Source organism: Schistocerca cancellata, unplaced genomic scaffold, assembly GCF_023864275.1.
Source record: "Schistocerca cancellata isolate TAMUIC-IGC-003103 unplaced genomic scaffold, iqSchCanc2.1 HiC_scaffold_1147, whole genome shotgun sequence".
Taxonomy (NCBI): Eukaryota; Metazoa; Arthropoda; class Insecta; order Orthoptera; family Acrididae; genus Schistocerca; species Schistocerca cancellata.
This window is the reverse complement of record NW_026047146.1, coordinates 1,932,132-2,004,220: the sequence shown is the minus strand read 5'-3', so window position 1 is coordinate 2,004,220 and position 72,089 is coordinate 1,932,132.

Here is a 72,089-nt window from a genome sequence, read left to right as displayed (position 1 = left end):
TTCTGAGTTAATTCGTCAATAAGAGGGAGCGAGAGATGCAGTAAAGAAGCAATAGTGCATCGGAAAGGAGATACTCGTACCCCAAAAGAAAATCCTGTCGTTTCCATAGAAACGTTCCTCGATTTAGAAGGAGAATTCCTATAATCCATAATATTTCATGGCGACGCATTTTCTGTGTTAATTCGTCAATGTGAGGGAGTGAGAGATGCAGTAAAGAAGGAATAGTGCATCGGAAAGGAGATACTCCTATCCCAAAAGAAAATCCTGTCGTTTCCATAGAAACGTACCTCGATTTAGTAGGAGAATTCCTTTAACCCAAAGTATTTCAAAGCGACGCAGTTTCTGTGTCAATTCGTTAATGTGAGGGAGCGAGAGATGCAGTAAAGAAGGAATAGTGCATCGGAAAGGAGATACTTGTATCCCAAAAGAAAATCCTGTCGTTTCCATAGAAACGTTCCTAGATTTAGAAGGAGAATTCCTATAACACATAGTATTTCAAAGCGACGCAATTTCTGTGTCAATTCGTCAATGTGAGAGAGCGAGAGATGCAGTAAAGAAGGAATAGTGCATCGGAAAGGAGATACTCGTATCCCAAAAGAAAATCCTGTCGTTTCCATAGAAACGTTCCTCAATTTAGAAGGAGAATTCCTATAACCTATAGTATTTCATAGCGACGCAATTTCTGTGTTAAATCGTCAATGCGAGGGAGCGAGAGATGCAGTAAAGAAGGAATAGTGCATCGAAAAGGAGATACTCGTGTCCCAAAAGGAAATCCTGTCGTTTCCATAGGAACGTTCCACGATTTAGAAGGAGAATTCCTATAAACCATAGTATTTCATAGCGACGCATTTTCTGTGTTAATTCGTCAATAAGAGGGAGCGAGAGATACAGTAAAGAAGGGATAGAGCATCGGAAAGGAGATACTCGTATTCCAAAAGGAAATCCTGTGGTTTCCATAGAAACGTTCCTCCATTTAGAAGGAGAAGTCATAGAACACATAGTATTTCACAGCGACGCAATTTCTGTGTCAATTCGTCGATGTGAGGGAGCGAGAGATGCAGTAAAGAAGGAATAGTGCATCGGATAGGAGATAATCGTATCCCAAAAGAAAATCCTGTCGTTTCCATAGAAACGTTCCTCGATTTAGAAGGAGAATTCCTATAACCCACAGTATTTCATAGCGACGCAATTTCTGTGTAAATTCGTCAATGTGAGGGAGCGAGAGATGCAGTAAAGAAGGAATAGTGCATCGGACAGGAGATACTCGTATCCCAAAAGAAAATCCTGTCGTTTCTATTGAAACGTTCCTCAATTTAGAAGGAGAATTCCTATATCCCACACCATTTCATAGCGACGCAATTTCTGAGTCAATTCGTCAATGTGAGGGAGCGAGAGATGCAGTAAAGAAGGAATAGTGCATCGGAAAGGAGATACTCGTATCCCAAAAGAAAATCCTGTCGTATCCATAGAGACGTTCCACATTTTGGAAGGAGAACTCCTATAACTCATAGTATTTCATAGCGACGCAATTTCTGTATCTATTTGTCAAAGTGAGGGAGCGAGAGATGCAGTAAAGAAGGAATAGAGCATCGGAAAGGAGATACTCGTATCCCAAAAGATAATCCTGTCGTTTCCATAGAAACGTTACTCCATTTAGAAGGAGAAGTCATAGAACCCATAGTATTTCACAGCGACGCAATTTCTGTGTCAATTCGTCGATGTGAGAGAGCGAGAGATGCAGTAAAGAAGTAATAGTGCATCGGATAGGAGATAATCGTATCCCAAAAGAAAATCCTGTCGTTTCCATAGAAACGTTCCTCGATTTAGAAGGAGAGTTCCTATAACCCATAGTATTTCATAGCGACACATTTTCTGTGTTATTTCGTCAATGCGAGGGATCGAGAGATGCAGTAAAGAAGGAATTATGCAATGGAAAGGAGATACTCGTATCCCAAAAGAAAATCCTGTCGTTCCCTTAGAAACGTTCCTCGATTATAGAAGGAGAATTCCTATAACACATAGTACTTCATAGCGACGAAATTTCTGTGTTAATTCGTCAATGTGAGGGAGCGAGAGATGCAGTAAAGAAGGAATAGTGCATCGAAAAGGAAATAATCGTATCCCAAAAGCAAATCCTGTCGTTTCCATAGAAACGTTCCTCGATTTAGAAGGAGAATTCCTATAACCCATAGTATTTCATAGCGACGCAATTTCTGAGTTAATTCGTCAATAAGAGGGAGTGAGAGATGCAGTAAAGAAGGAATAGTGCATGGGAAAGGAGATACTCGTATCCCAAAAGAAAATCCTGTCGTTTCCATAGAAACGTTCCTCGAATTACAAGAAGAATTCCAATAACCCAGAGTATTCCATAGCGACGCAATTTCTGTGTTAATTCGTCAATAAGAGGGAGCGGAGTTGCAGTAAAGAAGGAATAGTGCATCGGAAAGGAGATACTAGTATCCGAAAACATAAACCTGTCGTTTCCATAGAAACGTTCCTTGATTTAGAAGGAGAACTCCTATAACACATAGTATTTCATAGCGACGCAATTTCTGTGTTAATATGGTCAATGTGAGGTAGCGTGAGATGCAGTAACGAAGGAATAGTGCATCGGAAAGGAAATAATCGTATCCCAAAAGAAAATCCTGTCGTTTCCATAGAAACGTTCCTCGATTTAGAAGAAGAATTCCTATGACCCATAGTATTTCATAGCGACGCAATTTCTGCGTAAATTCGTCAATGTGAGGGAGCGAGAGATGCAGTAAATAAGGAATAGTGCATCGCAAAGGAGATACTCGTATTTCAAAAGAAAATTCTGTCGTTTCCATAGAAACGTTCCTCGATTTAGAAGGAGAATTCCTATAACCCATAGTATTCCATAGCGACGCAATTTCTGTGTTAATTCGTCAATAAGAGGGAGCGAGAGATGCAGTAAAGAAGGAATAGTGCATCGGAAAGGAGATACTCGTATCCCAAAAGAAAATCCTGTCGTTTCCATAGAAAAGTTCCTCGATTTAGAAGGAGAATTCCTGTAACCCATAATATTTCATGGCGACGCATTTTCTGTGTTAATTCGTCAATGGGAGAGAGCGAGAGATGCAGTAAAGAAGGAATAGTGCATCGGAAAGGAGATACTTGTATCCCAAAAGAAAATCCTGTCGTTTCCATAGAAACGTTTCTCGATTTAGTAGGAGAATTCCTATAACCCATAGTATTTCATAGCGACGCAATTTCTGTGTTAATTCGTCACTGTGAGGGAGCGAGAGATGCAGTAAAGAAGGAATAGTGCATCGAAAAGGAGATACTCGTATCTGTTGTGGCGTAGCAAGACAGCCACACCACTCGGAGGTAGCCGAAAGGCACGCTACTAATGCAGACGGGCGTGAAGTCTGCAACAGGATAACTATTGAATGGTAGAAAGAAAAGTACGTAGTTGCTTTATACTTAACTTTTATTCTCTGATGAATACAGCGTTCTTCTTGAGACATTTATACTATAACTCTCAAAGTAGGTAAGGCTAATGGCGCCTTGCTAGGTCGTAGTCATGTGCTTAGCTGAAGGCTATTCTAACTGTCTCTCGGCAAATGAGAGGAAGGCCTCGTACGTCTAGTCGCTAGCAATGTCGTCCGTACAACTGGGGCGAGTGCTGGTCCGTCTTTCTAGACCTGCCATGTCGTGGCGCTAGGTCTGCAAGTACTGATGGCGGCGACACGCGGGTCCGACATGTACTAATGGACCGCGGCCGATTTAAGCTACCACCTAGCAAGTGTGGTGTCTGGCGGTGACACCACAGTATCCCAAAACAAAATCCTGTCGTTTACATAGAAACGTTCCTCGATTTATAAGAAGAATTCCTATAACCCATAGTATTCCATAGCGACGCAATTTCTGTGTTAATTCGTCAATAAGAGGGAGTGGGAGATGCAGTAATGAAGGAATAGTGCATCGGAAAGGAGATACTCGTATCCCAAAAGAAAATCCTGTCGTTTCCATAGAAACGTTCCTCGATTTAGAAGGAGAATTCCTATAACCCATAGTATTTCATAGCGACGCAATTTCTGTGTTAATTCGTCAATGTGAGGGAGCGAGAGATGCAGTTAAGAAGGAATAGTGCATCGGAAAGGAGATATTCGTATCCCAAAAGAAAATCCTGTCGTTTCCATAGAAACGTTCCTCGATTTTGAAGGCGAATTCCTATAACCCACAGTATTTCATAGCGACGAAATTTCTGTGTTAATTCGTCAATGTGAGGGAGCGAGAGATGCAGTAAAGAAGGAATAGTTCATCGAAAAGGAGATACTCGTATCCCAAAAGAAAATCCTGTCGTTTCCATTGAAACGTTCCTCGATTTAGAAGGAGAATTCCTATAAACCATAGTACTTCATAGCGATGCATTTTATGTGTTAATTCGTCTTTAAGAAGCAGCGAGAGTTGCAGTAAAGAAGGAATAGTGCATCGGAAAGGAGATACTAGTATCCGAAAAAATAAACCTGTCGTCTCCATAGAAACGTTCCTCGATTTAGAAGGAGAACTCCTATAACACATAGTATTTCATAGCGACGCAATTTCTGTGTTAATTCGTCAATGTGAGGGAGCGAGAGATGCAGTAAACAAGGAATAGTTCATCGCAAAGGAAATACTCGTATTTCAAAAGAAAATCCTGTAGTTTCCATAGACACCTTCCTCGATTTAGAAGGAGAATTCCTATAACCCATAGTATTTCATAGCGACGCAATTTCTGAGTTAATCCGTCAATAAGAGGGAGTGAGAGATGCAGTAAAGAAGAAATAGTTCATCGGAATGGAGATACTCGTATACCTAAAGATAATCCTGTCGTTTCCATAGAAACTTTCCTCGATTTAGAAGGAGAATTCCAATAACCCATAGTATTCCATAGCGACGCAATTTCTGTGTTAATTCGTCAATAAGAGGGAGCGAGAGATGCAGTAAAGAAGGAATAGTGCATCGGAAAGGAGATACTCGTACCCCAAAAGAAAATCCTCTCGTTTCCATAGAAACGTTCCTCGATTTAGAAGGAGAATTCCTATTAACAATAGTATTCCATAGCAACGCATTTTCTGTGTTAATTTGTCAATAAGAGAGAGCGAGAGATGCAGTAAAGAAGGAATAGTGCATCGGAAAGGAGATACTCGTATCCAAAAAGAAAATCCTGTCGTTTCCTTAGAAACGTTCCTCGATTTAGAAGGAGAATTCCTATAACCCATAATATTTCATGGCGACGCATTTTCTGAGTTAATTCGTCAATAAGAGGGAGTGAGAGATGCAGTAAAGAAGAAATAGTTCATCGGAATGGAGATACTCGTATACCTAAAGAAATCCTGTCGTTTCCATAGAAACGTTCCTCGATTTAGAAGGAGAATTCCTATAACCCATAGTATTTCATAGCGACGCAATTTCTGTGTAAATTCGTCAATAAGAGGGAGTGAGAGATGCAGTAAAGAAGGAATAGTGCATCGAAAAGGAGATACTCGTATCCCAAAAGAAAATCCTGTCGTTTCCGTAGATACGTTCCTAAATTTACAGGAAGAATTCCTATAACCCATAGTATTCCATAGCGACGCAATTTCTGAGTTAATTCGTCAATAAGAGGGAGCGAGAGATGCAGTAAAGAAGCAATAGTGCATCGGAAAGGAGATACTCATACCCCAAAAGAAAATCCTGTCGTTTCCATAGAAACGTTCCTCGATTTAGAAGGAGAATTGCTATAACCCATAGTATTTCATAGCGACGCAATTTCTGTGTCAATTCGTCAATAAGAGGGAGCGAGAGATGCAGTAAAGAAGGAATAGTGCATCGGAAAAAAGATACTCGTATCCCAAAAGAAAATCCTGTCATTTCCATAGAAACGTTCCTCGATTTAGAGGGAGAATTCCTATAACCCATAGTATTCCAAAGCGACGCAATTTCTGTGTTAATTCGTCAATAAGAGGCAGCGAGAGATGCAGTAAAGAAGGAATAGTGCATCGGAAAGGAGATAACCGTATCCCAAAAGAAAATCCTGTCGTTTCCATAGAAACGTTCCTCGATTTAGTAGGAGAAATATTATAACCCATAGTATTTCATAGCGACGCAATTTCTGTGTTAATTCGTCACTGTGAGGGAGCGAGAGATGCAGTAAAGAAGGAATAGTGCACCGAAAAGGAGATACTCGTATCCCAAAAGAAAATCCTGTCGTTTCCATAGAAACGTTCCTCGATTTACAAGAAGAATTCCCATAACCCATAGCATTCCATAGCGACGCAATTTCTGTGTTAATTCGTCAATAAGAGGGAGTGAGAGATGCAGTAAGGAAGGAATAGTGCATCGGAAAGGAGATACTCGTATCCCAAAAGAAAATCCTGTCGTATCCCTAGAAACGTTCCTCGTTTTAGAAGGAGAATTCCTATAACCCATAGTATTTCATAGCGACGCAATTTCTGTGTTAATTCGTCAATGTGAGGGAGCGAGAGATGCAGTTAAGAAGGAATAGTGCATCGGAAAGGAGATATTCGTATCCCAAAAGAAAATCCTGTCGTTTCCATAGAAACGTTCCTCGATTTTGAAGGAGAATTCCTATAACCCACAGTATTTCATAGCGACGAAATTTCTGTGTTAATTCGTCAATGTGAGGGAGCGAGAGATGCAGTAAAGAAGGAATAGTTCATCGAAAAGGAGATACTCGTATCCCAAAAGAAAATCCTGTCGTTTCCATTGAAACGTTCCTCGATTTAGAAGGAGAATTCCTATAAACCATAGTACTTCATAGCGATGCATTTTATGTGTTAATTCGTCTTTAAGAAGCAGCGAGAGTTGCAGTAAAGAAGGAATAGTGCATCGGAAAGGAGATACTAGTATCCGAAAAAATAAACCTGTCGTCTCCATAGAAACGTTCCTCGATTTAGAAGGAGAACTCCTATAACACATAGTATTTCATAGCGACGCAATTTCTGTGTTAATTCGTCAATGTGAGGGAGCGAGAGATGCAGTAAACAAGGAATAGTTCATCGCAAGGGAAATACTCGTATTTCAAAAGAAAATCCTGTCGTTTCCATAGACACCTTCCTCGATTTAGAAGGAGAATTCCTATAACCCATAGTATTTCATAGCGACGCAATTTCTGAGTTAATCCGTCAATAAGAGGGAGTGAGAGATGCAGTAAAGAAGAAATAGTTCATCGGAATGGAGATACTCGTATACCTAAAGAAAATCCTGTCGTTTCCATAGAAACTTTCCTCGATTTAGAAGGAGAATTCCAATAACCCATAGTATTCCATAGCGACGCAATTTCTGTGTTAATTCGTCAATAAGAGGGAGCGAGAGATGCAGTAAAGAAGGAATAGTGCATCGGAAAGGAGATACTCGTACCCCAAAAGAAAATCCTCTCGTTTCCATAGAAACGTTCCTCGATTTAGAAGGAGAATAACTATAAACAATAGTATTCCATAGCAACGCATTTTCTGTGTTAATTTGTCAATAAGAGAGAGCGAGAGATGCAGTAAAGAAGGAATAGTGCATCGGAAAGGAGATACTCGTATCCAAAAAGAAAATCCTGTCGTTTCCTTAGAAACGTTCCTCGATTTAGAAGGAGAATTCCTATAACCCATAATATTTCATGGCGACGCATTTTCTGAGTTAATTCGTCAATAAGAGGGAGTGAGAGATGCAGTAAAGAAGAAATAGTTCATCGGAATGGAGATACTCGTATACCTAAAGAAAATCCTGTCGTTTCCATAGAAAAGTTCCTCGATTTAGAAGGAGAATTCCTGTAACCCATAATATTTCATGGCGACGCATTTTCTGTGTTAATTCGTCAATGGGAGAGAGCGAGAGATGCAGTAAAGAAGGAATAGTGCATCGGAAAGGAGATACTTGTATCCCAAAAGAAAATCCTGTCGTTTCCATAGAAACGTTTCTCGATTTAGTAGGAGAATTCCTATAACCCATAGTATTTCATAGCGACGCAATTTCTGTGTTAATTCGTCACTGTGAGGGAGCGAGAGATGCAGTAAAGAAGGAATAGTGCATCGAAAAGGAGATACTCGTATCTGTTGTGGCGTAGCAAGACAGCCACACCACTCGGAGGTAGCCGAAAGGCACGCTACTAATGCAGACGGGCGTGAAGTCTGCAACAGGATAACTATTGAATGGTAGAAAGAAAAGTACGTAGTTGCTTTATACTTAACTTTTATTCTCTGATGAATACAGCGTTCTTCTTGAGACATTTATACTATAACTCTCAAAGTAGGTAAGGCTAATGGCGCCTTGCTAGGTCGTAGTCATGTGCTTAGCTGAAGGCTATTCTAACTGTCTCTCGGCAAATGAGAGGAAGGCCTCGTACGTCTAGTCGCTAGCAATGTCGTCCGTACAACTGGGGCGAGTGCTGGTCCGTCTTTCTAGACCTGCCATGTCGTGGCGCTAGGTCTGCAAGTACTGATGGCGGCGACACGCGGGTCCGACATGTACTAATGGACCGCGGCCGATTTAAGCTACCACCTAGCAAGTGTGGTGTCTGGCGGTGACACCACAGTATCCCAAAACAAAATCCTGTCGTTTACATAGAAACGTTCCTCGATTTATAAGAAGAATTCCTATAACCCATAGTATTCCATAGCGACGCAATTTCTGTGTTAATTCGTCAATAAGAGGGAGTGGGAGATGCAGTAATGAAGGAATAGTGCATCGGAAAGGAGATACTCGTATCCCAAAAGAAAATCCTGTCGTTTCCATAGAAACGTTCCTCGATTTAGAAGGAGAATTGCTATAACCCATAGTATTTCATAGCGACGCAATTTCTGTGTTAATTCGTCAATAAGAGGGAGTGGGAGATGCAGTAATGAAGGAATAGTGCATCGGAAAGGAGATACTCGTATCCCAAAAGAAAATCCTGTCGTTTCCATAGAAACGTTCCTCGATTTAGAAGGAGAATTCCTATAACCCATAGTATTTCATAGCGACGCAATTTCTGTGTAAATTCGTCAATAAGAGGGAGTGAGAGATGCAGTAAAGAAGGAATAGTGCATCGAAAAGGAGATACTCGTATCCCAAAAGAAAATCCTGTCGTTTCCGTAGATACGTTCCTAAATTTACAGGAAGAATTCCTATAACCCATAGTATTCCATAGCGACGCAATTTCTGAGTTAATTCGTCAATAAGAGGGAGCGAGAGATGCAGTAAAGAAGCAATAGTGCATCGGAAAGGAGATACTCATACCCCAAAAGAAAATCCTGTCGTTTCCATAGAAACGTTCCTCGATTTAGAAGGAGAATTGCTATAACCCATAGTATTTCATAGCGACGCAATTTCTGTGTCAATTCGTCAATAAGAGGGAGCGAGAGATGCAGTAAAGAAGGAATAGTGCATCGGAAAAAAGATACTCGTATCCCAAAAGAAAATCCTGTCATTTCCATAGAAACGTTCCTCGATTTAGAGGGAGAATTCCTATAACCCATAGTATTCCAAAGCGACGCAATTTCTGTGTTAATTCGTCAATAAGAGGCAGCGAGAGATGCAGTAAAGAAGGAATAGTGCATCGGAAAGGAGATAACCGTATCCCAAAAGAAAATCCTGTCGTTTCCATAGAAACGTTCCTCGATTTAGTAGGAGAAATATTATAACCCATAGTATTTCATAGCGACGCAATTTCTGTGTTAATTCGTCACTGTGAGGGAGCGAGAGATGCAGTAAAGAAGGAATAGTGCACCGAAAAGGAGATACTCGTATCCCAAAAGAAAATCCTGTCGTTTCCATAGAAACGTTCCTCGATTTACAAGAAGAATTCCCATAACCCATAGCATTCCATAGCGACGCAATTTCTGTGTTAATTCGTCAATAAGAGGGAGTGAGAGATGCAGTAAGGAAGGAATAGTGCATCGGAAAGGAGATACTCGTATCCCAAAAGAAAATCCTGTCGTATCCCTAGAAACGTTCCTCGTTTTAGAAGGAGAATTCCTATAACCCATAGTATTTCATAGCGACGCAATTTCTGTGTTAATTCGTCAATGTGAGGGAGCGAGAGATGCAGTTAAGAAGGAATAGTGCATCGGAAAGGAGATATTCGTATCCCAAAAGAAAATCCTGTCGTTTCCATAGAAACGTTCCTCGATTTTGAAGGAGAATTCCTATAACCCACAGTATTTCATAGCGACGAAATTTCTGTGTTAATTCGTCAATGTGAGGGAGCGAGAGATGCAGTAAAGAAGGAATAGTTCATCGAAAAGGAGATACTCGTATCCCAAAAGAAAATCCTGTCGTTTCCATTGAAACGTTCCTCGATTTAGAAGGAGAATTCCTATAAACCATAGTACTTCATAGCGATGCATTTTATGTGTTAATTCGTCTTTAAGAAGCAGCGAGAGTTGCAGTAAAGAAGGAATAGTGCATCGGAAAGGAGATACTAGTATCCGAAAAAATAAACCTGTCGTCTCCATAGAAACGTTCCTCGATTTAGAAGGAGAACTCCTATAACACATAGTATTTCATAGCGACGCAATTTCTGAGTTAATCCGTCAATAAGAGGGAGTGAGAGATGCAGTAAAGAAGAAATAGTTCATCGGAATGGAGATACTCGTATACCTAAAGAAAATCCTGTCGTTTCCATAGAAACTTTCCTCGATTTAGAAGGAGAATTCCAATAACCCATAGTATTCCATAGCGACGCAATTTCTGTGTTAATTCGTCAATAAGAGGGAGCGAGAGATGCAGTAAAGAAGGAATAGTGCATCGGAAAGGAGATACTCGTACCCCAAAAGAAAATCCTCTCGTTTCCATAGAAACGTTCCTCGATTTAGAAGGAGAATTCCTATAAACAATAGTATTCCATAGCAACGCATTTTCTGTGTTAATTTGTCAATAAGAGAGAGCGAGAGATGCAGTAAAGAAGGAATAGTGCATCGGAAAGGAGATACTCGTATCCAAAAAGAAAATCCTGTCGTTTCCTTAGAAACGTTCCTCGATTTAGAAGGAGAATTCCTATAACCCATAATATTTCATGGCGACGCATTTTCTGAGTTAATTCGTCAATAAGAGGGAGTGAGAGATGCAGTAAAGAAGAAATAGTTCATCGGAATGGAGATACTCGTATACCTAAAGAAATCCTGTCGTTTCCATAGAAACGTTCCTCGATTTAGAAGGAGAATTCCTATAACCCATAGTATTTCATAGCGGCGCAATTTCTGTGTAAATTCGTCAATAAGAGGGAGTGAGAGATGCAGTAAAGAAGGAATAGTGCATCGAAAAGGAGATACTCGTATCCCAAAAGAAAATCCTGTCGTTTCCGTAGATACGTTCCTAAATTTACAGGAAGAATTCCTATAACCCATAGTATTCCATAGCGACGCAATTTCTGAGTTAATTCGTCAATAAGAGGGAGCGAGAGATGCAGTAAAGAAGCAATAGTGCATCGGAAAGGAGATACTCATACCCCAAAAGAAAATCCTGTCGTTTCCATAGAAACGTTCCTCGATTTAGAAGGAGAATTGCTATAACCCATAGTATTTCATAGCGACGCAATTTCTGTGTCAATTCGTCAATAAGAGGGAGCGAGAGATGCAGTAAAGAAGGAATAGTGCATCGGAAAAAAGATACTCGTATCCCAAAAGAAAATCCTGTCATTTCCATAGAAACGTTCCTCGATTTAGAGGGAGAATTCCTATAACCCATAGTATTCCAAAGCGACGCAATTTCTGTGTTAATTCGTCAATAAGAGGCAGCGAGAGATGCAGTAAAGAAGGAATAGTGCATCGGAAAGGAGATAACCGTATCCCAAAAGAAAATCCTGTCGTTTCCATAGAAACGTTCCTCGATTTAGTAGGAGAAATATTATAACCCATAGTATTTCATAGCGACGCAATTTCTGTGTTAATTCGTCACTGTGAGGGAGCGAGAGATGCAGTAAAGAAGGAATAGTGCACCGAAAAGGAGATACTCGTATCCCAAAAGAAAATCCTGTCGTTTCCATAGAAACGTTCCTCGATTTACAAGAAGAATTCCCATAACCCATAGCATTCCATAGCGACGCAATTTCTGTGTTAATTCGTCAATAAGAGGGAGTGAGAGATGCAGTAAGGAAGGAATAGTGCATCGGAAAGGAGATACTCGTATCCCAAAAGAAAATCCTGTCGTATCCCTAGAAACGTTCCTCGTTTTAGAAGGAGAATTCCTATAACCCATAGTATTTCATAGCGACGCAATTTCTGTGTTAATTCGTCAATGTGAGGGAGCGAGAGATCCAGTTAAGAAGGAATAGTGCATCGGAAAGGAGATATTCGTATCCCAAAAGAAAATCCTGTCGTTTCCATAGAAACGTTCCTCGATTTTGAAGGAGAATTCCTATAAACCATAGTACTTCATAGCGATGCAATTTATATGTTAATTCGTCTTTAAGAGGCAGCGAGAGTTGCGGTAAAGAAGGAATAGTGCATCGGAAAGGAGATACTAGTATCCGAAAACATAAACCTGTCGTTTCCATAGAAACGTTCCTTGATTTAGAAGGAGAACTCCTATAACACATAGTATTTCATAGCGACGCAATTTCTGTGTTAATATGGTCAATGTGAGGTAGCGTGAGATGCAGTAACGAAGGAATAGTGCATCGGAAAGGAAATAATCGTATCCCAAAAGAAAATCCTGTCGTTTCCATAGAAACGTTCCTCGATTTAGAAGAAGAATTCCTATGACCTATAGTATTTCATAGCGACGCAATTTCTGCGTAAATTCGTCAATGTGAGGGAGCGAGAGATGCAGTAAATAAGGAATAGTGCATCGCAAAGGAGATACTCGTATTTCAAAAGAAAATCCTGTCGTTTCCATAGACACGTTCCTCGATTTAGAAGGAGAATTCCTATAACCCATAGTATTTCATAGCGACGCAATTTCTGAGTTAATTCGTCAATAAGAGGGAGTGAGAGATGCGGTATAGAAGGAATAGTTCATCGGAATGGAGATACTCGTATACCTAAAGAAAATCCTGTCGTTTCCATAGAAACGTTCCTCGATTTAGAAGGAGAATTCCAATAACCCATAGTATTCCATAGCGACGCAATTTCTGTGTTAATTCGTCAATAAGAGGGAGCGAGAGATGCAGTAAAGAAGGAATAGTGAATCGGAAAGGAGATACTCGTATCCCAAAAGAAAATCCTGTCGTTTCCATAGAAAAGTTCCTCGATTTAGAAGGAGAATTCCTGTAACCCATAATATTTCATGGCGACGCATTTTCTGTGTTAATTCGTCAATGGGAGGGAGCGAGAGATGCAGTAAAGAAGGAATAGTGCATCGGAAAGGAGATACTTGTATCCCAAAAGAAAATCCTCTCGTTTCCATAGAAACGTTTCTCGATTTAGTAGGAGAATTCCTATAACCCATAGTATTTCATAGCGACGCAATTTCTGTGTTAATTCGTCACTGTGAGAGAGCGAGTGATGCAGTAAAGAAGGAATAGTGCATCGAAAAGGAGATACTCGTATCCCAAAACAAACTCCTGTCGTTTACATAGAAACGTTCCTCGATTTACAAGAAGAATTCCTATAACCCATAGTATTCCATAGCGACGCAATTTCTGTGTTAATTCGTCAATAAGAGGGAGTGAGAGATGCAGTAATGAAGGAATAGTGCATCGGAAAGGAGATACTCGTATCCCAAAAGAAAATCCTGTCGTTTCCATAGAAACGTTCCTCGATTTAGAAGGAGAATTCCTATAACCCATAGTATTTCATAGCGACGCAATTTCTGTGTTAATTCGTCAATGTGAGTGAGCGAGAGATGCAGTTAAGAAGGAATAGTGCATCGGAAAGGAGATATTCGTATCCCAAAAGAAAATCCTGTCGATTCCATAGAAACGTTCCTCGATTTTGAAGGAGAATTCCTATAACCCACAGTATTTCATAGCGACGAAATTTCTGTGTTAAATCGTCAATGTGAGGGAGCGAGAGATGCAGTAAAGAAGGAATAGTTCATCGAAAAGGAGATACTCGTATCCCAAAAGAAAATCCTGTCGTTTCCATTGAAACGTTCCTCGATTTAGAAGGAGAATTCCTATAAACCATAGTACTTCATAGCGATGCATTTTATGTGTTAATTCGTCTTTAAGAAGCAGCGAGAGTTGCAGTAAAGAAGGAATAGTGCATCGGAAAGGAGATACTAGTATCCGAAAAAATAAACCTGTCGTTTCCATAGAAACGTTCCTCGATTTAGAAGGAGAACCCCTATAACACATAGTATTTCATAGCGACGCAATTTCTGTGTTAATTCGTCAATGCGAGGGAGCGTGAGATGCAGTAAAGAAGGAATAGTGCATCGGAAAGGAAATCATCGTATCCCAAAAGAAAATCCTGTCGTTTCCATAGAAACGTTCCTCGATTTAGAAGAAGAATTCCTATGACCCATAGTATTTCATAGCGACGCAATTTCTGCGAAAATTCGTCAATGTGAGGGAGCGAGAGATGCAGTAAACAAGGAATAGTTCATCGCAAAGGAGATACTCGTATTTCAAAAGAAAATCCTGTCGTTTCCATAGAAACCTTCCTCGATTTAGAAGGAGAATTCCTATAACCCATAGTATTTCATAGCGACGCAATTTCTGAGTTAATTCGTCAATAAGAGGGAGTGAGAGATGCAGTAAAGAAGAAATAGTTCATCGGAATGGAGATACTCGTATACCTAAAGAAATCCTGTCGTTTCCATAGAAACGTTCCTCGATTTAGAAGGAGAATTCCAATAACCCATAGTATTCCATAGCGACGCAATTTCTGTGTAAATTCGTCAACAAGAGGGAGCGAGAGATACAGTAAAGAAGGAATAGTGCATCGGAAAGGAGATACTCGTACCCCAAAAGAAAATCCTGTCGTTTCCATAGAAACGTTCCTCGATTTAGAAGGAGAATTCCTATAAACCACAGTATTTCATAGCGACGCATTTTCTGTGTTAATTTGTCAATAAGAGGGAGCGAGAGATGCAGTAAAGAAGGAATAGTGCATCGAAAAGGAGATACTCGTATCCCAAAAGAAAATCCTGTCGTTTCCGTAGATACGTTCCTAAATTTACAGGAAGAATTCCTATAACCCATAGTATTCCATAGCGACGCAATTTCTGAGTTAATTCGTCAATAAGAGGGAGCGAGAGATGCAGTAAAGAAGCAATAGTGCATCGGAAAGGAGATACTCATACCCCAAAAGAAAATCCTGTCGTTTCCATAGAAACGTTCCTCGATTTAGAAGGAGAATTGCTATAACCCATAGTATTTCATAACGACGCAATTTCTGTGTCAATTCGTCAATAAGAGGGAGCGAGAGATGCAGTAAAGAAGGAATAGTGCATCGGAAAAAAGGTACTCGTATCCCAAAAGAAAATCCTGTCATTTCCATAGAAACGTTCCTCGATTTAGAAGGAGAATTCCTATACCCATAGTATTCCAAAGCCACGCAATTTCTGTGTTAATTCGTCAATAAGAGGGAGCGAGAGATGCAGTAAAGAAGGAATAGTGCATCGGAAAGGAGATAACCGTATCCCAAAAGAAAATCCTGTCGTTTCCATAGAAACGTTCCTCGATTTAGTAGGAGAATTATTATAACCCATAGTATTTCATAGCGACGCAATTTCTGTGTTAATTCGTCACTGTTAGGGAGCGAGAGATGCAGTAAAGAAGGATTAGTGCACCGAAAAGGAGATACTAGTATCCCAAAAGAAAATCCCGTCGTTTCCATAGAAACGTTCCTCGATTTACAAGAAGAATTCCCATAACCCATAGCATTCCATAGCAGCGCAATTTCTGTGTTAATTGGTCAATAAGAGGGAGTGAGAGATGCAGTAAAGAAGGAATAGTGCATCGGAAAGGAGATACTCGTATCCCAAAAGAAAATCCTGTCGTTTCCCTAGAAACGTTCCTCGATTTAGAAGGAGAATTCCTATAACCCATAGTATTTCATAGCGACGCAATTTCTGTGTTAATTCGTCAATGTGAGGGTGCGAGAGATCCAGTTAAGAAGGAATAGTGCATCGGAAAGGAGATATTCGTATCCCAAAAGAAAATCCTGTCGTTTCCATAGAAACGTTCCTCGATTTTGAAGGAGAATTCCTATAACCCATAGTATTTCATAGCGACGAAATTTCTTAGTTAATTCGTCAATGTGAGGGAGCGAGAGATGCAGTAAAGAAGGAATAGTTCATCGAAAAGGAGATACTCGTATCCCAAAAGAAAATCCTCTCGTTTCCATAGAAACGTTCCTCGATTGAGACTGAGAATTCCTATAAACCATAGTACTTCATAGCGATGCAATTTATGTGTTAATTCGTCTTTAAGAGGCAGCGAGAGTTGCAGTAAAGAAGGAATAGTGCATCGGAAAGGAGATACTAGTATCCGAAAACATAAACCTGTCGTTTCCATAGAAACGTTCCTCGATTTAGAAGGAGAACTCCTATAACACATAGTATTTCATAGCGACGCAATTTCTGTGTTAATATGGTCAATGTGAGGTAGCGTGAGATGCAGTAACGAAGGAATAGTGCATCGGAAAGGAAATAATCGTATCCCAAAAGAAAATCCTGTCGTATCCATAGAAACGTTCCTCGATTTAGAAGAAGAATTCCTATGACCCATAGTATTTCATAGCGACGCAATTTCTGCGTAAATTCGTCAATGTCAGGGAGCGAGAGATGCAGTAAATTAGGAATAGTGCATCGCAAAGGAGATACTCGTATTTCAAAAGAAAATCCTGTCGTTTCCATAGACACGTTCCTCGATTTAGAAGGAGAATTCCTATAACACATAGTATATCATAGCGACGCAATTTCTGAGTTAATTCGTCAATAAGAGGGAGTGAGAGATGCAGTATAGAAGGAATAGTTCATCGGAATGGAGATACTCGTATACCTAAAGAAAATCCTGTCGTTTCCATAGAAACGTTCCTCGATTTCGAAGGAGAATTCCAATAACCCATAGTATTCCATAGCGACGCAATTTCTGTGATAATTCGTCAATAAGAGGGAGCGAGAGATGCAGTAAAGAAGGAATAGTGAATCGGAAAGGAGATACTCGTACCCCAAAAGAAAATCCTGTCGTTTCCATAGAAACGTTCCTCGATTTAGAAGGATAATTCCTATAAACCATATTATTTCATAGCGACGCATTTTCTGTGTTAAATTGACACTAAGAGCGAGCGAGAGATGCAGTAAAGAAGGAATAGTGCATCGGAATGGAGATACTCGTAACCCCAAAGAAAATCCTGTCGTTTCCCTAGAAACGTTCCTCGATTTAGAAGGAGAATTCCTATAACCCATAGTATTTCATAGCGACGCAATCTCTGTGTTAATTCGTCAATGTGAGGGAGCGAGAGATGCAGTTAAGAAGGAATAGTGCATCGGAAAGGAGATATTCGTATCCCAAAAGAAAATCCTGTCGTTTCCATAGAAACGTTCATCGATTTTGAAGGAGAATTCCTATAACCCATAGTATTTCATAGCGACGAAATTTCTGTGTTAATTCGTCAATGTGAGGGAGCGAGAGATGCAGTAATGAAGGAATAGTTCATCGAAAAGGAGATACTCGTATCCCAAAAGAAAATCCTGTCGTTTCCATAGAAACGTTCCTCGATTTAGAATGAGAATTCCTATAAACCATAGTACTTCATAGCGATGCAATTTATGTGTTAATTCGTCCTTAAGAGGCAGCGAGAGTTGCAGTAAAGGAGGAATGGTGCATCGGAAAGGAGATACTAGAATCCGAAAAGATAAACCTGTCGTTTCCATAGAAACGTTCCTCGATTTAGAAGGAGAACTCCTATAAGACATAGTATTTCATAGCGACGCAATTTCTGTGTTAATATGGTCAATGTGAGGTAGCGTGAGATGCAGTAACGAAGGAATAGTGCATCGGAAAGGAAATAATCGTATCCCAAAAGAAAATCCTGTCGTTTCCATAGAAACGTTCCTCGATTTAGAAGAAGAATTCCTATGACCCATAGTATTTCATAGCGTCGCAATTGCTGCGTAAATTCGTCAATGTGAGGGAGCGAGAGATGCAGTAAATAAGGAATAGGGCATCGCAAAGGAGATACTCGTATTTCAAAAGAAAATCCAGTCGTTTCCATAGACACGTTCCTCGATTTAGAAGGAGAATTCCTATAACACATAGTATTTCATAGCGACGCAATTTCTGAGTTAATTCGTCAATAAGAGGGAGTGAGAGATGCAGTATAGAAGGAATAGTTCATCGGAATGGAGATACTCGTATACCTAAAGAAAATCCTGTCGTTTCCATAGAAACGTTCCTCGATTTAGAAGGAGAATTCCAATAACCCATAGTACTCCATAGCGACGCAATTTCTGTGTTAATTTGTCAATAAGAGGGAGCGAGAGATGCAGTAAAGAAGGAATAGTGAATCGGAAAGGAGATACTCGTACACCAAAAGAAAATCCTGTCGTTTCCATAGAAACGTAACTCGATTTAGAAGGATAATTCCTATTAACCATATTATTTCGTAGCGACGCATTTTCTGTGTTAATTTGACAATAAGAGGGAGCGAGAGATGCAGTAAAGAAGGAATAGTGCATCGGAATGGAGATACTCGTATACCTAAAGAAAATCCTGTCGTTTCCATAGAAACGCTCCTCGATTTAGAAGGAGAATTCCAATAACCCATAGTATTCCATAGCGACGCAATTTCTGTGTTAATTCGTCAATAAGAGGGAGCGAGAGATGCAGTAAAGAAGGAATAGTGCATCGGAAAGGAGATACTCGTACCCCAAAAGAAAATCATGTCGTTTCCATAGAAACGTTCCTCGATTTAGAAGGATAATTCCTATAAACCATATTATTTCATAGCGACGCATTTTCTGTGTTAATTTGTCAATAAGAGGAACGAGAGATGCAGTAAAGAAGGAATAGTGCATCGGAAAGGACATACTCGTATCCCAAAAGAAAATGCATTCGTTTCCATAGAAACGTTCCTCGATTTTGAAGGAGAATTCCTATAACCCATAGTATTTCAAAGCGACGCAATTTCTGTGTCAATTCGTCAATGTGAGGGGGCGAGAGATGCAGTAAAGAAGGAATAGTGCATCGGAAAGGAGATACTCGTATCCCAAAAGAAAATCCTGTCATTTCCATAGAAACGTTCCCCGATTTAGAAGGAGAATTCCTATAACCCATAGTATTTCATAGCGACGCAATTTCTGTGTTAATTCGTCAACAAGAGGGAGCGAGAGATGCAGTAAAGAGGGAATAGTGCATCGGAAAGGAGATACTCGTATCCCAAAAGAAAATCCTGTCGGATCCATAGAAACGTTCGTCGATTTACTTGGAGAATTCCTATAACCCATAGTATTTCATAGCGACGCAATTTCTGTGTTAATTCGTCAATGTGAGGAAGCGAGAGATGCAGTAAAGAAGGAATGGTGCATCGAAAATGAGATACTCGTATCCCAAAAGAGAATCCTGTCGTTTCCGTAGAAACGTTCCTCGATTTTGAAGGAGAATTCCTATAACCCATAATATTTAATGGCGACGCATTTTCTGTGTTAATTCGTCAATGGGAGGGAGCGAGAGATGCAGTATGGAAGGAATAGTGCATCGGAAAGGCGATACTCGTATCCCAAAAGGAAATCCTGTCGTTTCCATAGAAACGTTACTCGATTTAGAAGGAGAATTCCTATAACCCATAGTATTCCATAGCGACGCAATTTCTGCGTTAATTCGTCAATAAGAGGGAGTGAGAGATGCAGTAAAGAAGGAATAGTGCATCGGAAAGGAGATACTATTATCCGGAAAGATAAACCTGTCGTTTCCATAGAAACGTTCCTCGATTTAGAAGGAGAACTCCTATAACCCATAGTATTTCATAGTGACGCAATTTCTGTGGTAATTCGTCAATGTGAGGGAGCGTGAGATGCAGTAAAGAAGGAATAGTGCATCGAAAATGAGATACTCGTATCCCAAAAGAGAATCCTGTCGTTTCCGTAGAAACGTTCCTCGATTTTGAAGGAGAATTCCTATAACCCATAATATTTAATGGCGACGCATTTTCTGTGTTAATTCGTCAATGGGAGGGAGCGAGAGATGCAGTATGGAAGGAATAGTGCATCGGAAAGGCGATACTCGTATCCCAAAAGGAAATCCTGTCGTTTCCATAGAAACGTTACTCGATTTAGAAGGAGAATTCCTATAACCCATAGTATTCCATAGCGACGCAATTTCTGTGTTAATTCGTCAATAAGAGGGAGTGAGAGATGCAGTAAAGAAGGAATAGTGCATCGGAAAGGAGATACTATTATCCGGAAAGATAAACCTGTCGTTTCCATAGAAACGTTCCTCGATTTAGAAGGAGAACTCCTATAACCCATAGTATTTCATAGCGACGCAATTTCTGTGGTAATTCGTCAATGTGAGGGAGCGTGAGATGCAGTAAAGAAGGATTAGTGCATCGGAAAGGAAATAATCGTATCCCAAAAGAAAATCCTGTCGTTTCCATAGAAACGTTCCTCGATTTAGAAGAAGAATTCCTATGACCCATAGTATTTCATAGCGACGCAATTTCTGCGTAAATTCATCAATGTGAGGGAGCGAGAGATGCAGTAAACAAGGAATAGTGCATCGCAAAGGAGATACTCGTATTTCAAAAGAAAATCCTGTCGTTTCCATAGAAACGTTCCTCGATTTAGAAGGAGAATTCCTATAACGCATAGTATTTCATAGCGTCGCAATTTCTGTGTTAATTCGTCAATGTGAGGGAGCGAGAGATGCAGTAAAGAAGGAATAGTGCATCGAAAAGGAGATACTCGTATCCCAAAAGAAAATCCTGTCGTTTCCATAGAAACGTTCCTCGATTTGGAAAGAGAATTCCTATAACCCATAGTATTTCATAGCGACGCAATTTCTGTGTCAATTCGTCAATGTGAGGGAGCGAGAGATGCAGTAAAGAATGAATAGTGCATCGGAAAGGAAATACTCGTATCCCAAAAGAAAATCCGTTCCTCGATTTAGAAGGAGAATTCCTATAACCCATAGTATTACATAGCGACACAATATCTGTGTTAATTCGTCAATGCGAGGGAGCGAGAGATGCAGTAAAGAAGGAATAGTGCATCGGAAAGTAGATACTCGTATCCCAAAAGAAAATCCTGTCGTTTCCATTGAAACGTTCCTCGATTTAGAAGGAGAATTCCTATATCCCATAATAATTAATGGCGATGCATTTTCTGTGTTAATTCGTCAATGGGAGGGAGCGAGAGATGCAGTTAAGAAGGAATAGTGCATCGGAAAGGAGATACTCGTATCCCAAAAGAAAATCCTGTCGTTTCCATAGAAACGTTCCTCGATTTTGAAGGAGAATTCCTATAACCCATTGTATTTCAAAGCGACGCAATTTCTGTGTCAATTCGTCAATGTGAGGGAGCGAGAGATGCAGTAAAGAAGGAATAGTGCATCGGAAAGGAGATACTCGTATCCCAAAAGAAAATCCTGTCATTTCCATAGAAACGTTCCTCGATTTAGAAGGAGAATTCCTATAACCCATAGTATTCCATAGCGACGCAATTTCTGTGTTAATTCGTCAATAAGAGGGAGCGAGAGATGCAGTAAAGAAGGAATAGTGCATCGGAAAGGAGATACTCGTATCCCAAAAGAAAATTCTGTCGTTTCCATAGAAACGTTCCTCGATTTAGTAGGAGAATTCCTATAACCCATAGTATTTCATAGCGACGCAATTTCTGTGTTAATTCGTCACTGTGAGGGAGCGAGAGATGCAGTAAAGAAGGAATAGTGCACTGAAAAGGAGATACTCGTATCCCAAAAGAAAATCCTGTCGTTTCTATAGAAACGTTCCTCGATTAACAAGAAGAATTCCTATAACCCATAGTATTCCATAGCAGCGCAATTTCTTTGTTAATTCGTCAATAAGAGGGAGTGAGAGATGCAGTAAAGAAGGAATAGTGCATCGGAAAGGAGATACTATTATCCGGAAAGATAAACCTGTCGTTTCCATAGAAACGTTCCTCGATTTAGAAGGAGTACTCCTATAACCCATAGTATTTCATAGCGACGCAATTTCTGTGGTAATTCGTCAATGTGAGGGAGCGTGAGATGCAGTAAGGAAGGAATAGTGCATCGGAAAGGAAATAATCGTATCCCAAAAGAAAATCCTGTCGTTTCCATAGAAACGTTCCTCGATTTAGAAGAAGAATTCCTATGACCCATAGTATTTCATAGCGACGCAATTTCTGCGTAAATTCATCAATGTGAGGGAGCGAGAGATGCAGTAAACAAGGAATAGTGCATCGCAAAGGAGATACTCGTATTTCAAAAGAAAATCCTGTAGTTTCCATAGAAACGTTCCTCGATTTAGAAGGAGAATTCCTATAACCAATAGTATTTCAGAGCGACGCAATTTCTGTGTCAATTCGTCAATGTGAGCGAGCGAGAGATGCAGTAAAGAAGGAATAGTGCATCGGAAAGGAGAAACACGTATCCAAAAAGAAAATCCTGTCGTTTCCATAGAGACGTTCCTCCATTTAGAAGGAGAATTCCTGTAACCCATAGTATTTCATAGCGACGCAATTTCTGTATCAATTCGTCAACGTGAGGGAGCGAGAGAAACAGTAAAGAAGGAATAGTGCAGCGGAAAGGAGATACTCGTATCCCAAAAGAAAATCCTGTCGTTTCCATAGAAACGTTCCTCGATTTAGAAAGAGAATTCCTATAACCCATAGTATTTCAAAGCGACGCAATTTCTGTGTCAATTCGTCAATGTGAGGGAGCGAGAGATGCAGTAAAGAAGGAATAGTGCATCGGAAAGGAGATACTCGTATCCCAAAAGAAAATCCGTTCCTCGATTTAGAAGGAGAATTCCTATAACCCATAGTGTGACATAGCGACACAATATCTGTGTTAATTCGTCAATGCGAGGGAGCGAGAGATGCAGTAAAGAAGGAATAGTGCATCGGAAAGGAGATACTCGTATCCCAAAAGAAAATCCTGTCGTTTCCATTGAAACGTTCCTCGATTTAGAAGGAGAATTCCTATATCCCATAATAACTAATGGCGACGCATTTTCTGTGTTAATTCGTCAATGGGAGGGAGCGAGAGATGCAGTAAAGAAGGAATAGTGCATCGGAAAGGAGATACTCGTATCCCAAAAGAAAATCCTGTCGTTTCCATAGAAACGTTCCTCGATTTTGAAGGAGAATTCCTATAACCCATAGTATTTCAAAGCGACGCAATTTCTGTGTCAATTCGTCAATTTGAGGGAGCGAGAGATGCAGTAAAGAAGGAATAGTGCATCGGAAAGGAGATACTCGTATCCCAAAAGAAAATCCTGTCGTTTCCATAGAAACGTTCCTCGATTTAGAAGGAGAATTCCTATAACGCATAGAATCTCATAGCGACGCAATTTCTGTGTTAATTCGTCAATGTGAGGGAGCGAGAGATGCAGTAAAGAAGGAATAGTGCATCGAAAAGGAGATACTCGTATCCCAAAAGAAAATCCTGTCGTTTCCGTAGAAACGTTCCTCGATTTACAGGAAGAATTCCTATAACCCATAGTATTCCATAGCGACGCAATTTCTGCGTTAATTCGGCAATAAGAGGGAGCGATAGATGCAGTAAAGAAGGAATAGTGCATCGAAAAGGAGACACTCGTATCCCAAAAGAAAATCCTGTCGTTTCCGTAGAAACGTTCCTCGATTTACAGGAAGAATTCCTATAACCTATAGTATTCCATAGCGACGCAATTTCTGAGTTAATTCGGCAATAAGAGGGAGCAAGAGATGCAGTAAAGAAGCAATAGTGCATCGGAAAGAAGATACTTGTACCCCAAAAGAAAATGCTGTCGTTTCCATAGAAACGTTCCTCGATTTAGAAGGAGAATTCCTATAACCCATAGTATTTCTGAGCGACGCAATTTCTGTGTCAATTCGTCAATGTGAGCGAGCGAGAGATGCAGTAAAGAAGGAATAGTGCATCGGAAAGGAGAAACACGTATCCAAAAAGAAAATCCTGTCGTTTCCATAGAGACGTTCCTCCATTTAGAAGGAGAATTCCTGTAACCCATAGTAATTCATAGCGACGCAATTTCTGTATCAATTCGTCAACGTGAGGGAGCGAGAGATGCAGTAAAGAAGGAATAGTGCAGCGGAAAGGAGATACTCGTATCCCAAAAGAAAATCCTGTCGTTTCCATAGAAACGTTCCTCGATTTAGAAAGAGAATTCCTGTAACCCATAGTAATTCAAAGCGACGCAATTTCTGTGTCAATTCGTCAATGTGAGGGAGCGAGAGATGCAGTAAAGAAGGAATAGTGCATCGGAAAGGAGATACTCGTATCCCAAAAGAAAATCCGTTCCTCGATTTAGATGGAGAATTCCTATAACCCATAGTATTACATAGCGACGCAATATCTGTGTTAATTCGTCAATGCGAGGGAGCGAGAGATGCAGTAAAGAAGGAATAGTGCATCGGAAAGGAGATACTCGTATCCCAAAAGAAAATCCTGTCGTTTCCATTGAAACGTTCCTCGATTTAGAAGGAGAATTCCTATATCCCATAATATTTAATGGCGACGCATTTTCTGTGTTAATTCGTCAATGGGAGGGAGCGAGAGATGCAGTAAAGAAGGAATAGTGCATCGTAAAGGAGATACTCGTATCCCAATAGAAAATCCTGTCGTTTCCATAGAAACGTTCCTCGATTTAGAAGGAGAATTCCAATAACCCATAGTATTCCATAGCGACGCAATTTCTGTGTTAATTTGTCAATAAGAGGGAGCGAGAGATGCAGTAAAGAAGGAATAGTGCATCGGAAAGGAGATACTCGTATCCCAAAAGAAAATCCTGTCGTTTCCATATAAACGTTCCTCGATTTAGAAGGAGAATTCCTATATCCCATAATATTTAATGGCGACGCATTTTCTGTGTTAATTCGTCAATAAGAGGGAGCGAGAGATGCAGTAAAGGAGGAATAGTGCATCGGAAAGGAGATACTCGTATCCCAAATGAAAATCCTGTCGTTTCCATAGAAACGTTCCTCGATTTTGAAGGAGAATTCCTATAACCCATAGTATTTCAAAGCGACGCAATTTCTGTGTCAATTCGTCAATGTGAGGGAGCGAGAGATGCAGTAAAGAAGGAATAGTGCATCGGAAAGGAGATACTCGTATCCCAAAAGAAAATCCTGTCGTTTCCATAGAAACGTTCCTCGATTTAGAATGAGAATTCCTATAACGCATAGTATTTCATCGCGACGCAATTTCTGTGTTAATTCGTCAATGTGAGGGAGCGAGAGATGCAGTAAAGAAGGAATAGTGCATCGAAAAGGAGATACTCGTATCCCAACAGAAAATCCTGTCGTTTCCGTAGAAACGTTCCTCGATTTACAGGAAGAATTCCTATAACCCATAGTATTCCATAGCGACGCAATTTCTGAGTTAATTCGGCAATAAGAGGGAGCGAGAGATGCAGTAAAGGAGGAATAGTGCATCGGAAAGGAGATACTCGTATCCCAAAAGAAAATCCTGTCGTTTCCATAGAAACGTTCCTCGATTTTGAAGGAGAATTCCTATAACCCATAGTATTTCAAAGCGACGCAATTTCTGTGTCAATTCGTCAATGTGAGGGAGCGAGAGATGCAGTAAAGAAGGAATAGTGCATCGGAAAGGAGATACTCGTATCCCAAAAGAAAATCCTGTCGTTTCCATAGAAACGTTCCTCGATTTAGAAAGAGAATTCCAATAACCCATAGTATTTCAAAGCGACGCAATTTCTGTGTCAATTCGTCAATGTGAGGGAGCGAGAGATGCAGTAAAGAAGGAATAGTGCATCGGAAAGGAGATACTCGTATCCCAAAGGAAAATCCGTTCCTCGATTTAGAAGGAGAATTCCTATAACCCATAGTATTACATAGCGACGCAATATCTGTGTTAATTCCTCATTGCGAGGGAGCGAGAGATTCAGTAAAGAAGGAATAGTGCATCGGAAAGGAGATACTCGTATCCCAAAAGAAAATCCTGTCGTTTCCATTGAAACGTTCCTCGATTTAGAAGGAGAATTCCTATATCCCATAAAATTTAATGGCGACGCATTTTCTGTGTTAATTCGTCAATGGGAGGGAGCGAGAGATGCAGTAAAGAAGGAATAGTGCATCGGAAAGGAGATACTCGTATCCCAAAAGAAAATCCTGTCGTTTCCATAGAAACGTTCCTCGATTTAGAAGGAGAATTCCAATAACCCATAGTATTCCATAGCGACGCAATTTCTGTGTTAATTTGTCAATAAGAGGGAGCGAGAGATGTAGTAAAGAAGGAATAGTGCATCAGAAAGGAGATACTCGTATCCCAAAAGAAAATCCTGTCGTTTCCATATAAACGTTCCTCGATTTAGAAGGAGAATTCCTATATCCCATAATATTTAATGGCGACGCATTTTCTGTGTTAATTCGTCAATGGGAGGGAGCGAGAGATGCAGTAAAGAAGGAATAGTGCATCGGAAAGGAGATACTAGTATCCCAAAAGAAAATCCTGTCGTTTCCATAGAAACGTTCCGCAATTTTGTAGGAGAATTCCTATAACCCATAGTATTTCAAAGCGACGCAATTTCTGTGTCAATTCGTCAATGTGAGGGAGCGAGAGATGCAGTAAAGAAGGAATAGTGCATCGGAAAGGAGATACTCGTATCCCAAAAGAAAATCCTGTCATTTCCATAGAAACGTTCCTCGATTTAGAAGGAGAATTCCTATAACCCATAGTATTCCATAGCGACGCAATTTCTGTGTTAATTCGTCAATAAGAGGGAGCAAGAGATGCAGTAAAGAAGGAATAGTGCATCGGAAAGGAGATACTCGTATCCCAAAAGAAAATTCTGTCGGTTCCATAGAAACGTTCCTCGATTTAGTAGGAGAATTCCTATAACCCATAGTATTTCATAGCGACGCAATTTCTGTGTTAATTCGTCAACGTGAGGGAGCGAGAGATGCAGTAAAGAAGGAATAGTGCAGCGGAAAGGAAATAATCGTATCCCAAAAGAAAATCCTGTCGTTTCCATAGAAACGTTCCTCGATTTAGAAGAAGAATTCCTATGACCCATAGTATTTCATAGCGACGCAATTTCTGCCTAAATTCGTCAATGTGAGGGAGCGAGAGATGCAGTAAACAAGGAATAGTGCATCGCAAAGGAGATACTCGTATTTCAAAAGAAAATCCTGTCGTTTCCATAGAAACATTCCTCGATTTAGATGGAGAATTCCTATAACCCATAGTATTTCATAGCGACGCAATTTCTGAGTTAATTCGTCAATAAGAGGGAGTGAGAGATGCAGTAAAGAAGGAATAGTTCATCTGAATGGAGATACTCGTATACCTAAAGAAAATCCTGTCGTTTCCATAGAAACGCTCCTCGATTTAGAAGGAGAATTCCAATAACCCATAGTATTCCATAGCGACGCAATATCTGTGTTAATTCGTCAATAAGAGGGAGCGAGAGATGCAGTAAAGAAGGAATAGTGCATCGAAAAGGAGATACTCGTATCCCAAAAGAAAATCCTGTCGTTTCCGTAGAAACGTTCCTCGATTCACAGGAAGAATTCCTATAACCCATAGTATTCCATAGCGACGCAATTTCTGAGTTAATTCGGCAATAAGAGGGAGCGAGAGATGCAGTTAAGAAGCAATAGTGCATCGGAAAGGAGATACTCGTATCCCAAAAGAAAATCCTGTCGTTTCCATATAAACGTTCCTCGATTTAGAAGGAGAATTCCTATATCCCATAATATTTAATGGCGACGCATTTTCTGTGTTAATTCGTCAATGGGAGGGAGCGAGAGATGCAGTAAAGAAGGAATAGTGCATCGGAAAGGAGATATTCGTATCCCAAAAGAAAATCCTGTCGGTTCCATAGAAACGTTCCTCGATTTAGTAGGAGAATTCCTATAACCCATATTATTTCATAGCGACGCAATTTCTGTGTTAATTCGTCAACGTGAGGGAGCGAGAGATGCAGTAAAGAAGGAATAGTGCAGCGGAAAGGAAATAATCGTATCCCAAAAGAAAATCCTGTCCATTCCATAGAAACGTTCCTCGATTTAGAAGAAGAATTCCTATGACCCATAGTATTTCATAGCGACGCAATTTCTGCCTAAATTCGTCAATGTGAGGGAGCGAGAGATGCAGTAAACAAGGAATAGTGCATCGCAAAGGAGATACTCGTATTTCAAAAGAAAATCCTGTCGTTTCCATAGAAACATTCCTCGATTTAGATGGAGAATTCCTATAACCCATAGTATTTCATAGCGACGCCATTTCTGAGTTAATTCGTCAATAAGAGGGAGTGAGAGATGCAGTAAAGAAGGAATAGTTCATCTGAATGGAGATACTCGTATACCTAAAGAAAATCCTGTCGTTTCCATAGAAACGCTCCTCGATTTAGAAGGAGAATTCCAATAACCCATAGTATTCCATAGCGACGCAATATCTGTGTTAATTCGTCAATAAGAGGGAGCGAGAGATGCAGTAAAGAAGGAATAGTGCATCGAAAAGGAGATACTCGTATCCCAAAAGAAAATCCTGTCGTTTCCATAGAAACGCTCCTCGATTTAGAAGGAGAATTCCAATAACCGATAGTATTCCATAGCGACGCAATTTCTGTGTTAATTTGTCAATAAGAGGGAGCGAGAGATGCAGTAAAGAAGGAATAGTGCATCGGAAAGGAGATACTCGTATCCCAAAAGAAAATCCTGTCGTTTCCATATAAACGTTCCTCGATTTAGAAGGAGAATTCCTATATCCCATAATATTTAATGGCGACGCATTTTCTGTGTTAATTCGTCAATGGGAGGGAGCGAGAGATGCAGTAAAGAAGGAATAGTGCATCGGAAAGGAGATACTCGTATCCCAATAGAAAATCCTGTCGTTTCCATAGAAACGTTCCGCGATTTTGAAGGAGAATTCCTATAACCCATAGTATTTCAAAGCGACGCAATTTCTGTGTCAATTCGTCAATGTGAGGGAGCGAGAGATGCAGTAAAGAAGGAATAGTGCATCGGAAAGGAGATACTCGTATCCCAAAAGAAAATCCTGTCATTTCCATAGAAACGTTCCTCGATTTAGAAGGAGAATTCCTATAACCCATAGTATTCCATAGCGACGCAATTTCTGTGTTAATTCGTCAATAAGTGGGAGCAAGAGATGCAGTAAAGAAGGAATAGTGCATCGGAAAGGAGATACTCGTATCCCAAAAGAAAATCCTGTCGGTTCCATAGAAACGTTCCTCGATTTAGTAGGAGAATTCCTATAACCCATAGTATTTCATAGCGACGCAATTTCTGTGTTAATTCGTCAATGTGAGGGAGCGAGAGATGCAGTAAAGAAAGAATAGTGCATCGAAAAGGAGATACTCGTATCCCAAAAGAAAATCCTGTCGTTTCCATAGAAACGTTCCTCGATTTACAGGAAGAATTCCTATAACCCATAGTATTCTATAGCGACGCAATTTCTGAGTTAATTCGGCAATAAGAGGGAGCGAGAGATGCAGTAAAGAAGCAATTGTGCATCGGAAAGGAGATACTTGTACCCCAAAAGAAAATCCTGTCGTTTCCATAGAAACGTTCATCGATTTAGAAGGAGAATTCCTATAACCCATAGTATTTCATAGCGGCGCAATTTCTGTGTCAATTCGTCAATGTGAGCGAGCGAGAGATGCAGTAAAGAAGGAATAGTGCATCGGAACGGAGATACATGTATCCCAAAAGAAAATCCTGTCCTTTCCATAGAGACGTTCCTCCATTTAGAAGGAGAATTCCTGTAACCCATAGTATTTCAAAGCGACGCAATTTATGTATCAATTCGTCAATGTGAGGGAGCGAGAGATGCAGTTAAGAAAGAATAGTGCATCGGAAAGGAGATATTCGTATCCCAAAAGAAAATCCTGTCGTATCCATAGAAACGTTCCTCGATTTTGAAGGAGAATTCCTATAACCCATAGTATTTCATAGCGACGAAATTTCTGTGTTAATTCGTCAATGTGAGGGAGCGAGAGATGCAGTAATGAAGGAATAGTTCATCGAAAAGGAGATACTCGTATCACAAAAGAAAATCCTGTCGTTTCCATAGAAACGTTCCTCGATTTAGAATGTGAATTCCTATAAACCATAGTACTTCATAGCGATGCAATTTATGTGTTAATTCGTCTTTAAGAGGCAGCGAGAGTTGCAGTAAAGAAGGAATAGTGCATCGGAAAGGAGATACTATTATCCGAAAAGATAAAACTGTCGTTTCCATAGAAACGTTCCTCGATTTAGAAGGAGAACTCCTATAACACATAGTATTTCATAGCGACGCAATTTCTGTGTTAATTCGTCAATGTGAGGTAGCGTGAGATGCAGTAAAGAAGGAGTAGTGCATCGGAAAGGAAATAATCGTATCCCAAAAGAAAATCCTGTCGTTTCCATAGAAACGTTCCTCGATTTAGAAGAAGAATTCCTATGACCCATAGTATTTCATAGCGACGCAATTTCTGTGTTAATTCGTCAATGTGAGGGAGCGAGAGATGCAGTAAACAAGGAATAGTGCATCGCAAAGGAGATACTCGTATTTCAAAAGAAAATCCTGTCGTTTCCATAGAAACATTCCTCGATTTAGAAGGAGAATTCCTATAACCCATAGTATTTCATAGCGACGCAATTTCTGAGTTAATTCGTCAATAAGAGGGAGTGAGAGATGCAGTAAAGAAGGAATAGTTCATCTGAATGGAGATACTCGTATACCTAAAGAAAATCCTGTCGTTTCCATAGAAACACTCCTCGATTTCGAATGAGAATTCCAATAACCGATAGTATTCCATAGCGACGCAATTTCTGTGTTAATTCGTCAATAAGAGGGAGCGAGAGATGCAGTAAAGAAGGAATAGTGCATCGCAAAGGAGATACTCGTACCCCAAAAGAAAATCCTGTCGTTTCCATAGAAACGTTCCTCGATTTAGAAGGATAATTCCTATAAACCATATTATTTCATAGCGACGCATTTTCTGTGTTAATTTGTCAATAAGAGGAACGAGAGATGCAGTAAAGAAGGAATAGTGCATCGGAAAGGAGATACTCGTATCCCAAAAGAAAATCCAGTCGTTTCCATAGAAACGTTCCTCAATTTTGAAGGAGAATTACTATAACCCATAGTATTTCAAAGCGACGCAATTTCTGTGTCAATTCGTCAATGTGAGGGGGCGAGAGATGCAGTAAAGAAGGAATAGTGCATCGGAAAGGAGATACTCGTATCCAAAAAGAAAATCCTGTCATTTCCATAGAAACGTTAACCCGATTTAGAAGGAGAATTCCTATAACCCATAGTATTTCATAGCGACGCAATTTCTGTGTTAATTCGTCAATAAGAGGGAGCGAGAGTTGCAGTAAAGAAGGAATAGTGCATCGGAAAGGAGATACTCGTATCCCAAAAGAAAATCCTGTCGTTTCCATAGAAACGTTCCTCGATTTTGAAGGAGAATTCCTATAACCCATAGTATTTCAAAGCGACGCAATTTCTGTGTCAATTCGTCAATGTGAGGGAGCGAGAGATGCAGTAAAGAAGGAATAGTGCACTGAAAAGGAGATACTCGTATCCCAAAAGAAAATCCTGTCGTTTCTATAGAAACGTTCCTCGATTTACAAGAAGAATTCCTATAACCCATAGTATTCCATAGCAGCGCAATTTCTGTGTTAATTCGTCAATAAGAGGGAGTGAGAGATGCAGTAAAGAAGGAATAGTGCATCGGAAAGGAGATACTCGTATCCCAAAAGAAAATCCTGTCGTTTACATAGAAACGTTCCTCGATTTAGAACGAGAATTCCTATAACCCATAGTATTTCATAGCGACGCAATTTCTGTGTTAATTCGTCAATGTGAGGGAGCGAGAGATGCACTTAAAAAGGAATAGTGCATCGGAAAGGAGATACTCGTATCCCAAAAGAAAATCCTGTCGTTTCCATAGAAAAGTTCCTCGATTTTGAAGGAGAATTCCTATAACCCATAGTATTTCATAGCGACGAAATTTCTGTGTTAATTCGTCAATGTGAGGGAGCGAGAGATGCAGTAGAGAAGGGATAGTTGATCGAAAAGGAGATACTCGTATCCCAAAAGAAAATCCTGTCGTTTCCATAGAAAAGTTCCTCGATTTTGATGAAGAATTTCTATGACCCATAGTATTTCATAGCGACGCAATTTCTGCGTAAATTCATCAACGTGAGGGAGCGAGAGATGCAGTAAACAAGGAATAGTGCATCGCAAAGGAGATACTCGTAATTCAAAAGAAAATCCTGTCGTTTCTATAGAAACGTTCCTCGATTTAGAAGGAGAATTCCTATAACCCATAGTATTTCATAGCGACGCAATTTCTGTGTTAATTCGTCAATGTGAGGGAGCGAGAGATGCAGTAAAGAAGGAATAGTGCATCGAAAAGGAGATACTCGTATCCCAAAAGAAAATCCTGTCGTTTCCGTAGAAACGTTCCTCGATTCACAGGAAGAATTCCTATAACCCATAGTATTCCATAGCGACGCAATTTCTGAGTTAATTCGGCAATAAGAGGGAGCGAGAGATGCAGTAAAGAAGCAATAGTGCATCGGAAAGGAGATACTTGTACCCCAAAAGAAAATCCTGTCGTTTCCATAGAAACGTTCCTCGATTTAGAAGGAGCATTCCTATAACCCATAGTATTTCAGAGCGACGCAATTTCTGTGTCATTTCGACAATGTGAGCGAGCGAGAGATGCAGTAAAGAAGGAATAGTGCATCGGAAAGGAGAAACACGTATCCAAAAAGAAAATCCTGTCGTTTCCATAGAGACGTTCCTCCATTTAGAAGGAGAATTCCTGTAACCCATAGTATTTCATAGCGACGCAATTTCTGTATCAATTCGTCAATGTGAGGGAGCGAGAGATGCAGTAAACAAGGAATAGTGCAGCGGAAAGGAGATACTCGTATCCCAAAAGAAAATCCTGTCGTTTCCATAGAAACGTTCCTCGATTTAGAAGGAGAATTCCTATAACCCATAGTATTTCAAAGCGACGCAATTTCTGTGTCAATTCGTCAATGTGAGGGAGCGAGAGATGCAGTAAAGAAGGAATAGTGCATCGGAAAGGAGATACTCGTATCCCAAAAGAAAATCCGTTCCTCGATTTAGAAGGAGAATTCCTATAACCCATAGTATTACATAGCGACGCAATATCTGTGTTAATTCGTCAATGCGCGGGAGCGAGAAATGCAGTAAAGAAGGAATAGTGCATCGGGAAGGAGATACTCGTATCCCAGAAGAAAATCCTGTCGTTTCCATTGAAACGTTCCTCGATTTAGAAGGGGAATTCCTATATCTCATAATATTTAATGGCGACGCATTTTCTGTGTTAATTCGTCAATGGGAGGGAGCGAGAGATGCAGTAAAGAAGGAATAGTGCATCGGAAAGGAGATACTCGTATCCCAAAAGAAAATCCTGTCGTTTCCATAGAAACGTTCCTCGATTTAGAAGGAGAATTCCAATAACCCATAGTATTCCATAGCGACGCAATTTCTGTGTTAATTTGTCAATAAGAGGGAGCGAGAGATGCAGTAGAGAAGGAATAGTGCATCGGAAAGGAGATACTCGTATCCCAAAAGAAAATCCTGTCGTTTCCATAGAAACGTTCCTCGATTTTGAAGGAGAATTCCTATAACCCATAGTATTTCAAAGCGACGCAATTTCTGTGTCAATTCGTCAATGTGAGGGAGCGAGAGATGCAGTACAGAAGGAATAGTGCATCGGAAAGGAGATACTCGTATCCCAAAAGAAAATCCTGTCGTTTCCATAGAAACGTTCCTCGATTTAGTAGGAGAATTCCTATAACCCATAGTATTTCATAGCGACGCAATTTCTGTGTTAATTCGTCACTGTGATGGAGCGAGAGATGCAGTAAAGAAGGAATAGTGCACTGAAAAGGAGATACTCGTATCCCAAAAGAAAATCCTGTCGTTTCTATAGAAACGTTCCTCGATTTACAAGAAGAATTCCTATAACCCATAGTATTCCATAGCAGCGCAATTTCTGTGTTAATTCGTCAATAAGAGGGAGTGAGAGATGCAGTAAAGAAGGAATAGTGCATCGGGAAGGAGATACTCGTATCCCAAAAGAAAATCCTGTCGTTTCCATAGAAACGTTCCTCGATTTAGAACGAGAATTCCTATAACCCATAGTATTTCATAGCGACGCAATTTCTGTGTTAATTCGTCAATGTGAGGGAGCGAGAGATGCAGTTAAAAAGGATTAGTGCATCGGAAAGGAGATACTCCTATCCCAAAAGAAAATCCTGTCGTTTCCATAGAAAAGTTCCTCGATTTTGAAGGAGAATTCCTATAACCCATAGTATTTCATAGCGACGAAATATCTGTGTTAATTCGTCAATGTGAGGGAGCGAGAGATGCAGTAAAGAAGGGATAGTTGATCGAAATGGAGATACTCGTATCCCAAAAGAAAATCCTGTCGTTTCCATAGAAACGTTCCTCGATTTAGAAGAAGAATTCCTATGACCCATAGTATTTCATAGCGACGCAATTTCTGCGTAATTTCATCAATGTGAGGGAGCGAGAGATGCAGTAAACAAGGAATAGTGCATCGCAAAGGAGATACTCGTATTTCAAAAGAAAATCCTGTCGTTTCCATAGAAACGTTCCTCGATTTAGAAGGAGAATTCCTATAACCCATAGTATTTCATAGCGACGCAATTTCTGTGTTAATTCGTCAATGTGAGGGAGCGAGAGATGCAGTAAAGAAGGAATAGTGCATCGAAAAGGAGATACTCGTATCCCAAAAGAAAATCCTGTCGTTTCCGTAGAAACGTTCCTCGATTCACAGGAAGAATTCCTATAACCCATAGTATTCCATAGCGACGCAATTTCTGAGTTAATTCGGCAATAAGAGGGAGCGAGAGATGCAGTTAAGAAGCAATAGTGCATCGGAAAGGAGATACTTGTACCCCAAAAGAAAATCCTGTCGTTTCCATAGAAACGTTCCTCGATTTAGAAGGAGCATTCCTATAACCCATAGTATTTCATAGCGACGCAATTTCTGTATCAATTCGTCAATGTGAGGGAGCGAGAGATGCAGTAAAGAAAGAATAGTGTAGCGGAAAGGAGATACTCGTATCCCAAAAGACAATCCTGTCGTTTCCATAGAAACGTTCCTCGATTTAGAAGGAGAATTCCTATAACCCATAGTATTTCAAAGCGACGCAATTTCTGTGTTAATTCGTCAATGTGAGGGAGCGAGAGATGCAGTAAAGAAGGAATAGTGCATCGGAAAGGAGATACTCGTATCCCAAAAGAAAATCCGTTCCTCGATTTAGAAGGAGAATTCCTAAAACCCATAGTATTACATAGCGACGCAATATCTGTGTTAATTCGTCAATGCGAGGGAGCGAGAGATGTAGTAAAGAAGGAATAGAGCATCGAAAAGGAGATACTCGTGTCCCAAAAGGAAATCCTGTCGTTTCCATAGAAACGTTCCTCGATTTAGAAGGAGAATTCCTATAAACCATAGTATTTCATAGCGACGCATTTTCTGTGTTATTTCGTCAATAAGAGGGAGCGAGAGAAGCAGTAAAGAAGGAATAGTGCATCTGAAAGGAGATACTCATATCCCAAAAGATAATTCTGTCGTTTCCATAGAAACGTTCCTCCATTTAGAAGGAGATTTCCAATAAACCGTAGTACTTCATAGCGACGCATTTTCTGTGTTAATTCGTCAATGTGAGAAAGTGAGAGATGCAGTAAAGAAGGAATTGTGCATCGGAAAGGAGATACTCGTATCCCAAAAGAAAATCCTGTCGATTCCATAGAAACGGTCCTCGATTTAGTAGGAGAATTCCTATAACCCATTGTATTTGATAGCGCCGCAATTTCTGTGTTAATTCGTCACTGTGAGGGAGCGAGAGATGCAGTAAAGAAGGAATAGTGCATCGAAAAGGAGATACTCGTATCCCAAAAGAAAATCCTGTCGTTTCCATAGAAACGGTTCTCGATTTACAAGAAGAATTCCTATAACCCATAGTATTCCATAGCGACGCAATTTCTGTGTTAATTCGTCAATAAGAGGGAGCGTGAGATGCAGTAAATAAGGAATAGTGCATCGGAAAGGAGATACTCGTATCCCAAAAGAAAATCCTGTCTTTTCCATAGAAACGTTCCTCGATTTAGAAGGAGAATTCCTATAACCCATAGTATTTCATAGCGACGCAATTTCTGTGTTAATTCGTAAATGTGAGGGAGCGAGAGATGCAGTAAAGAAGGAATAGTGCATCGGAAAGGAGATATTCGTATCCCAAAGAAAATCCTGTCGTTTCAATAGAAACGTTCCTTGATTTAGAAGGAGAATTCCTATAACCCATAGGAATTCATAGCGACGAAATATCTGTGTTAATTCGTCAATGTGAGGGAGCGAGAGATGCAGTAAAGAAGAAATAGTTCATCGAAAAGGAGATACTCGTATCCCAAAAGAAAATCCTGTCGTTTCCATAGAAATGTTCCTCGATTTAGAAAGAGAATTCCTATTAACCATAGTACTTCATAGCGACGCATTTTCTGTGTTAATTCGTCAATAAGAGGCAGCGAGAGTTGCAGTAAAGAAGGAATAGTGCATCGGAAAGGAGACACTCGTATCCGAGAAGATAAACCTGTCGTTTCCATAGAAACGTTCCTCGATTTAGAAGGAGAACTCCTATAACACATAGTATCTCATAGCGACGCAATTTCTGTGTTAATTCGTCAATGTGAGGGAGCGCGAGATGCAGTAAAGAAGGAATTGTGCATCGGAAAGGAAATAATCGTATCCCAAAAGAAAATCCTGTCGTTTCCATAGAAACGTTCCTCGATTTAGAAGAAGAATTCCTATGACCCATAGTATTTCATAGCGACGCAATTTCGGCGTAAATTCGTCAATGTGGGTGAGCGAGAGATGCAGTAAACAAGGAATAGTGCATCGGAAAGGAGATACTCATATCTCAAAAGAAAATCCTTTCGTTTCCATAGAAACTTTCCTCGTTTTAGAAGGAGAATTCCTATAACCCATAGTATATCATAGCGACGCAATTTCTGAGTTAATTCGTCAATAAGAGGGAGTGAGAGATGCAGTAAAGAAGGAATAGTTCATCGGAATGGAGATACTCGTATCCCTAATGAAAATCCTGTCGTTTCCATAGAAACGTTCCTGGATTTAGAAGGGGAATTCCTATAACCCATAGTATTTGATAGCGACTCAATTTCAGTGTTAATTCCTCAATGCGAGGGAGCGAGAGATGCAGTAAAGAAGGAATAGTGCATCGGAAAGGAGATACTAGTATCCGAAAGGATAAACCTGTCGTTTCCATAGAAACGTTCCTCGATTTAGAAGGAGAACTCCTATAACACATAGTATTTCATAGCGACGCAATTTCTGTGTTAATTCGTCATTGTGAGGGAGCGTGAGATGCAGTAAAGAAGGAATAGTGCATCGGAAAGGAAATAATCGTATCCCAAAAGAAAATCCTGTCGTTTCCATAGAAACGTTCTTCGATTTAGAAGAAGAATTTCTATGACCCATAGTATTTCATAGCGACTCAATTTCTGCGTAAATTCGTCAATGTGAGGGAGCGAGAGATGCAGTAAACAAGGAATAGTGCATCGCAAAGGAGATACTCGTATTTCAAAAGAAAATCCTGTCGTTTCCATAGAAACGTTCCTCGATTTAGAAGGAGAATTCCTATAACCCCTAGTATTTCATAGCGACGCAATTTCTGAGTTAATTCGTCAATAAGAGGGAGTGAGAGATGCAGTAAAGAAGGAATAGTTCATCGGAAAGGAGATACTCGTATACCAAAAGAAAATCTTGTCGTTTCCATAGAAACGTTCCTCGATTTTGAAAGAGAATTCCTATAACCCATAGTATTTCATAGCGACGCAATTTCTGTGTTAATTCGTCAATGTGAGGGAGCGAGAGATGCAGTAAAGAAGGAATAGTGCAACGAAAAGGAGATACTCGTATCCCAAAAGAAAATCCTGTCGTTTCCGTAGAAACGTTCCTTGATTTACAGGAAGAATTCCTATAACCCATAGTATTCCATAGCGACGCAATTTCTGAGTTAATTCGTCAATAAGAGGGAGCGAGTGATGCAGTAAAGAAGCAATAGTGCATCGGAAAGGAGATACTCGTACCCCAAAAGAAAATCCTGTCGTTTCCATAGAAACGTTCCTCCATTTAGAAGGAGAATTCCTATAACCCATAGTATTTCATAGCGACGCAATTTCTGTATCAATTCGTCAATGTGAGGGAGCGAGAGATGCAGTAAAGAAGGAATAGTTCAGCGGAAAGGAGATACTCGTATCCCAAAAGAAAATCCTGTCGTTTCCATAGAAACGTTCCTCGATTTAGAAGGAGAATCCCTATAACCCATAGAATTTCAAAGCGACGCAATTTCTGTGTCAATTCGTCCATGTGAGGGAGCGAGAGATAAAGTAAAGAAGGAATAGTGCATCGGAAAGGAGATACTCGTATCCCAAAAGAAAATCCTGTCGTTTCCCTAGAAACGTTCCTCGATTTAGAAGTAGAATTCCTATAACCCATAGTATTTCATAGCGACGCAATTTCTGTGTTAATTCGTCAATGTGAGGGAGCGAGAGATGCAGTAAAGAAGGAATAGTTCATCGAAAATGAGAAACTCGTATCCCAAAAGAAAATCCTATCGTTTCCATAGAAACGTTCCTCGATTTAGAATGAGAATTCCTATAAACCATAGTACTTCAAAGCGATGCAATTTATGTGTTAATTCGTCTTTAAGAGGCAGCGAGAGTTGCAGTAAAGAAGGAATAGTGCATCGAAAAGGAGATACTCGTATCCCAAAAGAAAATCCTCTCGTTTCCGTAGAAACGTTCCTCGATTTACAGGAAGAATTCCTATAACCCATAGTATTCCATAGCGACGCAATTTCTGAGTTAATTCGTCAATAAGAGGGAGCAGAGATGCAGTAACGAAGCAATAGTGCATCGGAAAGGAGATACTCGTATCCCAAAAGAAAATCCTGTCATTTCCATAGAAACGTTCCTCGATTTAGAAGGAGAATTCCTATAACCCATAGTATTCCATAGCGACGCAATTTCTGTGTTAATTCGTCAATAAGAGGGAGCAAGAGATGCAGTAAAGAAGGAATAGTGCATCGGAAAGGAGATACTCGTATCCCAAAAGAAAATCCTGTCGGTTCCATAGAAACGTTCCTCGATTTTGTAAGAGAATTCCTATAACCCATAGTATTTCATAGCGACGCAATTTCTGTGTTAATTCGTCAATGTGAGGGAGCGAGAGATGCAGTAAAGAAAGAATAGTGCATCGAAAAGGAGGTACTCGTATCCCAAAAGAAAATCCTGTCGTTTCCATAGAGATGTTCCTCCATTTAGAAGGAGAATTCCTATAACCCATAGTATTTCATAGCGACGCAATTTCTGTATCAATTCGTCAATGTGAGGGAGCGAGAGATGCAGTAAAGAAGGAATAGTGCAGCGGAAAGGAGATACTCGTATCTCAAAAGAAAATCCTGTCGTTTCCATAGAAACGTTCCTCGATTTAGAAGGAGAATTCCTATAACCCATAGTATTTCAAAGCGACGCAATTTCTGTGTCAATTCGTCAATGTGAGGGAGCGAGAGATGCAGTAAAGAAGGAATAGTGCATCGGAAAGGAGATACTCGTATCCCAAAAGAAAATCCTGTCGTTTCCATAGAAACGTTCCTCGATTTAGGAGGAGAATTCCTATAACCCATAGTATTACATAGCGACGCAATATCTGTGTTAATTCGTCAATGCGAGGGAGCGAGAGATGCAGTAAAGAAGGAATAGTGCATCGAAAAGGAATACTCGTATCCCAAAAGAAAATCCTGTCGTTTCCATAGAAATGTTCCTCGATTTAGAAGGAGAATTCCTATAACCCTTAGTATTTCAAAGCGACGCAATTTCTGTGTCAATTCGTCAATGTGAGGGAGCGAGAGATGCAGTAATGAAGGAATAGTGCATCTGAAAGGAGATACTCATATCCCAAAAAATAATTCTGTCGTTTCCATAGAAACGTTCCTCCATTTAGAAGGAGAATTCCAATAAACCATAGTACTTCATAGCGACGCATTTTCTGTGTTAATTCGTCAATGTGAGAAAGTGAGAGATGCAGTAAAGAAGGAATAGTGCATCGGAAAGGAGATACTCGTATCCCAAAAGAAAATCCTGTCGATTCCATAGAAACGTTCCTCGATTTAGTAGGAGACTTCCTATAACCCATAGTATTTGATAGCGCCGCAATTTCTGTGTTAATTCGTCACTGTGAGGGAGCGAGAGATGCAGTAAAGAAGGAATAGTGCATCGAAAAGGGGATACTCGTATCCCAAAAGAAAATCCTGTCGTTTCCATCGAAACGTTTCTCGATTTACAAGAAGAATTCCTATAACCCATAGTATTCCACAGCGACGCAATTTCTGTGTTAATTCGTCAATATGAGGTAGCGAGAGATTCAGTAAAGAAGGAATAGTGCATCGGAAAGGAGATACTCGTATCCCAAAAGAAAATCCTGTCGTTTCCATAGAAACGTTCCTCGATTTAGAAGGAGAATTCCTATAACCCATAGTATTTCATAGCGACGCAATTTCTGTGTTAATTCGTAAATGTGAGGGAGCGAGAGATGCAGTAAAGAAGGAATAGTGCATCGGAAAGGAGATATTCGTATCCCAAAGAAAATCCTGTCGTTTCCATAGAAACGTTCCTCGATTTAGAAGGAGAATTCCTATAACCCATAGTATTTCATAGCGACGAAATATCTGTGTTAATTCGTCAATGTGAGGGAGCGAGAGATGCAGTAAAGAAGAAATAGTTCATCGAAAAGGAGATACGCGTATCCCAAAAGAAAATCCTGTCGTTTCCATAGAAACGTTCCTCGATTTAGAAGGAGAATTCCTATAAACCATAGTACTTCATAGCGACGCATTTTCTGTGCTAATTCGTCAATAAGAGGCAGCGAGAGTTGCAGTAAAGAAGGAATAGTGCATCGGAAAGGAGACACTCGTATCCGAGAAGATGAACCTGTCGTTTCCATAGATACGTTCCTCGATTTAGAAGGAGAACTCCTATAACACATAGTATCTCATAGCGACGCAATTTCTGTGTTAATTCGTCAATGTGAGGGAGCGCGAGATGCAGTAAAGAAGGAATTGTGCATCGGAAAGGAAATAATCGTATCCCAAAAGAAAATCCTGTCGTTTCCATAGAAACGTTCCTCGATTTAGAAGAAGTATTCCTATGACCCATAGTATTTCATAGCGACGCAATTTCTGCGTAAATTCGTCAATGTGAGGGAGCGAGAGATGCAGTAAACAAGGAATAGTGCATCAGAAAGGAGATACTCGTATTTCAAAAGAAAATCCTGTCGTTTCCATAGAAACGTTCCTCGATTTAGTAGGAGAATTCCTATAACCCATAGTATTTCATAGCGACGCAATTTCTGTGTCAATTCGTGAATGTGAGGGAGCGGGAGATGCAGTAAAGAAGGAATAGTGCATCGGAAAGGAGATACTCGTATCCCAAAAGAACATCCTGTCGTTTCCATAGAAACGTTTATCGATTTAGAAAGAGAATTCCTATAACCCATAGTATTTCATAGATACGCATTTTCTGTGTTAATTCGTCAATGGGAGGGAGCGAGAGATGCAGTAAAGAAGGAATAGTGCATCGGAAAGGAGATACTCGTACCCAAAAGAAATCCTGTCGTTTCCATAGAAACGTTCCTCGATTTAGAAGGAGAATTCCTATAAACCATAGTACTTCATAGCGACGCATTTTCTGTGCTAATTCGTCAATAAGAGGCAGCGAGAGTTGCAGTAAAGAAGGAATAGTGCATCGGAAAGGAGACACTCGTATCCGAGAAGATGAACCTGTCGTTTCCATAGAAACGTTCCTCGATTTAGAAGGAGAATTCCTATAACCCATAGTATTTCATAGCGACGAAATATCTGTGTTAATTCGTCAATGTGAGGGAGCGAGAGATACAGTAAAGAAGAAATAGTTCATCGAAAAGGAGATACTCGTATCCCAAAAGAAAATCCTGTCGTTTCCATAGAAACGTTCCTCGATTTAGAAGGAGAATTCCTATAAACCATAGTACTTCATAGCGACGCATTTTCTGTGCTAATTCGTCAATAAGAGGCAGCGAGAGTTGCAGTAAAGAAGGAATAGTGCATCGGAAAGGAGACACTCGTATCCGAGAAGATGAACCTGTCGTTTCCATAGAAACGTTCCTCGATTTAGAAGGAGAACTCCTATAACACATAGTATCTCATAGCGACGCAATTTCTGTGTTAATTCGTAAATGTGAGGGAGCGCGAGATGCAGTAAAGAAGGAATAGTGCATCGGAAAGGAAATAATCGTATCCCAAAAGAAAATCCTGTCGTTTCCAGAGAAACGTTCTTCGATTTAGAAGAGGAATTTCTATGACCCATAGTATATCATAGCGACTCAATTTCTGCGTAAATTCGTCAACGTGAGGGAGCGAGAGATGCAGTAAACAAGGAATAGTGCATCGCAAAGGAGATACTCGTATTTCAAAAGAAAATCCTGTCGTTTCCATAGAAACGTTCCTCGATTTAGAAGGAGAATTCCTATAACCCCTAGTATTTCATAGCGACGCAATTTCTGAGTTAATTCGTCAATAAGAGGGAGTGAGAGATGCAGTAAAGGAGGAATAGTTCATCGGAATGGAGATACTCGTATACCTAAAGAATATCCTGTCGTTTCCATAGAAACGTTCCTCGATTTAGAAGGAGAATTCCAATACCCCATAGTATTCCATAGCGACGCAATTTCTGTGTTAATTCGTCAATAAGAGGGAGCGAGAGATGCAGTAAACTAGGAATAGTGCATCGGAAAGGAGATACTCGTACCCCAAAAGAAAATCCTGTCGTTTCCATAGAAACGTTCCTCGATTTTGAAGGAGAATTCCTACAACCCATAGTATCTCATAGCGACTCAATTTCTGTGTTAATTCGTCAATGCGAGGGAGCGAGAGATGCAGTAAAGAAGGAATAGTGCATCGGAAAGGAGATACTCGTACCCAAAAGAAATCCTGTCGTTTCCATAGAAACGTTCCTCGATTTAGAATGATAATTCCTATAACCCATAGTATTTCATAGCGACGCAATTTCTGTGTTAATTCGTCAATGTGAGGGAGCGAGAGATGCAGTAAAGAAGGAATAGTGCAACGAAAAGGCGATACTCGTATCCCAAAAGAAAATCCTGTCGTTTCCGTAGAAACGTTCCTCGATTTACAGGAAGAATTCCTATAACCCATAGTATTCCATAGCGACGCAATTTCTGAGTTAATTCGTCAATAAGAGGGAGCGAGTGATGCAGTAAAGAAGCAATAGTGCATCGGAAAGGAGATACTCGTACCCCAAAAGAAAATCCTGTCGTTTCCATAGAAACGTTCCTCCATTTAGAAGGAGAATTCCTATAACCCATAGTATTTCATAGCGACGCAATTTCTGTATCAATTCGTCAATGTGAGGGAGCGAGAGATGCAGTAAAGAAGGAATAGTGCAGCGGAAAGGAGATACTCGTATCCCAAAAGAAAATCCTGTCGTTTCCATAGAAACGTTCCTCGATTTAGACGGAGAATTCCTATAACCCATAGTATTTCAAAGCGACGCAATTTCTGTGTCAATTCGTCCATGTGAGGGAGCGAGAGATAAAGTAAAGAAGGAATAGTGCATCGGAAAGGAGATACTCGTATCCCAAAAGAATATCCTGTCGTTTCCATAGAAACGTTCCTCGATTTAGAAGGAGAATTCCTATAACCCATAGTATTACATAGCGAAGCAATATCTGTGTTAATTCGTCAATGCGAGGGAGCGAGAGATGCAGTAAAGAAGGAATAGTGCATCGAAAAGGAGATACTCGTGTCCCAAAAGGAAATCCTGTCGTTTCCATAGAAACGTTCCTCGATTTAGAAGGAGAATTCCTATAAGCCATAGTATTTCATAGCGACGCATTTTCTGTGTTATTTCGTCAATACGAGGGAGCGAGATATGCAGTAAAGAAGGAATAGTGCATCTGGAAGGAGATACTCGTATCCCAAAAGATAATCCTGTCGTTTCCATAGAAACGTTCCTCCATTTAGAAGGAGAAGTCATAGAACCCATAGTATTTCATAGCGACGCAATTTCTGTGTTAATTCGTCACTGTGAGGGAGCGAGAGATGCAGTAAAGAAGGAATAGTGCATCGAAAAGGAGATACTCGTATCCCAAAAGAAAATCCTGTCGTTTCCATAGAAACGTTCCTCGATTTACAAGAAGAATTCCTATAACCCATAGTATTCCCAAGCGACGCAATTTCTGTGTTAATTCGTCAATAAGAGGGAGCGAGACATGCAGTAAAGAAGGAATAGTGCATCGGAAAGGAGATACTCGTATCCCAAAAGAAAATCCTGTCGTTTGCATAGAAACGTTCCTCGATTTAGAAGGAGAATTCCTATAACCCATAGTATTTCATAGCGACGAAATTTCTGTGTTAATTCGTCAATGTGAGGGAGCGAGAGATGCAGTAAAGAAGAAATAGTTCATCGAAAAGGAGATTCTCGTATCCCAAAAGAAAATCATGTCGTTTCCATAGAAACGTTCCTCGATTTAGAAGGAGAATTCCTATAAACCATAGTACTTTATAGCGACGCATTTTCTGTGTTAATTCGTCAATAAGAGGCAGCGAGAGTTGCAGTAAAGAAGGAATAGTGCATCGGAAAGGAGACACTCGTATTCGAGAGGATAAACCTGTCGTTTCCATAGAGACGTTCCTCGATTTAGAAGGAGAACTCCTATAACACATAGTATTTCATAGCGACGAAATATCTGTGTTAATTCGTCAATGTGAGGGAGCGAGAGATACAGTAAAGAAGAAATAGTTCATCGAAAAGGAGATACTCGTATCCCAAAAGAAAATCCTGTCGTTTCCATAGAAACGTTCCTCGATTTAGAAGGAGAATTCCTATAAACCATAGTACTTCATAGCGACGCATTTTCTGTGCTAATTCGTCAATAAGAGGCAGCGAGAGTTGCAGTAAAGAAGGAATAGTGCATCGGAAAGGAGATACTCGTATCCGAGAAGATGAACCTGTCGTTTCCATAGAAACGTTCCTCGATTTAGAAGGAGCACTCCTATAACACATAGTATCTCATAGCGACGCAATTTCTGTGTTAATTCGTAAATGTGAGGGAGCGCGAGATGCAGTAAAGAAGGAATTGTGCATCGGAAAGGAAATAATCGTATCCCAAAAGAAAATCTTGTCGTTTCCATAGAAACGATCCTCGATTTAGAAGAAGAATTCCTATGACCCATAGTATTTCATAGCGACGCAATTTCTGCGTAAATTCGTCAATGTGAGGGAGCGAGAGATGCAGTAAACAAGGAATAGTGCATCGGAAAGGAGATACTCATATTTCAAAAGAAAATCCTGTCGTTTCCATAGAAACGTTCCTCGATTTAGAAGGAGAATTCCTATAACCCATAGTATTTCATAGCGACGCAATTTCTGAGTTAATTTTCAATAAGAGGGAGTGAGAGATGCAGTAAAGACGGAATAGTTCATCGGAATGGAGATACTCGTAACCCTAACGAAAATCCTGTCGTTTCCATAGAACGTTCCTGGATTTAGAAGGGGAATTCCTATAACCCATAGTATCTCATAGCGACTCAATTTCTGTGTTAATTCGTCAATGCGAGGGAGCGAGAGATGCAGTAAAGAAGGAATAGTGCATCGGAAAGGAGATACTCGTACCCAAAAGAAATCCTGTCGTTTCCATAGAAACGTTCCTCGATTTAGAATGATAATACCTATAAACCATAGTACTTCATAGCGATGCAATTTATGTATTAAATCGTCTTTAAGATGCAGCGGGAGTTGCAGTAAAGAAGGAATAGTGCATCCGAAAGGAGATACTAGTATCCGAAAAGATAAACCTGTCGTTTAGATAGAAACGTTCCTCGATTTAGAAGGAGAACTCCTATAACACATAGTATTTCATAGCGACGCAATTTCTGTGTTAATTCGTCATTGTGAGGGAGCGTGAGATGCAGTAAAGAAGGAATAGTGCATCGGAAAGGAAATAATCGTATCCCAAAAGAAAATCCTGTCGTTTCCATAGAAACGTTCTTCGATTTAGAAGAGGAATTTCTATGACCCATAGTATATCATAGCGACTCAATTTCTGCGTAAATTCGTCAATGTGAGGGAGCGAGAGATGCAGTAAACAAGGAATAGTGCATCGCAAAGGAGATACTCGTATTTCAAAAGAAAATCCTGTCGTTTCCATAGAAACGTTCCTCGATTTAGAAGGAGAATTCCTATAACCCCTAGTATTTCATAGCGACGCAATTTCTGAGTTAATTCGTCAATAAGAGGGAGTGAGAGATGCAGTAAAGAAGGAATAGTTCATCGGAATGGAGATACTCGTATACCTAAAGAATATCCTGTCGTTTCCATAGAAACGTTCCTCGATTTAGAAGGAGAATTCCAATACCCCATAGTATTCCATAGCGACGCAATTTCTGTGTTAATTCGTCAATAAGAGGGAGCGAGAGATGCAGTAAACTAGGAATAGTGCATCGGAAAGGAGATACTCGTACCCCAAAAGAAAATCCTGTCGTTTCCATAGAAACGTTCCTCGATTTAGAAGGAGAATTCCTATAACCCATAATATTTCATGGCGACGCATTTTCTGTGTTAATTCGTCAATGGGAGGGAGCGAGAGATGCAGTAAAGAAGGAATAGTGCATCGGAAAGGAGATACTCGTATTCCAAAAGAAAATCCTGTCGTTTCCATAGAAACGTTCCTCGATGCTGAAAGAGAATTCCTATAACCCATAGTATTTCATAGCGACGCAATTTCTGTGTTAATTCGTCAATGTGAGGGAGCGAGAGATGCAGTAAAGAAGGAATAGTGCAACGAAAAGGCGATACTCGTATCCCAAAAGAAAATCCTGTCGTTTCCGTAGAAACGTTCCTCGATTTACAGGAAGAATTCCTATAACCCATAGTATTCCATAGCGACGCAATTTCTGAGTTAATTCGTCAATAAGAGGGAGCGAGTGATGCAGTAAAGAAGCAATAGTGCATCGGAAAGGAGATACTCGTACCCCAGAAGAAAATCCTGTCGTTTCCATAGAAACGTTCCTCCATTTAGAAGGAGAATTCCTATAACCCATAGTATTTCATAGCGACGCAATTTCTGTATCAATTCGTCAATGTGAGGGAGCGAGAGATGCAGTAAAGAAGGAATAGTGCAGCGGAAAGGAGATACTCGTATCCCAAAAGAAAATCCTGCCGTTTCCATAGAAACGTTCCTCGATTTAGACGGAGAATTCCTATAACCCATAGTATTTCAAAGCGACGCAATTTCTGTGTCAATTCGTCCATGTGAGGGAGCGAGAGATAAAGTAAAGAAGGAATAGTGCATCGGAAAGGAGATACTCGTATCCCAAAAGAAAATCCTGTCGTTTCCATAGAAACGTTCCTCGATTTAGAAGGAGAATTCCTATAACCCATAGTATTTCATAGCGACGCAATTTCTGTGTTAATTCGTCACTGTGAGGGAGCGAGAGATGCAGTAAAGAAGGAATAGTGCTTCGAAAAGGAGATACTCGTATCCCAAAAGAAAATCCTGTCGTTTCCATAGAAACGTTCCTCGATTTACAAGAAGAATTCCTATAACCCATAGTATTCCCAAGCGACGCAATTTCTGTGTTAATTCGTCAATAAGAGGGAGCGAGAGATGCAGTAAAGAAGGAATAGTGCATCGGAAAGGAGATACTCGTATCCCAAAAGAAAATCCTGTCGTTTGCATAGAAACGTTCCTCGATTTAGAAGGAGAATTCCTATAACCCATAGTATTTCATAGCGACGAAATTTCTGTGTTAATTCGTCAATGTGAGGGAGCGAGAGATGCAGTAAAGAAGATATAGTTCATCGAAAAGGAGATTCTCGTATCCCAAAAGAAAATCATGTCGTTTCCATAGAAACGTTCCTCGATTTAGAAGGAGAATTCCTATAAACCATAGTACTTTATAGCGACGCATTTTCTGTGTTAATTCGTCAATAAGAGGCAGCGAGAGTTGCAGTAAAGAAGGAATAGTGCATCGGAAAGGAGACACTCGTATTCGAGAGGATAAACCTGTCGTTTCCATTGAGACGTTCCTCGATTTAGAAGGAGAACTCCTATAACACATAGTATTTCATAGCGACGCAATTTCTGTGTTAATTCGTCAATGTGAGGGTGCGAGAGATGCAGTAAAGAAGGAATAGTGCAGCGGAAAGTAGATACTCGTATCCCAAAAGAAATTCCTGTCGTTTCCATAGAAACGTTCCTCGATTTAGAAGGAGAATTCCTATAACCCATAGTAATTCATAGCGATGCAATTTCTGAGTTAATTCGTCAATAAGAGGGAGTGAGAGATGCAGTAAAAAAGGAATAGTTCATCGGAATGGAGTTACTCGTATCCCAAAAGAAAATCCTGTCGTTTCCATAGAAACGTTCCTCGATTTGCAAGGAGAATTCCTATAACCCATAGTATTCCATAGCGTCGCAATTTCTGTGTTAATTCGTCAATAAGAGGGAGCGAGAGATGCAGTAAAGATGGAATAGTGCAGCGGAAAGGAGATGCTCGTATCCCAAACGAAAATCCTGTCGTTTCCATAGAAACGTTCCTCGATTTAGAAGGAGAATTCCTCTAAACCATAGTATTTCATAGCGTCACAAATTCTGAGTTAATTCGTCAATAAGAGGGAGTGAGAGATGCAGTAAAGAAGGAATAGTTCATCGGAATGGAGATACTCGTATACCTAAAGAAAATCCTGTCGTTTCCATAGAAACGTTCCGCGATTTAGAAGGAGAATTCCAATAACCCATAGTATTCCATAGCGACGCAATTTCTGTGTTAATTTGTCAATAATAGGGAGCGAGAGATGCAGTAAAGAAGGAATAGTGCATCGGAAAGGAGATACTCGTACCCCAAAAGAAAATCCTGTCGTTTCCATAGAAACGTTCCTCCATATAGAAGGAGAATTCCTATAAACCATATTATTTCATAGCGACGCATTTTCTGTGTTAATTTGTCAATAAGAGGGAGCGAGAGATGCAGTAAAGAAGGAATAGTGCATCGGAAAGGAGATACTCGTATCCCAAAAGAAAATCCTGTCGTTTCCATATAAACGTTTCTCGATTTAGAAGGAAAATTCCTATAACCAATAGTATTTCAAAGCGACGCAATTTCTGTGTCAATTCGTCAATGTGAGGGAGCGAGAGATGCAGTAAAGTAGGAATAGTGCATCGGAAAGGAGATACTCGTATCCCAAAAGAAAATCCTGTCGTTTCCATAGGAACGTTCCACGATTTAGAAGGAGAATTCCTATAACGCATAGTATTCCATAGCGACGCAATTTCTGTGTTAATTCGTCAATAAGAGGGAGCGAGAGATGCAGTAAAGAAGGAATAGTGCAGCGGAAAGGAGATGCTCGTATCCCAAAAGAAAATCCTGTCGTTTCCATAGAAACGTTCCTCGATTTAGGAGGAGAATTCCTATAACCAATAGTATTTCATAGCGACGCAATTTATGTATCAATTCGTAAATGTGAGGGAGCGAGAGATGCAGTAAAGAAGGAATAGTGCAGCGGAAAGGAGATACTCGTATCCCAAAAGAAAATCCTGTCGTTTCCATAGAAACGTTCCTCGATTTAGAATGAGAATTCCTATAAACCATAGTACTTCATAGCGATGCAATTTATGTGTTAATTCGTCTTTAAGAGGCAGCGAGAGTTGCAGTAAAGAAGGAATAGTGCATCGGAAAGGAGATACTGGTATCCGAAAAGATAAACCTGTCGTTTCCATAGAAACGGTACTCGATTTAGAAGGAGAACTCCTATAACACATAGTATTTCATAGCGACGCAATTTCTGTGTTAATTCGTCAATGTGAGGGAGCGAGAGATGCAGTAAAGAAGGAATAGTGCATCGGAAAGGAGTTACTCGTATCCCAAAAGAAAATCCTGTCGTTTCCATAGGAACGTTCCACGATTTAGAAGGAGAATTCCTATAACGCATAGTATTCCATAGCGACGCAATTTCTGTGTTAATTCGTCAATAAGAGGGAGCGAGAGATGCAGTAAAGAAGGAATAGTGCATCGGAAAAGAGATACTCGTATCCCAAAAGAAAATCCTGTCGTTTCCATAGAAACGTTTCTCGATTTAGAAGGAGAATTCCTATAACCCATAGTATTCCAAAGCGACGCAATTTCTGTGTCAATTGGTCAATGTGAGGGAGCGAGAGATGCAGTAAAGAAGGAATAGTGCATCGGAAAGGAGATACTCGTACCCCAAAAGAAAATCCTGTCGTTTCCATAGAAACGTTCCTCCATTTAGAAGGAGAATTCCTATAAGCCATATTATTTCATAGCGACGCATTTTCTGTGTTAATTTGTCAATAAGAGGGAGCGAGAGATGCAGTAAAGAAGGAATAGTGCATCGGAAAGGAGATGCTCGTATCCCAAAAGAAAATCCTGTCGTTTCCATAGAAACGTTCCTCGATTTAGAAGGAGAATTCCTATAACCAATAGTATTTCATAGCGACGCAATTTATGTATCAATTCGTAAACGTGAGGGAGCGAGAGATGCAGTAAAGAAGGAATAGTGCAGCGGAAAGGAGATACTCGTATCCCAAAAGAAAATCCTGTCGTTTCCATAGAAACGTTCCTCGATTTAGAAGGAGAATTCCAATAACCCATAGTATTACATAGCGAAGCAATATCTGTGTTAATTCGTCAATGCGAGGGAGCGAGAGATGCAGTAAAGAAGGAATAGTGCATCGAAAAGGAGATACTCGTGTCCCAAAAGGAAATCCTGTCGTTTCCATAGAAACGTTCCTCGATTTAGAAGGAGAAATCCTATAAGCCATAGTCTTTCATAGCGACGCATTTTCTGTGATATTTCGTCAATACGAGGGAGCGAGATATGCAGTAAAGAAGGAATAGTGCATCTGAAAGGAGATACTCGTATCCCAAAAGATAATCCTGTCGTTTCCATAGAAACGTTCCTCCATTTGGAAGGAGAAGTCATAGAACCCATAGTATTTCACAGCGACGCAATTTCTGTGTCAATTCGTCGATGTGAGGGAGCGAGAGATGCAGTAAAGAAGTAATAGTGCATCGGATAGGTGATACTCGTATCCCAAAAGAAAATCCTGTCGTTTGCATAGAACCGTTCCTCGATTTAGAAGGAGAATTCCTATAAACCATAGTATTTCATAGCGACGCAATTTCTGTGTTAATTCGTCAATGTGAGGGAGCGAGAGATGCAGTAAAGAAGAAATAGTTCATCGAAAAGGAGATACTCGTATCCCAAAAGAAAATCATGTCGTTTCCATAGAAACGTTCCTCGATTTAGAAGGAGATTTCCTATAAACCATAGTACTTTATAGCGACGCATTTTCTGTGTTAATTCGTCAATAAGAGGCAGCGAGAGTTGCAGTAAAGAAGGAATAGTGCATCGGAAAGGAGACACTCGTATTCGAGAGGATAAACCTGTCGTTTCCTTAGAGACGTTCCTCGATTTAGAAGGAGAACTCCTATAACACATAGTATTTCATAGCGACGCAATTTCTGTGTTAATTCGTCAATGTGAGGGAGCGCGAGATGCAGTAAAGAAGGAATAGTGCATCGGAAAGGAAATAATCGTATCCCAAAAGAAAATCCTGTCGTTTCCATAGAAACGTTCCTCGATTTAGAAGAAGAATTCCTATGACCCATAGTATTTCATAGCGACGCAATTCCTGCGTAAATTCGTCAATGTGAGGGAGCGAGAGATGCAGTAAACAAGGAGTAGTGCATCGATAAGGAGATACTCGTACCCCAAAAGAAAATCCTGTCGTTTCCATAGAAACGTTCCTCGATTTAGAAGGAGAATTCCTATAACCCATAGTATTTCATAGCGACGCAATTTCTGAGTTTATTCGTCAATAGGAGGAGTGAGAGTTGCAGTAAAGTAGGAATAGTGCATCGGAAAGGAGACACTCGTATTCGAGAAGATAAACCTGTCGTTTCCATAGAGACGTTCCTCGATTTAGAAGGAGAACTCCTATAACACATAGTATTTCATAGCGACGCATTTTCTGTGTTAATACGTCAATGGGAGGGAGCGAGAGATGCAGTAAGGTAGGAAAAGTGCCTCGAAAAGGAGATTCTCGTATCCCAATAGAAAATCCTGTCGTTTCCATAGAAACGTTCCTCGATTTGCAAGGAGAATTCCTATAACCCATAGCATTCCATAGCGACTCAATTTCTGTGTTAATTCGTCAATAAGAGGGAGCGAGAGATGCAGTAAAGAAGGAATAGTGCATCGGAATGGAGATACTCGTATCCCAAAAGAAAATCCTGTCGTTTCCATTGAAACGTTCCCCGATTTAGAAGGAAAATTCCTATAACCAATTGTATTTCATAGCGACGCAATTTCTGTGTTAAGTCGTCAATGTGAGCGAGCGAGAGATGCAGTAAAGAAGGAATAGTGCATCGGAAAGGAGATTCTCGTATCCCAAAAGAAAGTACTGTCGTTTCCATAGAAACGTTCCTCGATTTAGAAGGAGTATTCCTATAACACATAGTATTTCATAGCGACGAAATTTCTGTGTTAATTCGTCACTGTGAGGGAGAGTGAGATGCAGTAAGGAAGGAATAGTGCATCGAACAGGAGTTACTCGTATCCCAAAAGAAAATCCTGTCGTTTCCATAGAAACGTTCCTCGATTTAGAAGGAGAATTCCTATAAACCATAGTATTTCATAGCGACACACTTTCTGTGTAAATTCGTCAGTAAGAGGCGGCGAGAGTTGCAGTAAAGAAGGAATAGTGCATCGGAAAGAGGATACTCGTATCCGAAAAGATAATCCTGTCGTTTCCATACAAACGTTCCTCGATTTAGAAGGAGGACTCCTATAACACATAGTATTTCATAGCGACGCAATTTCTGTGTTAATTCGTCAATGTGAGGGAGCGTGAGATGCAGTAAAGAAGGAATAGTGCATCGGAAAGGAGATAATCGGATCCCAAATGAAAATCCTGTCGTTTCCATAGAAACGTTCCTCGATTTAGAAGAAGAATTCCTATGACCGATAGTGTTTCATAGCGACGCAATTTCTGTGTAAATTCGTCAATGTGGGTGAGCGAGAGATGCAGTAAACAAGGAATAGTGGTTCGAAAAGGAGATACTCATATCTCAAAAGAAAATCCTGTCGTTTCCATAGAAACGTTCCTCGATTTAGAAGTAGAATTCCTATAACCCATAGTATTTCATAGCGACGCAACTTCTGTGTTAATTTGTCAATAACAGGGAGCGAGAGATGCAGTGAAGAAGGAATAGTGCTTCGGAAAGGAGATACTCGTATCCCAAAAGAAAATCCTGTCGTTTCCATAGAAACGTTCCTCGATTTAGAAGGAGAATTCCTATAACCCATAGTATTTCATAGCGACGCAATTTCTGTGTCAATTCGTCAATGTGAGGGAGCGAGAGATGCAGTAAAGAAGGAATAGTGGATCGGAAAGAAGATAGTCGTATCCCAAATGAAAATCCTGTCGTTTCCATAGAGACGTTCCTCCATTTAGAAGGAGAATTCCTATAACCCATAGTATTTCATAGCGACGCAATTTCTGTATCAAATCGTCAATGTGAGGGAGCGAGAGATGCAGTAAAGAAGGAATAGTGCAGCGGAAAGTAGATACTCGTATCCCAAAAGAAATTCCTGTCGTTTCCATAGAAACGTTCCTCGATTTAGAAGGAGAATTCCTATAACCCATAGTATTTCATAGCGATGCAATTTCTGAGTTAATTCGTCAATAAGAGGGAGTGAGAGATGCAGTAAAGAAGGAATAGTTCATCGGAATGGAGTTACTCGTATCCCAAAAGAAAATCCTGTCGTTTCCATAGAAACGTTCCTCGATTTGCAAGGAGAATTCCTATAACCCATAGTATTCCATAGCGACGCAATTTCTGTGTTAATTCGTCAATAAGAGGGAGCGAGAAATGCAGTAAAGAAGGAATAGTGCAGCGGAAAGGAGATGCTCGTATCCCAAAAGAAAATCCTGTCGTCTCCATAGAAACGTTCCTCGATTTAGAAGGAGAATTCCTATAACCCATAGTATTTCATAGCGACGCAATTTATGTATCAATTCGTAAATGTGAGGGAGCGAGAGATGCAGTAAAGAAGGAATAGTGCAGCGGAAAGGAGATACTCGTATCCCAAAAGAAAATCCTGTCGTTTCCATAGAAACGTTCCTCGATTTAGAAGGAGAAATCCTATAAACCATAGTACTTCATAGCGATGCAATTTATGTGTTAATTCGTCTTTAAGAGGCAGCGAGAGTTGCAGTAAAGAAGGAATAGTGCATCGGAAGGGAGATACTGGTATCCGAAAAGATAAACCTGTCGTTTCCATAGAAACGGTACTCGATTTAGTAGGAGAACTCCTATAACACATAGTATTTCATAGCGACGCAATTTCTGTGTTAATTCGTCAATGTGAGGGAGCGAGAGATGCAGTAAAGAAGGAATAGTGCATCGGAAAGGAGATACTCGTATCCCAAAAGAAATTCCTGTCGTTTCCATAGAAACGTTTCTCGATTTAGAAGGAGAAGTCCTATAACCCATAGTATTTCAAAGCGACGCAATTTCTGTGTCAATTCGTCAATGTGAGGGAGCGAGAGATGCAGTAAATAAGGAATAGTGCATCGGAAAGGAGATACTCGTATCCCAAAAGAAAATCCTGTCGTTTCCATAGGAACGTTCCACGATTTAGAAGGAGAATTCCTATAACCCATAGTATTACATAGCGACGAAATATCTGTGTTAATTCGTCAATGCGAGGGAGCGAGAGATGCAGTAAAGAAGGAATAGTGCATCGAAAAGGAGATACTCGTGTCCCAAAAGGAAATCCTGTCGTTTCCATAGAAACGTTCCTCGATTTAGAAGGAGAATTCCTATAACCAATAGTATTTCATAGCGACGCAATTTATGTATCAATTCGTAAATGTGAGGGAGCGAGAGATGCAGTAAAGAAGGAATAGTGCAGCGGAAAGGAGATACTCGTATCCCAAAAGAAAATATTGTCGTTTCCATAGAAACGTTCCTCGATTTAGAATGAGAACTCCTATAAACCATAGTACTTCATAGCGATGCAATTTATGTGTTAATTCGTCTTTAAGAGGCAGCGAGAGTTGCAGTAAAGAAGGAATAGTGCATCGGAAAGGAGATACTGGTATCCGAAAAGATAAACCTGTCGTTTCCATAGAAACGGTACTCGATTTAGAAGGAGAACTCCTATAACACATAGTATTTCATAGCGACGCAATTTCTGTGTTAATTCGTCAATGTGAGGGAGCGAGAGATGCAGTAAAGAAAGAATAGTGCATCGGAAAGTAGATACTCGTACCACAAAAGAAAATCCTGTCGTTTCCATAGAAGCGTTCCTCCATTTAGAAGGAGAATTCCTATAAACCATATTATTTCATAGCGACGCATTTTCTGTGTTAATTTGTCAATAAGAGGGAGCGAGAGATGCAGTAAAGAAGGAATAGTGCATCGGAAAGGAGATACTCGTATCCCAAAAGAAAATCCTGTCGTTTCCATAGAAACGTTTCTCGATTTAGAAGGAGAATTCCTATAACCCATAGTATTTCAAAGCGACGCAATTTCTGTGTCAATTCGTCAATGTGAGGGAGCGAGAGATGCAGTATAGAAGTAATAGTGCATCGGAAAGGAGATACTCGTATCCCAAAAGAAAATCCTGTCGTTTCCATAGAAACGTTCCTCGATTTAGAAGGAGAATTCCTATAACCCATAGTATTACATAGCGAAGCAATATCTGTGTTAATTCGTCAATGCGAGGGAGCGAGAGATGCAGTGAAGAAGGAATAGTGCATCGAAAAGGAGATACTCGTGTCCCAAAAGGAAATCCTGTCGTTTCCATAGAAACGTTCCTCGACTTAGAAGGAGAATTCCTAAAAGCCATAGTATTTCATAGCGACGCATTTTCTGTGTTATTTCGTCAATACGAGGGAGCGAGATATGCAGTAAAGAAGGAATAGTGCATCTGAAAGGAGATACTCGTATCCCAAAAGATAATCCTGTCGTTTCCATAGAGACGTTCCTCCATTTAGAAGGAGAATTCCTATAACCCATAGTATTTCATAGCGACGCAATTTTGTATCAAATCGTCAATGTGAGGGAGCGGGAGATGCAGTAAAGAAGGAATAGTGCAGCGGAAAGTAGATACTCGTATCCCAAAAGAAATTTCTGTCGTTTCCATAGAAACGTTCCTCGATTTAGAAGGAGAATTCCTATAACCCATAGTATTTCATAGCGACGCAATTTATGTATCAATTCGTAAATGTGAGGGAGCGAGAGATGCAGTAAAGAAGGAATAGTGCAGCGGAAAGGAGATACTCGTATCCCAAAAGAAAATCCTGTCGTTTCCATAGAAACGTTCCTCGATTTAGAAGGAGAATTCCTATAAACCATAGGACTTCATAGCGATGCAATTTATGTGTTAATTCGTCTTTAAGAGGCAGCGAGAGTTGCAGTAAAGAAGGAATAGTGCATCGGAAAGGAAATAATCGTATCCCAAAAGAAAATCCTGTCGTTTCCATAGAAACGTTCCTCGATTTAGAAGAAGAATTCCTATGACCCATAGTATTTCATAGCGACTCAATTTCTGCGTAAATTCGTCAATGTGAGGGAGCGAGAGATGCAGTAAACAAGGAATAGTGCATCGCAAAGGAGATACTCGTATTTCAAACGAAAATCCTGTCGTTTCCATAGAAACGTTCCTCGATTTAGAAGGAGAATTCCTATAAACCATAGTATTTCATAGCGACGCAATTTCTGAGTTAATTCGGCAATAAGAGGGAGTGAGAGATGCAGTAAAGAAGGAATAGTTCATCGGAATGGAGATACTCGTATACCTAAAGAAAATCCTGTCGTTTCCATAGAAACGTTCCGCGATTTAGAAGGAGAATTCCAATAACCCATAGTATTCCATAGCGACGCAATTTCTGTGTTCATTTGTCAATAATAGGGAGCGAGAGATGCAGTAAAGAAGGAATAGTGCATCAGAAAGGAGATACTCGTACCCCAAAAGAAAATCCTTTAGTTTCCATAGAAACGTTCCTCCATTTAGAAGGAGAATTCCTATAAACCATATTATTTCATAGCGACGCATTTTCTGTGTTAATTTGACAATAAGAGGGAGCGAGAGATGCAGTAAAGAAGGAATAGTGCATCGGAAAGGAGATACTCGTATCCCAAAAGAAAATCCTGTCGTTTCCATAGAAACGTTTCTCGATTTAGAAGGAGAATTCCTATAACCCATGGTATTTCAAAGCGACGCAATTTCTGTGTCAATTCGTCAATGTGAGGGAGCGAGAGATGCAGTAAATAAGGAATAGTGCATCGGAAAGGAGATACTCGTATCCCAAAAGAAAATCCTGTCGTTTCCATAGGAACGTTCCACGATTTAGAAGGAGAATTCCTATAACCCATAGTATTACATAGCGACGCAATATCTGTGTTAATTCGTCAATGCGAGGGAGCGAGAGATGCAGTAAAGAAGGAATAGTGCATCGAAAAGTAGATACTCGTGTCCCAAAAGGAAATCCTGTCGTTTCCATAGAAACGTTCCTCGATTTAGAAGGAGAATTCCTATAACCAATAGTATTTCATAGCGACGCAATTTATGTATCAATTCGTAAATGTGAGGGAGCGAGAGATGCAGTAAAGAAGGAATAGTGCAGCGGAAAGGAGATACTCGTATCCCAAAAGAAAATCCTGTCGTTTCCATAGAGACGTTCCTCGATTTAGAATGAGAATTCCTATAACCCATAGTACTTCATAGCGATGCAATTTATGTGTTAATTCGTCTTTAAGAGGCAGCGAGAGTTGCAGTAAAGAAGGAATAGTGCATCGGAAAGGAGATACTGGTATCCGAAAAGATAAACCTGTCGTTTCCATAGAAACGGTACTCGATTTAGAAGGAGAACTCCTATAACACATAGTATTTCATAGCGACGCAATTTCTGTGTTAATTCGTCAATGTGAGGGAGCGAGAGATGCAGTAAAGAAGGAATAGTGCATCGGAAAGGAGATACTCGTACCCCAAAAGAAAATCCTGTCGTTTCCATAGAAACGTTCCTCCATTTAGAAGGAGAATTCCTATAAACCATATTATTTCATAGCGACGCATTTTCTGTGTTAATTTGTCAATAAGAGGGAGCGAGAGATGCAGTAAAGAAGGAATAGTGCATCGGAAAGGAGATACTCGTATCCCAAAAGAAAATCCTGTCGTTTCCATAGAAACGTTTCTCGATTTAGAAGGAGAATTCCTCTAACCCATAGTATTTCAAAGCGACGCAATTTCTGTGTCAATTCGTCAATGTGAGGGAGCGAGAGATGCAGTAAAGAAGGAATAGTGCATCGGAAAGGAGATACTCGTATCCCAAAAGAAAATCCTGTCGTTTCCATAGGAACGTTCCACGATTTAGAAGGAGAATTCCTATAACGCATAGTATTCCATAGCGACGCAATTTCTGTGTTAATTCGTCAATAAGAGGGAGCGAGAGATGCAGTAAAGAAGGAATAGTGCATCGGAAAGGAGATACTCGTATCCCAAAAGAAAATCCTGTCGTTTCCATAGAAACGTTTCTCGATTTAGAAGGAGAATTCCTATAACCCATAGTATTTCAAAGCGACGCAATTTCTGTGTCAATTCGTCAATGTGAGGGAGCGAGAGATGCAGTAAAGAAGGAATAGTGCATCGGAAAGGAGATACTCGTACCCCAAAAGAAAATCCTGTCGTTTCCATAGAAACGTTCCTCCATTTAGAAGGAGAATTCCTATAAACCATATTATTTCATAGCGACGCATTTTCTGTGTTAATTTGTCAATAAAAGGGAGCGAGAGATGCAGTAAAGAAGGAATAGTGCATCGGAAAGGAGATACTCGTATCCCAAAAGAAAATCCTGTCGTTTCCATAGAAACGTTTCTCGATTTAGAAGGAGAATTCCTATAACCCATAGTATTTCAAAGCGACGCAATTTCTGTGTCAATTCGTCAATGTGAGGGAGCGAGAGATGCAGTAAAGAAGGAATAGTGCATCGGAAAGGAGATACTCGTACCCCAAAAGAAAATCCTGTCGTTTCCATAGAAACGTTCCTCCATTTAGAAGGAGAATTCCTATAATCCAAATTATTTCATAGCGACGCATTTTCTGTGTTAATTTGTCAATAAGAGGGAGCGAGAGATGCAGTAAAGAAGGAATAGTGCATCGGAAAGGAGATACTCGTATCCCAAAAGAAAATCCTGTCGTTTCCATAGAAACGTTTCTCGATTTAGAAGGAGAATTCCTGTAACCCATAGTATTTCAAAGCGACGCAATTTCTGTGTCAATTCGTCAATGTGAGGGAGCGAGAGATGCAGTAAAGAAGCAATAGTGCATCGGAAAGGAGATACTCGTATCCCAAAAGAAAATCCTGTCGTTTCCATAGGAACGTTCCACGATTTAGAAGGAGAATTCCTATAACGCATAGTATTCCATAGCGACGCAATTTCTGTGTTAATTCGTCAATAAGAGGGAGCGAGAGATGCAGTAAATAAGGAATAGTGCATCGGAAAGGAGATACTCGTATCCCAAAAGAAAATCCTGTCGTTTCCGAAGGAACGTTCCACGATTTAGAAGGAGAATTCCTATAACCCATAGTATTACATAGCGACGCAATATCTGTGTTAATTCGTCAATGCGAGGGAGCGAGAGATGCAGTAAAGAAGGAATAGTGCATCGAAAAGTAGATACTCGTGTCCCAAAAGGAAATCCTGTCGTTTCCATAGAAACGTTCCTCGATTTAGAAGGAGAATTTCTATAACCAATAGTATTTCATAGCGACGCAATTTATGTATCAATTCGTAAATGTGAGGGAGCGAGAGATGCAGTAAAGAAGGAATAGTGCAGCGGAAAGGAGATACTCGTATCCCAAAAGAAAATCCTGTCGTTTCCATAGAAACGTTCCTCGATTTAGAATGAGAATTCCTATAACCCATAGTACTTCATAGCGATGCAATTTATGTGTTAATTCGTCTTTAAGAGGCAGCGAGAGTTGCAGTAAAGAAGGAATAGTGCATCGGAAAGGAGATACTGGTATCCGAAAAGATAAACCTGTCGTTTCCATAGAAACGGTACTCGATTTAGAAGGAGAACTCCTATAACACATAGTATTTCATAGCGACGCAATTTCTGTGTTAATTCGTCAATGTGAGGGAGCGAGAGATGCAGTAAAGAAGGAATAGTGCTTCGGAAAGGAGATACTCGTACCCCAAAAGAAAATCCTGTCGTTTCCATAGAAACGTTCCTCCATTTAGAAGGAGAATTCCTATAAACCATATTATTTCATAGCGACGCATTTTCTGTGTTAATTTGTCAATAAGAGGGAGCGAGAGATGCAGTAAAGAAGGAATAGTGCATCGGAAAGGAGATACTCGTATCCCAAAAGAAAATCCTGTCGTTTCCATAGAAACGTTTCTCGATTTAGAAGGAGAATTCCTCTAACCCATAGTATTTCAAAGCGACGCAATTTCTGTGTCAATTCGTCAATGTGAGGGAGCGAGAGATGCAGTAAAGAAGGAATAGTGCATCGGAAAGGAGATACTCGTATCCCAAAAGAAAATCCTGTCGTTTCCATAGGAACGTTCCACGATTTAGAAGGAGAATTCCTATAACGCATAGTATTCCATAGCGACGCAATTTCTGTGTTAATTCGTCAATAAGAGGGAGCGAGAGATGCAGTAAAGAAGGAATAGTGCATCGGAAAGGAGATACTCGTATCCCAAAAGAAAATCCTGTCGTTTCCATAGAAACGTTTCTCGATTTAGAAGGAGAATTCCTATAACCCATAGTATTTCAAAGCGACGCAATTTCTGTGTCAATTCGTCAATGTGAGGGAGCGAGAGATGCAGTAAAGAAGGAATAGTGCATCGGAAAGGAGATACTCGTACCCCAAAAGAAAATCCTGTCGTTTCCATAGAAACGTTCCTCCATTTAGAAGGAGAATTCCTATAAACCATATTATTTCATAGCGACGCATTTTCTGTGTTAATTTGTCAATAAAAGGGAGCGAGAGATGCAGTAAAGAAGGAATAGTGCATCGGAATGGAGATACTCGTATCCCAAAAGAAAATCCTGTCGTTTCCATAGAAACGTTTCTCGATTTAGAAGGAGAATTCCTATAACCCATAGTATTTCAAAGCGACGCAATTTCTGTGTCAATTCGTCAATGTGAGGGAGCGAGAGATGCAGTAAAGAAGGAATAGTGCATCGGAAAGGAGATACTCGTACCCCAAAAGAAAATCCTGTCGTTTCCATAGAAACGTTCCTCCATTTAGAAGGAGAATTCCTATAATCCAAATTATTTCATAGCGACGCATTTTCTGTGTTAATTTGTCAATAAGAGGGAGCGAGAGATGCAGTAAAGAAGGAATAGTGCATCGGAAAGGAGATACTCGTATCCCAAAAGAAAATCCTGTCGTTTCCATAGAAACGTTTCTCGATTTAGGAGGAGAATTCCTGTAACCCATAGTATTTCAAAGCGACGCAATTTCTGTGTCAATTCGTCAATGTGAGGGAGCGAGAGATGCAGTAAAGAAGCAATAGTGCATCGGAAAGGAGATACTCGTATCCCAAAAGAAAATCCTGTCGTTTCCATAGGAACGTTCCACGATTTAGAAGGAGAATTCCTATAACGCATAGTATTCCATAGCGACGCAATTTCTGTGTTAATTCGTCAATAAGAGGGAGCGAGAGATGCAGTAAAGAAGGAATAGTGCAGCGGAAAGGAGATGCTCGTATCCCTAAAGAAAATCCTGTCGTTTCCATAGAAACGTTCCTCGATTTAGAAGAAGAATTCCTATAACCAATAGTATTTCATAGCGACGCAATTTATGTATCAATTCGTAAATGTGAGGGAGCGAGAGATGCAGTAAAGAAGGAATAGTGCAGCGGAAAGGAGATACTCGTATCCCAAAAGAAAATCCTTGTCGTTTCCATAGAAACGTTCCTCGATTTAGAATGAGAATTCCTATAAACCATAGTACTTCATAGCGATGCAATTTATGTGTTAATTCGTCTTTAAGAGGCAGCGAGATTTGCAGTAAAGAAGGAATAGTGCATCGGAAAGGAGATACTGGTATCCGAAAAGATAAACCTGTCGTTTCCATAGAAACGGTACTCGATTTAGTAGGAGAACTCCTATAACACATAGTATTTCATAGCGACGCAATTTCTGTGTTAATTCGTCAATGTGAGGGAGCGTGAGATGCAGTAAAGAAGGAATAGTGCATCGGAAACGAAATAATCGTATCCCAAAAGAAAATCCTGTCGTTTCCATGGAAACGTTCCTCGATTTAGAAGAAGAATGCCTATGACCCATAGTATTTCATAGCGACTCAATTTCTGCGTAAATTCGTCAATGTGAGGGAGCGAGAGTTGCAGTAAACAAGGAAAAGTGCATCGCATAGGAGATACTCGTATTTCAAAAGAAAATCCTGTCGTTTCCATAGAAACGTTCCTCGATTTAGAAGGAGAATTCCTATTACCCATAGTATTTCATAGCGACGCAATTGCTGAGTTAATTCGTCAATAAGAGGGAGTGAGAGATGCAGTAAAGAAGGAATAGTTCATCGGAATGGAGATACTCGTATACCTAAAGAAAATCCTGTCGTTTCCATAGAAACGTTCCTCGATGTAGAAGGAGAATTCCAATAACCCATAGTATTCCATAGCGACGCAATTTCTGTGTTAATTCGTCAATAATAGGGAGCGAGAGATGTAGTAAAGAAGGAATAGTGCATCGGAAAGGAGATACTCGTACCCCAAAAGAAAATCCTGTCGTTTCCATAGGAACGTTCCTCCATTTAGAAGGAGAATTCCTATAAACCATATTATTTCATAGCGACGCATTTTCTGTGTTAATTTGTCAATAAGAGGGAGCGAGAGATGCAGTTAAGAAGGAATAGTGCATCGAAAAGGAGATACTCGTATCCCAAAAGAAAATCCTGTCGTTTCCATAGAAACGTTTCTCGATTTAGAAGGAGAATTCCTATAACCCATAGTATTTCAAAGCGACGCAATTTCTGTGTCATTTCGTCAATGTGAGGGAGCGAGAGATGCAGTAAAGAAGGAATAGTGCATCGGAATGGAGATACTCGTATCCCAAAAGAAAATCCTGTCGTTTCCATAGAAACGTTCCTTGATTTAGAAGGAGAATTCCTATAACCCATAGTATTACATAGCGACGCAATATCTGTGTTAATTCGTCAATGCGAGGGAGCGAGAGATGCAGTAAAGAAGGAATAGTGCATCGAAAAGGAGATACTCGTGTCCCAAAAGGAAATCCTGTCGTTTCCATAGAAACGTTCTTCGATTTTGAAGGAGAATTTCTATAAACCATAGTATTTCATAGCGACGCATTTTCTGTGTTATTTCGTCAATAAGAGGGAGCGAGAGATGCAGTAAAGAAGGAATAGTGCATCTGAAAGGAGATACTCGTATCCCAAAAGATAATCCTGTCTTTTCCATAGAAACGTTCCTCCATTTAGATGGGGAAGTCATAGAACCCATAGTATTTCACAGCGACGCAATTTCTGTGTCAATTCGTCGATGTGAGGGAGCGAGAGATGAAGTAAAGAAGTAAAAGTGCATCGGATAGGAGATACTCGTATCCCAAAAGGAAATCCTGTCGTTTCCATAGAAACGTTCCTCGATTTGGAAGAAGAATTCCTATAACCCATAGTATTTCATTGAGACGCAATTTCTGTGTTAATTCGTCAATGTGAGAAAGTGAGAGATACAGTAAAGAAGGAATAGTGCATCGGAAAGGAGATACTCGTATCCCAAAAGGAAATCCTGTCGATTCCATAGAAGCGTTCCTCGATTTAGTAGGAGAATTCCTATAACCCATAGTATATGATAGCGCCGCAATTTCTGTGTTAATTCGTCACTGTGAAGGAGCGAGAGATGCTGTAAAGGAGGAATAGTGCATCGAAAAGGGGATACTCGTATCCCAAAAGAAAATCCTGTCGTTTCCATAGAAACGTTCCTCGATTTACAAGAAGAATTCCTATAACCCATAGTATTCCATAGCGACGCAATTTCTGTGTTAATTCGTCAATAAGAGGGAGCGAGAGATGCAGTAAAGAAGGAATAGTGCATCAGAAAGGAGATACTCGTATCCCAAAAGGAAATCCTGTCGTTTGCATAGAAACGTTCCTCGATTTAGAAGGAGAATTCCTATAAACCATAGTATTTCATAGCGACGCAATTTCTGTGTTAATTCGTCAATGTGAGGGAGCGAGAGATGCAGTAAAGAAGGAATAGTGCATCGGAAAGGAGATATTCGAATCCCAAAAGAAAATCCTGTCGTTTCCATAAAAACGTTCCTCGATTTAGAAGGAGATTTCCTATAACCCATAGTATTTCATAGCGACGAAATTTCTGTGTTAATTCGTCAATGTGAGGGAGCGAGAGATGCAGTAATGAAGAAATAGTTCATCGAAAAGGAGATACTCGTATCCCAAATGAAAATCCTGTCGTTTCCATAGAAACGTTCCTCGATTTAGAAGGAGAATTCCTATAAACCATAGTACTTTATAGCGACGCATTTTCTGTGTTAATTCGTCAATAAGAGGCAGCGAGAGTTGCAGTAAAGAAGGAATAGTGCATCGGAAAGGAGACACTCATATCCGAGAAGATAAACCTGTCGTTTCCATAGAAACGTTCCTCGATTTAGAAGGAGAATTCCTATAACCCATAGTATTTCATAGCGACGCATTTGCTGTGTTATTTCGTCAATAAGAGGGAGCGAGAGATGCAGTAAAGAAGGAATAGTGCATCTGAAAGGAGATACTCGTACCCCAAAAGAAAATCCTGTCGTTTCCATAGAAACGTTCCTCCATTTAGAAGGATAATTCCTATAAACCATATTATTTCATAGCGACGCATTTTCTGTGTTAATTTGTCAATAAGAGGGAGCGAGAGATGCAGTAAAGAAGGAATAGTGCATCGGAAAGGAGATACTCGTATCCCAAAAGAAAATCCTGTCGTTTCCATAGAAACGTCTCTCGATTTAGAAGGAGAATTCCTATAACCCATAGTATTTCAAAGCGACGCAATTTCTGTGTCAATTCGTCAATGTGAGGGAGCGAGAGATGCAGTAAAGAAGTAATAGAGCATCGGAAAGGAGATAATCGTATCCCAAAAGAAAATCCAATCGTATCCACAGAAACGTTCCTCGATTTAGAAGGAGAATTCCTATGACGCATAGTATTTCATAGCGACGCAATTTCTGTGTCTATTTGTCAATGTGAGGGAGCGTGAGATGCAGTAAGGAAGGAATAGTGCATCGAAAAGGAGATACTCGTATCCCAATAGAAAATCCTGTCGTTTCCATAGAAACGTTCCTCGATTTGCAAGGAGAATTCCTATAACCCATAGTAATTCATAGCGACGCAATTTCTGTGTTAATTCGTCAATAAGAGGGAGTGAGGGATGCAGTAAAGAAGGAATAGTTCATCGGAAATGATATACTCGTGTCCCAAAAGAAAATCCTGTCGTTTATATAGAAACGTTCCTCGATTTAGAAGGAGAATTCCTATAACCCATAGTATTTCGTAGCGACGCAATTTCTGTGTTAATTCGTCAATGCGAGGGAGCGAGAGATGCAGTAAAGAAGGAATAGTGCATCGAAAAGGAGATACTCGTATCCCAAAAAGAAATCCTGTCGTTTCCATAGAAACGTTCCCCGATTTAGACGGAGAGTTCCTATAACCCATGGTATATCATAGCGACGCAATTTCTGTGTCAATTCGTCAATGTGAAGGAGCGAGAGATGCAGTAAGGAAGGAATAGTGCATCGGAAAGGAGATACTCGTATCCCAAAAAAAAATCCTGTCGTTTCCATAGAAACGTTTCTCGATTTAGAAGGAGAATTCCAATAACCCATAGTATTTCATAGCGACGCATTTTCTGTGTTAATTCGTCAATGGGAGGGAGCGAGAGATGCAGTAAAGAAGGAATAGTGCATCGAAAAGGAGATACACGTATCCGAAAAGAAAATCCTGTTGTTTCCATAGAAACGTTCCTCGATTTAGAAGGAGAAATCCTATAACCCATAGTATTTCAAAGCGACGCAATTTCTGAGTTAATTCGTCAATAAGAGGAGTGAGAGGTGCAGTAAAGAAGGAATAGTTCATCGGAATGGAGATACTCGTATCCCTAAAGAAAATCCTGTCGTTTCCATAGAAACGTTCCTGGATTTAGAAGGAGAATTCCTATAACCCATAGTATTTCATAGCGACACAATTTCTGTGTTAATTCGTCAATGCGAGGGAGCGAGAGATGCAGTAAAGAAGGAATAGTGCATCGGAAAGGATATACTCGTATCCCAAAAGAAATCCTGTCGTTCCCATAGAAACGTTCCTCGATTTAGAAGGAGAATTCCTATAACTCATAGTATTTCATAGCGACGAAATTTCTGTGTTAATTCCTCAATGTGAGGGAGCGAGAGATGCAGTAAAGAAGGAATAGTGCATCGAAAAGGAGATTCTCGTGTCCCAAAAGGAAATCATGTCGTTTCCATAGAAACGTTCCTCGATTTAGAAGGAGAATTCCTGAAAACCATAGTATTTCATAGCGACGCATTTTCTGTGTTTATTCGTCAATAAGAGGGAGCGAGGGATGCAGTAAAGAAGGAATGGTGCATCGGATGCAGATACCCGTATCCCAAAAGATAATCCGGCCGTTTCCATATAAATGTTCCTCCATTTTGAAGGAGAAGTCATAGAACCCATAGGATTGCATAGCGACGCAATTTCTGTGTTAATTCGTCAATAATAGGGAGCGAGAGATGCAGTAAAGAAGGAATAGTGCATCGGAATGGAGATACTCGTATCCCAAAAGAAAATCCTGTCGTTTCCATTGAAACGTTCCCCGATTTAGAAGGAAAATTCCTATAACCAATGGTATTTCATAGCGACGCAACTTCTGTGTTAAGTTGTCAATTTGAGCGAGCGAGAGATGCAGTATAGAAGGAATAGTGCATCGGAAAGGAGATACTCGTATCCCAAAAGAAAATCCTGTCGTTTCCATAGAGACGTTCCTCCATTTAGAAGGAGAATTCCTATAACCCATAGTATTTCATAGCGACGCAATTTCTGTATCAATTCGTCAATGTGTGGGAGCGAGAGATGCAGTAAGGAAGGAATAGTGCAGCGGAAAGGAGATACTCGTATCCCAAAAGAAAATCCTGTCGTTTCCATAGAAACGTTCCTCGATTTAGAAGGAGATATCCTATAACCCATAGTATTTCATAGCGACGCAATTTCTGAGTTAATTCGTCAATAAGAGGCAGTGAGAGATGCAGTAAAGAAGGAATAGTTCATCGGAATGGAGATGCTCGTATCCCAAAAGAAAATCCTGTCGTTTCCATACAAACGTTCCTCGATTTGCAAGGAGAACTCCTATAACTCATAGTATTCCATAGCGACGCAATTTCTGTGTTAATTCGTCAATAATAGGGAGCGAGAGATGCAGTAAAGAAGGAATAGTGCATCGGAATGGAGATACTCGTATCCCAAAAGAAAATCCTGTCGTTTCCATTGAAACGTTCCCCGATTTAGAAGGAAAATTCCTATAACCAATGGTATTTCATAGCGACGCAACTTCTGTGTTGTCAATTTGAGCGAGCGAGAGATGCAGTAAAGAAGGAATAGTGCATCGGAAAGGAGATACTCGTATCCCAAAAGAAAATCCTGTCGTTTCCATAGAAACGTTCCTCGATTTAGAAGGATTATTCCTATAACACATAGTATTTCATAGCGACGAAATTTCTGTGTTAATTCGTCAATGTGAGGGAGCGTGAGATGCAGTAAAGAAGGAATAGTGCATCGAACAGGAGATACTCGTATCCCAAAAGAAAATCCTGTAGTTTCCATAGAAACGTTCCACGATTTAGAAGGAGAATTCCTATAAACCATAATATTTCATAGCGACGCATTTTCTGTGTTAATTCGTCAGTAAGAGGCGGCGAGAGTTGCAGTAAAGAAGGAATAGTGAATCGGAAAGGAGATACTCATATCCGAAAAGATAATCCTGACGTTTCCATAGAAACGTTCCTCGATTTAGGAGGAGGACTCCGTTAACACATAGTATTTCAAACGACGCAATTTCTGTGTTAATTTGTCAATAAGAGGGAGCGAGAGATGCAGTAAAGAAGGAATAGTGCATCGGAAAGGAGATACTCGTATCCCAAAAGAAAATCCTGTCGTGTCCATAGAAACGTTCCTCGAATTAGAAGGAGAATTTCTATAACCCATAGTATTTCATAGCGACGCAATTTCTGTGTCAATTCGTCAATGTGAGGGAGCGAGAGATGCAGTAAAGAAGGAATAGTGGATCGCAAAGGAGATACTCGTATCCCAAAAGAAAATCCTGTCGTTTCCATAGAGACGTTCCTCGATTTAGAAGGAGAACACCTATAACACATAGTATTTCATAGCGACGCAATTTCTGTGTTAATTCGTCAATGTGAGGGGGCGCGAGATGCAGTAAAGAAGGAATAGTGCATCGGAAAGGAAATAATCGTATCCCAAAAGAAAATCCTGTCTTTTCCATAGAAACGTTCCTCGATTTAGAAGAAGAATTCCTAAACCCATAGTATTTCATAGCGACGCAATTTCTGCGTAAATTCGTCAATGTGAGGGGGCGAGAGATGCAGTAAACATGGAATAGTGCATCGCAAAGGAGATACACGTATTTCAAAAGAAAATCCTGTCGTTTCCATAGAAACGTTCCTCGATTTAGAAGGAGAATTCCTATAACCCATAGTATTTCATAGCGACGCATTTTCTGTGTTATTTCGTCAATAAGAGGGAGCGAGAGATGCAGTAAAGAAGGAATAGTGCATCTGAAAGGAGATACTCGTACCCCAAAAGAAAATCCTGTCGTTTCCATAGAAACGTTCCTCCATTTAGAAGGATAATTCCTATAAACCATATTATTTCATAGCGACGCATTTTCTGTGTTAATTTGTCAATAAGAGGGAGCGAGAGATGCAGTAAAGAAGGAATAGTGCATCGGAAAGGAGATACTCGTATCCCAAAAGAAAATCCTGTCGTTTCCATAGAAACGTCTCTCGATTTAGAAGGAGAATTCCTATAACCCATAGTATTTCAAAGCGACGCAATTTCTGTGTCAATTCGTCAATGTGAGGGAGCGAGAGATGCAGTAAAGAAGTAATAGAGCATCGGAAAGGAGATAATCGTATCCCAAAAGAAAATCCAATCGTATCCACAGAAACGTTCCTCGATTTAGAAGGAGAATTCCTATGACGCATAGTATTTCATAGCGACGCAATTTCTGTGTCTATTTGTCAATGTGAGGGAGCGTGAGATGCAGTAAGGAAGGAATAGTGCATCGAAAAGGAGATACTCGTATCCCAATAGAAAATCCTGTCGTTTCCATAGAAACGTTCCTCGATTTGCAAGGAGAATTCCTATAACCCATAGTAATTCATAGCGACGCAATTTCTGTGTTAATTCGTCAATAAGAGGGAGTGAGGGATGCAGTAAAGAAGGAATAGTTCATCGGAAATGATATACTCGTGTCCCAAAAGAAAATCCTGTCGTTTATATAGAAACGTTCCTCGATTTAGAAGGAGAATTCCTATAACCCATAGTATTTCGTAGCGACGCAATTTCTGTGTTAATTCGTCAATGCGAGGGAGCGAGAGATGCAGTAAAGAAGGAATAGTGCATCGGAAAGGATATACTCGTATCCCAAAAGAAATCCTGTCGTTCCCATAGAAACGTTCCTCGATTTAGAAGGAGAATTCCTATAACTCATAGTATTTCATAGCGACGAAATTTCTGTGTTAATTCCTCAATGTGAGGGAGCGAGAGATGCAGTAAAGAAGGAATAGTGCATCGAAAAGGAGATACTCGTGTCCCAAAAGGAAATCATGTCGTTTCCATAGAAACGTTCCTCGATTTAGAAGGAGAATTCCTGAAAACCATAGTATTTCATAGCGACGCATTTTCTGTGTTTATTCGTCAATAAGAGGGAGCGAGGGATGCAGTAAAGAAGGAATGGTGCATCGGATGCAGATACCCGTATCCCAAAAGATAATCCGGCCGTTTCCATATAAATGTTCCTCCATTTTGAAGGAGAAGTCATAGAACCCATAGGATTGCATAGCGACGCAATTTCTGTGTTAATTCGTCAATAATAGGGAGCGAGAGATGCAGTAAAGAAGGAATAGTGCATCGGAATGGAGATACTCGTATCCCAAAAGAAAATCCTGTCGTTTCCATTGAAACGTTCCCCGATTTAGAAGGAAAATTCCTATAACCAATGGTATTTCATAGCGACGCAACTTCTGTGTTAAGTTGTCAATTTGAGCGAGCGAGAGATGCAGTATAGAAGGAATAGTGCATCGGAAAGGAGATACTCGTATCCCAAAAGAAAATCCTGTCGTTTCCATAGAGACGTTCCTCCATTTAGAAGGAGAATTCCTATAACCCATAGTATTTCATAGCGACGCAATTTCTGTATCAATTCGTCAATGTGTGGGAGCGAGAGATGCAGTAAAGAAGGAATAGTGCAGCGGAAAGGAGATACTCGTATCCCAAAAGAAAATCCTGTCGTTTCCATAGAAACGTTCCTCGATTTAGAAGGAGATATCCTATAACCCATAGTATTTCATAGCGACGCAATTTCTGAGTTAATTCGTCAATAAGAGGCAGTGAGAGATGCAGTAAAGAAGGAATAGTTCATCGGAATGGAGATGCTAGTATCCCAAAAGAAAATCCTGTCGTTTCCATACAAACGTTCCTCGATTTGCAAGGAGAATTCCTATAACTCATAGTATTCCATAGCGACGCAATTTCTGTGTTAATTCGTCAATAATAGGGAGCGAGAGATGCAGTAAAGAAGGAATAGTGCATCGGAATGGAGATACTCGTATCCCAAAAGAAAATCCTGTCGTTTCCATTGAAACGTTCCCCGATTTAGAAGGAAAATTCCTATAACCAATGGTATTTCATAGCGACGCAACTTCTGTGTTGTCAATTTGAGCGAGCGAGAGATGCAGTAAAGAAGGAATAGTGCATCGGAAAGGAGATACTCGTATCCCAAAAGAAAATCCTGTCGTTTCCATAGAAACGTTCCTCGATTTAGAAGGATTATTCCTATAACACATAGTATTTCATAGCGACGAAATTTCTGTGTTAATTCGTCAATGTGAGGGAGCGTGAGATGCAGTAAAGAAGGAATAGTGCATCGAACAGGAGATACTCGTATCCCAAAAGAAAATCCTGTAGTTTCCATAGAAACGTTCCACGATTTAGAAGGAGAATTCCTATAAACCATAATATTTCATAGCGACGCATTTTCTGTGTTAATTCGTCAGTAAGAGGCGGCGAGAGTTGCAGTAAAGAAGGAATAGTGAATCGGAAAGGAGATACTCATATCCGAAAAGATAATCCTGACGTTTCCATAGAAACGTTCCTCGATTTAGAAGGAGGACTCCTATAACACATAGTATTTCAAACGACGCAATTTCTGTGTTAATTTGTCAATAAGAGGGAGCGAGAGATGCAGTAAAGAAGGAATAGTGCATCGGAAAGGAGATACTCGTATCCCAAAAGAAAATCCTGTCGTGTCCATAGAAACGTTCCTCGAATTAGAAGGAGAATTTCTATAACCCATAGTATTTCATAGCGACGCAATTTCTGTGTCAATTCGTCAATGTGAGGGAGCGAGAGATGCAGTAAAGAAGGAATAGTGGATCGCAAAGGAGATACTCGTATCCCAAAAGAAAATCCTGTCGTTTCCATAGAGACGTTCCTCGATTTAGAAGGAGAACACCTATAACACATAGTATTTCATAGCGACGCAATTTCTGTGTTAATTCGTCAATGTGAGGGGG